Source organism: Lytechinus variegatus, chromosome 2 (genome assembly GCF_018143015.1).
Source record: "Lytechinus variegatus isolate NC3 chromosome 2, Lvar_3.0, whole genome shotgun sequence".
NCBI classification, from domain to species: Eukaryota; Metazoa; Echinodermata; class Echinoidea; order Temnopleuroida; family Toxopneustidae; genus Lytechinus; species Lytechinus variegatus.
Window position 1 is genome coordinate 42,095,636 of NC_054741.1, and position 72,089 is coordinate 42,167,724.

The window sequence follows — 72,089 nt, forward strand, 5'->3', positions numbered from 1 at the left end:
AAGTTGATGTCACAAAAGAATTCCTAATCATCGAAAAACTATAGAATAGCTGTATTATTTAAGTTTTCGGGAATTCTCACTCAGTATAAAATGACAAAGGAATATACATATTGCACATATATATTTTAATTAGCGCATTAAGCTAATTATACTAATTACGACAATTACATTGGCAAAAAGAGGAAAAAATAACGTCAGAAATTAATTCCCCGTGATAGAAAACCATGGGATAGCTGTTTTATTTATGTGTTTGGCATTTTCGATATAAAATGACAAAGGAAAGTATATATTGCACATGTATAATGGTAATTAGCGCATTACGCTGATTATGATAATTACGACAATTACATTGGTAAGAAGGGAAAAATAATGTCATAAATAAATTCCTCGCCATATAAAACAAGCATAGGGTACCTGTATTAATCATGTTTTCGGACATTCTCGATATGAAATGACAAAGAAATATATATTTTTATATGTATTACACATATACATGTATATGTGTTAATTAGTGCATTATGCTAATTATGTTAATTACAGCAATTACATTGGTTAAAATTGAAAAATAATGTCATAAATGAATTCTTCGCTATAGAAAACCCTAAAAGGGATGCATAATCTATATATTGGGCATTTTTGGATAGACATCCACAAATACGTATATATTACACTTATGCTAATTAGCTCATTATGCTAATTAGACTGATTACGATAATTGCATAACCTAAATATTTAAATTATTGCTTTAAATCGATTCCTCGTCACAGGACCTCTTAGTAAAATGACATTATTTGTGTTTTTAATCTTTCTAGTTTAAGAGAAGTAGCATATTACATATCGTAATATGCTAATTAGATGATTTATAACCCGCCATGTCGCTTTTGAATTAGCACTAACTGTAGTTAATTTGTCTGAGTAATACATCTTGCTAGATAATCTTATTAAATTTGTAAGTTTGTTCCGATATTTCCTATATTTTTGCATGTTTATGGGTGACGGCTTTTTTAAATGTAATTTGTAAAGACTATTTTGAGTATGTATTGATTTTAGAATCCCTTTTGTGATCCACAGGTTTTTGGCCTCTCGGGAATTTTGACGATTCCTCACAAGTGGAAAATTTTTATCGTAGTAATATTGTAATTTATTGTTAAATTTCTAATAAGCAATATGCACATTATTTTCATTGTAAATATCAGTCCAATTTTCTTCAAAAAGGTCCTGTTTGAAAGATTCAATTTTTCTGGGAGTTTCTAATCTATAGCGGTGAGGTATAGTTGATTTATTTTTAGATGTATTGGTTTCGGATATCGTGAATATTGGCAAATGGTCTGATACTTCTGAATAAAGTAAACCGCCGATGATTGTTTCATTATGAATGTTAGAAAAAAATTTATCTATAAAAGTCGCAGAAGCTGCAGTTATTCTTGGGGGTTTATTCATATGTGAGGAAAAAGCATAAGAATTAGTTAATTGAAGAAATCTTTCGGTATTAGAATTATTTATATTCAGAAAATTTGTATTAAAATCACCCATGAAATAGATATGTTTATTCTCTGTAGAAAGTTTATCAAGACATTGCTCCAGATTTTGATAAAATATGTCAAATTCAACATTGGGAGGTTTGTATATTAGGCCAATAATAATATTTTTACTCTTAGCTATGTCAATCTCAATAAACAATGTTTCAATTTGTTCAAATATTATGTAATTTCGAGTACAGAATTTCAAATTGTCGGAAATGTAAAAGGCAACACCACCCCCTCTCCTTCCTATACGGTCAGCTCTAATCAAAGAATAATTTGGTAAATCAAATAATGGAGAATTTTTATTGAACCAGGTTTCACTGACACCAATAACTGAAAATTGAACCGAATTGATGGCACAAAGCAAGTGTTGAAGGTATTCAAAATTTTTGTTGAGGCTTCCGGAGTTGATATGTAAAATGCTAAAGATGTTTGTTTTCGAAAATGAGTTATTAAATTCTGCTACTGTTTAATATCTATTTTCATTATTGAATTCATCTGTGTTGTTGATCATGTTGAGGGATGTGTGTTGGGAGTGAGTGCATGTGCGTGTGTGTGCAGTCAAGTGGATACAGAGACGGAGGTATCAGGATCGTCACTGAGAGATATACTATAAAGTACAAAAGGCTCTGTTGGCCAATGCACCGCCCTGGAAGTATCTACCTGCAGTGAAAAATAGTAAACTAAAGAAAAGGCAAAGAGAGTGAAAGGAGAATGGGCAATGTTGTTAATTAAGAGAGAGCTGATTTGGGAGCGAGAAAAGAAGCGTCTTTAAAGAAGAAACGCAATGAGTGTTTGTGGACTTATAAGTGTTGTAAGAATGCCGGATTGTCTACGTCAGTTCAATCCCCTTTCCTAGATCTCAGAAATTTGTAAGGACATCTCCCTAAAGGTTATCGACATGTATTTAAAAATGCATTTAAATGACAGGTTTATAACAAGGATTGTCAAGATAACAAATTAGAGAATGGCACTGAATTTGCGACACAAACAACCTATTGTTCTTCTCTGACAATTTTCATGAGTGCATGACAAAAAGAAAAAGCATTTGAAGTGTTTGAAGCCTTTGAATTAAACCTTATACAAGTAACTGACAATACGTTGCATTATAATAATTGAATGCAACTAAAATTTTAACATCTACATCTACATCATCTATAAGAGTGCACTGATGAGAATGCTGGTGTTGCACAGCACGAAAGAATTCTGGATAAGTTAAAGAAAACGATATAAAACATTGTTTGTAAGAAATTTAACAAAGTATCGCTTGCCATTATACTTCATTCCGAAAAAGAAAGATATTATAGGCATTTCAACGTTTGAACAAAAAATGTTAACATGCATTCAATGGTGCACTATTGAAGATGTTTACAAATTATTGCCATTAAGGAGGTCTCAATTGTGAAAAGGTTACACTGAGCAAGACAGAGAAGAACTAATTGTTAGGGATTGGACAGTTTTCAGTTTTCTACAATTCAATTCCCATTCTGAATCTTGACACATAAGAGAACAGATGGCATTTGCTAATATAATAATATGAACTTTTTGCTTAACAACTCTTGTTTATTACAAAAGAGAATATTGTCAAGACTTGGTTGAAAACATAAAATGAAACAAGTCCCCATTCTGATCCAGAATTCTGGTCATTTCATGAATTTCTGGAGGATTATTCTGAACAGTACAAAAGTGAAAACAGATAAATAATTGCCAGGAGTTCAGAATTTAGGGGTTAATGAAACAACACAATGCTTATTCAAAAGTCCTTTATGTTTTTTAAACCAGATGGAATCTGCTTTAAAAATCATTTGCAGTTACAATCTTCTTTGAACAATGATACTGTATTCACAATATTAACATAAAGACCCTAAACGTTGTATCATTCCGAATTTTTGTGGATGGTACAAGGAAAGTGTGAAAGCCATTACGGCATTAGCATCAACAAACAAAGCTCACTGTTTATTTTTAATTCCCTGTATGAAGGAACTCCCTATTCTAAAATGGATTATCATGATTGTTTTAGAGCAGATTGTTAGGAGTTTAAAATACTCAGAAGAATCTTATTCAGAAAAAACAATTATATGAAGGGACTAGGAATGTTTGAATAATAAATTCTACAGGCATTATCAGTAAATCATTCAACAGTGAACTATTGAGAATGGTGTTACATTCAGGGTTTGGAGATTCTTTAAGTATCAATAGTTTATTCTGGAGAATTTTGATGAAAGCATATAACTAAACAAGTCCCTATTCAAATAGATAATTATGAGCAATACAAACAGATTGATTGCAAGGACCCGCGAAAAAATTTGCGGGCAAAGAAAAATGATTCAGTATCGTTCTTTCCTCTTATACAAAATGGGTACTATTACTTTATAACTCATTTGCATTAAAATATTCGATACAAAATAAGGTTAAATCAGGTATTACACAATACTGATTCTGAATAAACAGTTGGCATTTCCTTCATTCATGAACATTTCAAGAATGTATGTGCTCATCATGGCGAGAGAAAATGAAATAGAAATAATATGGTTTTATCAATATAAGGACATATGAAAATACATGTAACATAATTTTTATCTTAATTCTGTATGGAAATTTACTGGGAAATTGAGTTTCAAAATAAATAAATAAAAAAAAAAAAAAAATATATATATATATATATATATATATATATATATATATATATAGTGTTGTCAGTCGGTCCAGGATCGGGATGAATTCCCGGCGGTCTGAGGCTCCGAGACGGTTCCGGGATCAATCAACTTAGACCGTATCCCGGCAGGAAAATAAAATCAATAATGGCCAAATTCATGTTGCAATATTTCCCTAATTAGTAATTGTACTTACGAAATACGAGAGAATAATTTAGTTTCAACTGGCTGTGTGCACATGCACCTCGAAATATTACGCAATTACATAGCTATCTGTACTCGTCGATCGCATGAGCATGCACGCAATCTAGCTTTGCACACGGCTCCGAGAGATCTACGCAGACAACAATCGTCTACTGTATAGTCTCATGTGCAGACCTCTTTCGCCTCAGTTCGTTTTACTGAGTCATTCATTTACCCCATACTTTCGAGTTGAATCTGCTACGATATGTATGGTTTAGTGAATTTATCATGAAATAATTTACTAACAATTGACGATGATGATCTATGAGTATTTGCAAATTTAGTCATTTAAAAAAAGTCGCCATTAATTTTGTGATGATTGTATTTGTTGGGGTATTTTTTTGCGAAAGGGTTTGCAAATAACAACTAGACGAATGCGCATCATGTTTCAGCTGGTTAGAGCCGGGAGAGAGAGAGAGAGAGAGAAGGGGGGGTTACGGGAAGTGCTTGGTCATTCACGACTGGGGACCATCTGTCATCTGTTGACTTGATGTTTACAATTGCAAACTAGTCGGTCAAATCATGGAGCTGTTAATAGCTCTATGGTCAAATCATTTCTCCTAGATATATTTCGACTTGAATTATAAAATTGTACCAAAACGCTGTTAGAATTGGCGATGTTTAAAGTGGCGTTGTTTAAACGTTGAAACAACATTGTTTTGAAAGTCATATCATACCCTATATGTTGTAAGAACATGTTGTTAAATGCATCAAACAAATTATCAATGATATTAACAGTTTTAAATGATATCGTTGGAAATTGCAAAAAATATTTAAAAACAAACTGTTTAAAGTTTTAAAAAAATTCTATTGGTTTAATAGTTTAAAATAGTTGTATATTGACTGGCTTAAACAATGTTTCTTAATATTTAAATAGTTGTTCAAAATATTTTTTTTACTGTGAATAGTCTGAGTATCTATTCAAATGTTTTCTCGATCGAAAGTAATTCATGATTAAAGAAAAAATGAGTTTGTTGTTTTGATGCGAAGTGCCGGCCGCCGGGACTAATCTTGTGTAAATTTCCAAATAAGCTTCTCTGATAAGATAGTATTCACTTTTCTTAGTAGTAGTGATATCAAGGAGATATCTCCTTGGTGATATCATACTGTTCAGAGTTACGAGAGAGGGAGAGAGAGTGAAACTGAAAGTTAATCCATATTCCGGGCTAGCTCGGGCCACAGGCGCACTGACAAGACATTACGCAATTTGCTTATAACTGTCAACCACGTGCGCACCGACCACAGATCAGTGGCACCGACATGTGTGTTATTGGACTAGATCAGCAGCTGGGTCGACTCAAACATAATTCGAGTCATGTCAGTGGTCATTAATGTTTACAGTTTGCGGTGGTGGCACGCTTTGACTGTCTCATCATTATTTTCCCCACGTTTTGAGTGAATGTTTACAATTTGCGGTGGTGGCATGCACACTTTGACCATGGAGCTAACAGTTAATAGTTCTATGCTTTGACTGTCTGGCGCACCGCCACTTTTGGATTGCATTTGTGCGTGGAGATATGTTTCGGGATTCGGGACGAGCCGGGATCCCGATAAGGAAATTTTGAAGTTGCCGGGACGGTTTCGGACCGGGATTTTTTTTCTAAATAACAACACTATATATATATATATATATAGCAATCCATAAACAGGATATTCTTTCGTATTTTTCCTTGTACTTTTTTGGGTACAATCAAATACATTATTTGAAAGAAAAGCCAGGTAATTTATGGGTACAGAATGAAGATTTACAATAGAAAAGGTAAAATTAACGACCTTCTTCCTTCTTATCCTCTTTGTCATTACATTTTGAAAAAAATACAATTGAGATGTTTAACCATTTAATGCTGTTGTACATTTAAACTAGTACGAATGTTTGTGATTTTTTCTTTGAAATTACTTTTAGCATGAATTTTAAAGTCCTCTTTCAATGTTTGATAAAGGAAAAATACATACAACTTATCTTCATTCTGTATAAAATATATAAGGATGTTGGATGTCAAAATGAATTTCCCAATAGAACAGAATGTAGCAATTAATCCATAAGCAGGATCTTCTTTCCTATTAATCAGTTTACTTTTTGGTCCAATCAAATACATTATTTGAAAGAAAACTCATGTAATTAAGGTTGATACAGAATGAAGATTTACAATAGAAAAGGTAGAAAATATCAGCCTTCATTCTTCTTTTCATCATAAACTAGTACAAATATTTTAAATTTTTAAAAAATATTTTCAGCATAAATTTTTAAAGTTTTCAATCAATGTAAAGACAAAAGAAAATACATACAACTTATCTTCATTCTGTATGCACATATAGGAGGATATTGCATTTCAAAATGAATTTTCAAAAAGAATGGAATATAGCAATCCATACACAGATAAACATGATTTTCTTTTGTATTAGTCAGTAACTTTTTTGGTCCAATCAAGTACATAATTCAAAAGAAACCAAGTACATAATTTGAAAGAAAACCCGGGTAGTTTGGGTTAGTACAGAATGAAGATTTACAATAGGAAAGGTAAATTATCAACCTTCTTCCTTCTTATTCTCTTTTTTATCACATTTTTTTTAAATACGATTTGAGATGTTTAACCATTTAATGCGATCTACATTTGAACTAGTACGAATGTTTGTGATTTAAAAAAAAAATACTTTAGCATACATTTTTCTTTCAATGTAGAAACGCAAAATACAACTTATCTTCATTCTGTATAAAATGTATAGGGATGTTGAGTGTCAAAATGAATTTCCCAATAGAATAGAATGTAGCAATTGATCCATAAACAGGATCTTCTTTCGTATTAACCAATTGACTGCTATAGGCTGTTATGCGCACTGACCCTCCTGGTGCTACTGAATGGGACTAACATATTTGGGACTACAACCGACAACAACTTGGGGAAAAATTGTAAATAACCATATCATTTTCCTTATCACTATTTCCAATATCCATACAAAAAAAAATCATCCTCCCTGCTGACATAGATCTTTCACTAAATTCATTTTAATACTCGTATCGTCTAAAGTTTCGTCAAAATCCTTCTGATTCACTTCTCCACTGCGAGTCACCATTTTGAAGTGAGCGCCGTACACTATCACCAGGAAAAGTGAATACAAGCATTTATAAATCACTGCAAAAGTTTTGATAACTTTTTTGGAATAGAACCATCTGGTGACCATAGTCTGAAATTTGATATACATGCGCTGTTTTCATTGTAGAAGAAAACCCAGATAATTTAGGGGTACAGAATGAAGATTTACAAAAGTATTAACCTTCTTCCTTCTTATTTTATTTTTTCATCAAGTTTTGAAAAAAGACAACTTTTAGGTGCTTAAAGATTTTATGCGGTTGCACATTAAAACGAGTACAAAGTTCCGACATTTCACCTTTAGCATGAAATTTAATATCTTGGATTCACGTAGATCTACGCAGTGACGTGGCCATGCTTAGATGACAGCCGAAATAACTTGCGTTATGATTACAGGCATTTTAACGTAATGCTTCAACTTAGGAGTAAATGAAGTGGTAAATTGAATTCATGAACAAGATATCTTTTTAAGTGTTTTAGGTTTCAGTTGAAATGAAGTTTAGAGTGAAAACTGATTAAGCATCGACTCACGTTTATCCAATGTAGTTGTTCCAGGTTGTTGATCCCTTTTCTTTCCATTTTAAGAGAACTTTAACTTCATGAGCCATCATCTTCGTTGATAAACCTTTCTCCCTCCGCATCTTATAGGCCTCATTTGCTAGCTTTCCGCGTTGAATTTTGAGTGCCGGAGGTAGATCAGTCCTTACGGTAATTCGTGGCCGTTGGGATCCTGGTTGGGGTTGAGATTCGGGGGTTGCTCCGCTTGTCCTCAGTCGGCTACGTTGTTTGTAAGCATTCAGAATACGGTCGCGATCTCTCATGAAGACAAATCTTGAGATTATTGGGTTCGGGCCAAGGTTGGTTGCTTCCGCGTGTCGCCTCGGCAGCTGGTGGGCATTAATCACCTGGATTTGATCCGCTTCCCTCGCTGGTAAACCAAGATGCATGAAATCTCCTTCAAGACAGTGTAGATATCCTCTCCCCACGTTTCTGTAGCTCCGTAGAAAAGCAAATTTGATTTCCTGTTGTGGATTTCCATCATTGTAATTTTATCCTGAAACTTATGTATTTCCTCTTGAAGAGACGACTTAACTTCATGAATTATTTCCTTTTCGATTTCGTTGATTTTCCCGGTATGGAAAACTAAGCTATCCTCAAGTTCATCAAACCTCTTATTTATTCGGCTAACCTCATTGGAAAGCTTATCAATTTTGTCCCCTAGCTTAGATGTAGTTTCTGTTATTTTCCGGTAGAGGTCTGCTAGGGTTAAATGAGGTGCGTCTTTTCCCGCTTCTGTCGCTGGTGTCACAGGGGCCGGCGGCGCCTTGTCCTTAACTGTCTTCGAACGAGTAGTATTGTGCATGATAAGGTGTAAGGCTACGTAGCAATCGAAAATGTTGGGAGAAAATTCTCTAATAATTTGTAGTTTGATCAGCTTTTATAGTGTGATAATAAGTTAATAATCCATAGGCTGGTATTGAAGACATGGTTATTCTGATATGAGTTCCATAATCAGTTATTATGAAGAAAATAACTAGTGTATTTGTTGCCAAGAGACATTGGCCAAGAGTGCTCTTAAAATACATCCGTCCCCATCGGTGGCCAAGAAATAAAATTATGTAATTGTTTGGGGACAAAAGGGTGACCAAAAAAGGGGCACAGAGATCTGGGTAATCAAAAGTGGTATTTGGAATCGAGAAATAATTTCATGTATAATATATGACACCTAGATGGATCTTGTCATTTGATTGGTTGATATCAATCATTCAACCCATTTTACAATGACGTCATCATCCGTGCAATTTAGATCCATTCATCATGCAATTTGGATACATATATTGCACACGGACACCGAGACCCTAACCACAACTTTAAAAACACTTGTTTGCAGCACACATGTTGCATGTACATGACCATGTGACAGTCAACAGACCAAGCTCCTCCCACTGCGCTGCTTGAGTATATTTTGCACTAAAAAATAAATTTCAAATGACAAGGATATATTTTTAGGTGTCATATAAACCAAATAATGAATGTTTTTCATTCATGCCATGGACAGAATACTCCATTCAGAGAAAAATGAAATGAATGATCCATTCAACTCGGCTCTGCCTTGTTGAATGGATCATTTCATCTTTTACCTCATGAAGTATTGTGTCCATTGCACTCATAAACATTCATATTTGTTTACTATTTTACATTGAATTCTCTTTGGCCGATAGAAATTATGTAATTGTTTGGGGACGAAAGGGTGACCAAGAAAGGGGCACAGAGATCTGGGTAATCAAAAGTGGTATTTGGAATCGAGAAATAATTTCATATAGAATTTGTACTTCTTAAAAATGATATACGTAAGGATAAATTTGCTGCTCACTATTCATGCCAATGAGCAGTACTTGCCATTTCTGTATAGTCATTTCACCAATGAAGTATATATGACAATTTACCTTGTATCAATGCATTTTGACATTATTTGGTAATAAATTGAGTTTAGTTCAGGTTTGTAAAGCATTATACAAATGGCATAGGTGGTCAAAATTGATGATGGTACTGTGACTAAGTGATTTATAATGATGCACCTTTGTATTAATGATTGGTGCCTTCATCCAGAACATGATTCTATTAGTGCGGAGAGCCTATAGCAGTCTCGCCTGCATTATGCGATTCAATATCATAGCAGTTCTGACTATGAAAATGACTAAAGTATCATTATTCACAAGAAATACCATTCATACGATAATATGATACTATGTCATTGACCCTAAATGAAATTTTACCTTAATCATGTGACCTAAGACTTGTGCATGATGACCAGTGATACTTGATTACCCCCTATGTCCACATTTCTTGAACTATATCCATAAACGTTCAAATTGTGATGGCCAAAGGTCATTGACCTTAAACGATCTTTGACCTTGGTCATGTGACCTGAAACTCATGCAGGATATTCACCAATACTTGATTAAACTTATGTCTAAGTTTTATGAACTAGATCAATACAATTTCAAACGTTGTAATATTTCAAGAAAATTAACCTCAGTTAAGATTTTGTTTTGATTTCCCCAACATAATCTAAAGTCATTGACTTTGGAAAAGTCAAGGGAATGCCCTGCGGCGTCTTATGCGGCTGGGAGAAAAACAAGATTCCTTTTCCCCTTCTACGGAGCCACTGGAGGGGTAGATGTGAGGAAGGTATCTTTGCAAAATTTCCATGGTGGGCTGAGCCGTACTGACCGACGGCTGAGGCGCTAGGCCATCGACCAAGTCTGGGATGGGATCATCCTCAGATAGGTCCTGCTCCGCCACCTGATGAGGGGGAGGGTCGACCCATGTTTCCTCTCCTGGTGAAGCCCCGAGTGTGGCAGGAGCTCATGAATGAACACGGGTTGGTACGGATGTGAGCCGGTCTCATGGGGATGAACCCCAGAGGTTGGTGGTGCCTGTACGTTCACGGACAGAGCCCATAGGCTCGAGGGCGTATGAATCACTTGAGGGAAAGCGCCAAGAAGTCAGTCTCTGTCTCAAATGCGTGAGGACAGAACGTCTGCGGAATTCTAATAGAGAGCTGTGGCAGGAAGTTTCCCAGCGGTCGGGTAAGGACATGGAACGGTAGAGAGTAAGGTTGAAATAAACCACTCGAAAGGCAAACAATGTGTCGAGAAAAACTACTGAGTGCCATTTTGTTAATAAAGAAACTGCCACGGACCCGCTGTCTATGTGGAATAGAACAGTCTGGTCAAAAAGCTCAACTGGGCGTGTTGGAGAACAAGTGGAATGCCTCTGGCCATCTAACCTGCATCACGCAATTCAACATAGCAGCAGTGCTGACTTTGAAAACTACTATAACTGGCACAAGATGTTCAGTGATACTTGGTTACTCTTATTTCCACGTTTTATGAACTAGACAAATACACTTTACAGAGATAGGATGGTAATTCAACAAATATCCCCAATGTGGCCAAAGTTCATTGACCTCACATGACCTTTGACCTTGATCATGTGACCTGAAACTTGCACAGGATATTCAGTGATACTTGATTACTCTTATGTCCAAGTTTCAAAAGTCAGATCAATAAACTTGCAAAGTTATGATGGTAATTCAACAGATACCCCCATTATTGCCAAAGTTCATTGACCTTTGACCTTGGTCATGTGACCTAAAATGCGCACAGGATGTTCAGTGGTACTTGATTACTCTTATGTCCAAGTTTAACGAACTAGACCAATAAACTTTCAAAGTTATGATGGTAATTCAACAGATACCCCCAATTCGGCCAAAGTTCATTGACCCTTAATGACCTTTGACATTAATCATGAGAGCTGAAACTTGCACAACATGTTCAGTGATGCTTGATTACTATTATGTCCATGTTTCATGAATCAGATCCATAAACTGTCAAAGTTATGATGGGAATTCAACAGATACCCCCGATTCGGCCAAAGTTCATTGACCCTAAATGACCTTTGACCTTGGTCATGTGACATGAAACTCTAATAGGATGTTCAGTAATACTTGATCAACCTTATGGCCAAGTTTCATGAACTAGGTCCATATACTTTCTAAGTTATGATGTCATTTCAAAAACTTAACCTCAGGTTAAGATTTGATGTTGACGCCGCCGCCGCCGTCGGAAAAGCGGCGCCTATAGTCTCACTCTGCTTTGCAGGTGAGACAAAAAAACTGGTTAAATAAGGTCAAGTTTGTTCCTGCAATAAAATCAATTGGTTGCAATGTGACAGCGCCCTCTTTTCAGTATTCATATTTACTACTGATAATCCATTTTTATCAATCGATAGGAAATCAATTTGAACTTCTTTCTACAATAGCAGACCAGCAATTGAGTGCAAATTAGACTTATGATCAATTTGGGGACCCAAATATGACTTGCAATTGATTGCAAGATTCTTTCTTGCAACATTCCATTAGGTTTTTGAGCTTACCATTGAAAGATAGCATAATTGTCGGCACACATGGCAGCCCTTGTCCAAAGCATGCTGGTTCCTAGATTTGGATCCAGTCTGCAATGACTGGGTATCACCACATGTTTCAGAGTCTGCAAAGCATTTGGAAGACTTGAGGCCTGCAGAAGTCAGCTGGTGACGAAGACTAAGCTCTCTGTCTCTGTAAAATCAAATTAATAAATTGAAGAGGATGACATCTTCTATCATTGTTATATTTTATGTTAGTGACCAGCTAAATAACAATTAGACGAGGTTTGTGGGGCAATGTAGGGGTGATATGATAAATCATGTTAAAGTTGAGGTCACAGACATACATTCACACTGTCCTTTTAAGAGCAAATGTTAGGTAGCCAATTAAAGGTATTGTTTAACTTTGTGAGCAGCTGATTTAAAAAATTCTCAAACCAAGATGAAACATGTGTACAAGTGCATGTATTAGAACTAATAAACCCTGAAAATAACCACTATTGAGAATGAAAAGCTAAAACTACAAGGCAAACCCCGATTTTGTAAAAAGGCGTCTTATAGACACCTAAATAGTACAAATAAGTGTATGGGATGAAATTAAGATGGTGTTTCCGGTCACTTTATATTTCAATTTTTGAAGCACTAAATAATTATTTTCGAACGCAATTTTTTCTGGGCTTCATTTTTGCAACATATCACAGACACAGGTGACAAGTGTGACCTTCTAGCTCAGATTTTTTAAAAAGTCAAACCAATGTTAACCAATCACTTTAATAATATCAATAATGGTTAATCAAATGGAATTAAAATCTGTCAAGAATCACACAAAATTTATGAATTTCATTCATTTGACTATCATCAGATTGATAAGAAAGAATACTTTATATAAAAATATCAGAAATTTGTTGCAGTTTTCCCCCATTCCATTAATCACATAGTTCTACGAACCAATGTGCAATAACATACCTAATGTGAATAAGCTTTGTCCGCAGATCCCTGAGGAGGTTTGCATTGGTCTTCAAATTGGCAGCATTTGTAGTGAGGACACACAAGAGATGTTCCACTGAGAAGAGAGTAGATTGCTTCAGCTCTTGACAAATCTGAAAATGCAAAACAGGACACAATTAGATCAACATTCTCACAACTGACAAGTTGTTTTTCTCTGACATTTAACATAGTAACAGTGAGAGGCCAGTGTTTCTCATCAAAATCAAGCTTAAAGCTAAATGAAAGAAGTTGCAGTAAAACCCTGATTTTGTGAGAAAGTCTGTAAAACCAAGGTTAAGGATTACTATATCATTGTGGATCCAACGTTTTTGCCAGGTTCATTCTGACGGCTGGCGGCACGAAGCGACGCAATTTGGGTAGCGGCCTTGGTGTGTCCCCCCTCCCGTGCAAAGCACGATAGCTATAAAAAATATCAATATCGACGAGTTTCGATTGCTGCTAAATGCAACACATTTTATGTCAATTTAATGCTTCTCCGGCCATACAGCCGTAACGGTTGCGTGAATTGCGATTGAAGCAGAAAATTAAGGCATTACTGATAACTTCAAAAAGATCAAATTCAAGTCGAGTCAAAGGATAGGATTCAAAGTCAATCCCATTTTTTTACTTACAGTTTATAGATTTATTCACATTGATGATATTGATAAATTTATTCTATACTTTCCAATGTCTAGATTGTTACATCCATAGAAAGTGCGATTGATTTTGTGAATGCGTGTTGCTTCTTATGTCACTGACCGACTATGTCTACGGACCGCATACCTAGCCCCTTGCGCCGCGCCATGCCCTTATCAAAATCCAAAGATTGTTCCAACCTTATCGAAACCTTGGAAGTTCCGAGGCTTCCAAATAATGGACATCGGTATTCATGACGGGCTCCCCGACTTATATAATTTGCATGATTTTTCAGATACTCACTGAAACTACAACTCTCATAAGACTTCTGTTGATAATGTTTATACTACATATTAATATCCAATCAAGATTCGTTTCTCACTATCAGTTATTGCTATGTTCATTTCTATTGTTCTTTACTCACCTATAAAATAATGAAATGTGCTCACGAGCGGGAGAAATATTTATAGTCATTCATAATGAATACGGTACTCTAATATTACAATTTTGTTGTACTTATTCGATTTAAAATATGTTTTGAAAGTATAGCTTCATTGACAGGAAAGCAATTTTCTATTTTTACATAATACACTGTGTATAATTACAGCTTACAAAAGAGAGGTAGGGGGGGTTGTAGGATGGTCGAAGGGAGAGAGCAAAAGGGGAGTGGTCGTGGACAGTGAAAAGGGGATTTTGAGTTCGTGTGTGGGGATTGGTGAAAAAGGCAACATTCAAAGTGAATACATATTCATAGACATGTCTATACTACTGATTATGATGACGGCTGAATAATCTTTCTTTCCATGAAACTTTGTGTCAGCGGTGACAGTTGTTGCGTGACAATATTGATGAAATACCCCCCTGGTTCAGTGGTTGAAGCGGGACATTTTAGCACTTGATTTTGCCGCCCTCTATAAGCGTCACGTAACTAGGTTGCATTAACAATGGATCCAAGATGGCGAAGACAACAAATGTGAGTAAACTCTCTTCTACTTTTATTTCTTCATCCCATTTCTGCAATTTTTTTTTCCTTTCAGTAATTTTTTTTTTACCAAACGTTGCTAACCGATATTTTTACCCATGTACAGAAGTGTTAACGTCAGATTCAAATTATAAGGTGCAGTTTGGTGCATTTGTATAGTTGCATTTTCCCTTCCGACGTGGGACCCTTTAGGTACCCGCGCCAGGCGTTAGGGGGTAAAGGTACAATAGTACTATGATTTTTACTCCCGAACGCCTCCAGGCTAAACTCATGTGGGTGTGAACAAACAAAATGCATATGCTCTGAAACCTTCACACATATCAACTTCCAATAATTCGTACTTCAAATGAATATCTGTGAATGAATTGTCAATTCCACTTTATCAGAAATATGTTTAACTAAGTATTGTTATTATCTTGAATGTGCACTTCTATCAAAACCTATAGAATCCAAGGTGGATTTTCCAATTGCCGCAAAGATTATTCAGCCACAATCACAGTAGACACATCCATATTAAAATAAGTGGAATGCCTCAGGCACTCTCACCTGAATCACCCGATTCAATATAGCAGCAGTGCTGACCTTGAAAACTAGTAAACTACTATAAAATAATTATTCACAAACTACATGTAGCACATCAATGATGTGGAGCTCATCCGGCATCTCGCAACACAATTTAACACAATTTTAATTTCAGCCCAGTTGACACTGTAGTGAATTATATTGGTGACATAAATTGAGGATATAGAGTTAAAATTGATGAAGAAATGACATAGAAGCATTTTTTTGTGATCTATGAATAAATTTCATATGAATTACTAATTATTATCTAGTCAAAGTTTCTTAACTCTGTGTAGAACCTTGGTGAACCTAATGTAGCTATCAGATGGAACTAAAATAACCAAAATCAATCAACAATCAACAAATAAGTTATGAAAATGCTTACCTGATTTTCTTATTTACGAGATAACTCATACATCTACTTGATTTGCTAGTTCAGCCCTCTGGACTGCCATACCCGAAAAGAACTCCCAAGAATTTAAAAAGCGCGAGCGCGCCCTCTCCCGTTCAGGCTTACTACCCATGATCACCGCGCAATTAGCGTCCATCTTCCTCAACTTTCGCAAGCCCATACGTTGAAACATGTTGCTACGCAAGGCGGAGGGTCGGTGGGAGGGTATCAAGTAGATGTATGAGTTATCTCGTAAATAAGAAAATCAGGTAAGTATTTTCATAATTTACTTCAATAACTCCATACATCTACTTGATTTGCTAGACCAACATGGACTCAAACCGTAGGGAGGCATGTTTTCAATTGTAAGCCTAAGAAAATTTAAAAAACAACGAGTGGAATGCCTCTGGCCATCTCACCTGCATCACGCGGTTCAATATAGCAGCAGTGCTGACTTTGCGTACTACTCTAACTCGCACAAGATGTTCAGTGATACATGGTTACTCTTATGTCCTCTTTTTATGAACTAGACCAATAAACTTACAGAGATATGATGGTTATTCAACAAAAAACCCCAACATGGCCAAAGTTCATTGACCTTACATGACCTTTGACCTTGATCATGTGACCTGAAACTGGAACAGGATGTTCAGTGATACTTGATTACTCTTATGTACAAGTTTCATGAATCAGATCCATAAACTTTCAAAGTTATGATGGTAATTCAACAGATACACCCAATTCGGCTAAAGTGCATTGACCTTTGACCTTGGACATGTGACCTGAAACACGCACAGGATGTTCAGTGATACTTGGTTACTCTAATGTCCAAGTTTAACGAACTAGACCAATAAACTTTCAAAGTTATGATGGTAATTCAACAGATACCATCGATTCGGCCAAAGTTCATTGACCCTACATGACCTTTGACCTTAATCATGAGACCTGAAACTTAGCACAAAATGTTCAGTGATGCTTGATTACTATTATGTCCAAGTTTCATGAATCAGATCCATAAACTTTCAAAGTTATGATGGGAATTCAACAGATATCCCCAATTCGGCCAAAGTTCATTGACCCTAAATGACCTTTGACCTTGATCATGTGACCTGAAACTTGCACAAAATGTTCAGTGATGCTTGATTACTATTATGTCCAAGTTTCATGAATCAGATCCATAAACTTTCAAAGTTATGATGGGAATTCAACAGATATCCCCAATTCGTCCAAAGTTCATTGACCCTAAATGACCTTTGACCTTGGTCATGTGACGTGAAACTCATGCAGGATGTTCATTGATACTTGATTAACCTTATGTCCAAGTTTCATGAACTAGGTCTATATATTTTCTAAGTTATGATGACATTTCAAAAACTTAACCTCAGGTTAAGATTTCAATGTTGATTCCTCCAACATGGTCTAAGTTCATTGACCCTAAATGACCTTTGACCTTGGTCATGTGACATGAAACTCTAATAGGATGTTCAGTAATACTTGATTAACCTTATGGCCAAGTTTTATTAACTAGGTCCATATACTTTCTAAGTTATGATGTCATTTCAAAAACTTAACCTCAGGTTAAGATTTGATGTTGACGCCGCCGCCGCCGCCGTCGGAAAAGCGGCGCCTATAGTCTCACTTTGCTTCGCAGGTGAGACAAAAACAACGAAATTTAGGGAGAGGGGGAAAAAGCCGCAGCTGCTTTAAGCGCCGAAGCAGCAAATCTCGCCTCGCTGGACGGAATGTCCTTCAAGTAGAAAGAAGTGAAGGAGTTAGTTGAGCGCCAAAAGGCGGCCCTCAAAAATGTCCTCGAGAGGGATGCCCTGTATACTCAGGAATACTCAGTATCATGGGCCCTCGGCCTAGTGTCAGGAGAACAACATCACCTGCTGACTAGAGCGTAAGAATCGGAGTTTGTTGAAAATTTCAACAAGAACCGTGATCGGAAAACTGAAGCTTTTAAGGTTCAGTAAGTGATCAATCGAACAATCTGAGAAGGCGAGATATCTCAGAAGCCTCCGCGTGGGAGAAAGCGCCCAGAATTCGATATCTGTCTCAAATGCGTGAGGGCAGAAAAACTGCAGAATTCTGATAGAGAGCTGTGGCAAAAAGTTACTAGCGGTCCGAAGGGGACCAGGAACGACGGAAAGTAGGGATTTAGGAAGAAAACCACTCGTAAGGCAGTCAAGGGTCGAGAAAGCGACTGAGTGCCATCCTGTTAATAAGGAATGCCGCGGACCTGCTGCCTATGTAGAATAGAGCAGTCTGGTCAAAACAGCTCACCCGGCGTGTCAGGGAAACAGCGCGGTACACATCACGACAAAAGTGTGTTAGACCGAGTGATCGAGAGAGAACTCAGGATCCCCTTTCTCCCATACTGATTGAAGCACCCATCTGAGGGTGGCTTGGCTCAAGCCACCATCGCCGAGAGAGCCCGTGAGGCTAGGCTGCGATGGCTGTCCGCTGGGCGGGGGAATCCCTAGCAGCAGCAAGCGTACGCCAGAGGGAGCTGGCGAAAAAAAATCTGTCACGATATTACGTGTAAACGACCATCAAGAGATGTTCTAAACGAACAGACATCGCCAGATATGATACCTCAACCGTTACATTCCCAACGGAATCGAATGAGGTAGCAACGGCCCTGTCCTATCAAGTTAGGGACGGAAACTGGCTAAGAGTGTCGAAGTCCTTGCTTGAAGAAACAAGCGAAGGAGACTTGAGGAAGTAATCACAAAATTTCCATCAGTCTGCGGTGAGAACCAGTTGTTTATGAAAACAGTCACAAGGCCTGTTTCTCAGGTGATCGTAAGAGCAAGCACCGCCGGCGCCGGTTGCGGCAGCGTGGAACAGTTCGATATCGGTAAGATAAGGAGCTCCCAAAAAGCTGCGGGGGGCGGCAAAAATGACGCCCTAAGCAGCGGGGGATGAGAATCTAAGTTTCTAAAAGAAGAACTCCAGTGAAGTAAATCACTTACATGGAGAGACTCATCCACAGTCGGCCCGAGAGAAGGCGGGTCGTAGTGATCGTGGTTAGGAAGGCATAAGCATACATCCATCCACGGTTACATCATCCTCGGTCGCGCGGTGACCCTGGCCACATGCATTGCATGGAAGGAGGATGAAAGCAGCATGCGAGGCGACTCGAGTGTGCCGGAAAAAATTTCTAAGTAAGAAGACGATTCGACAAACGGGCACGGTAAAGACATCCACCGTAGACCACTCCGCACAAGGAGGGAACGGCGGAGACGCCCGCAAGTTTGACCCACATAGAGGGCAGTCTATAAGATAGACAGTTAGAGCTCGACCGATGGTCTGGCGGTGTACAGTTTGGTGTGAACTCGCCGACCCGGTACGGTATGGTGTGCCCAGAAAGTAGGCATAGAATGCCGACAGAGAATCCTGGGGCTTTAAACAAGTTTGAACGCACGTACATAGCCAACAATCTCATGAAATGTACGGCGGTTACTTACCTCCGAGATGATGTTTACCCAACCGGGAAAGACTCGGGGAACAGCTGTGAATGTCAACAGGAGGGATATCTAGCATATGAAAAGCTGATTCCTTCCACGTATTCGGTGCGGGTGCTGCCGGCGGTGTCCGGGGGGACGACCGGTGATGGCAGCTCGGGCAGGGCTCGTACGAGCCGCCCGAATACGAGACAAATAGGTTAACATAACCATAATGCACCGGGTGGTGAAGGCATAGCGATTATTAAGCACAGGAGACTTTTTAATCGCCGTGACATTCAGATCCGATATACATACTCATGAGCTCGGAGAGCTATGAGATAGTGAGACATACCGCTGAGCGGTGATGGTGCTCATATCAGAGTCGTCCTCTCTTCAGCGGCGATCGCTGGAGAACGGGTGTCTGTACTAGCCTTGACTCTGGTCTTGCAAGGGTAGGAGCTAAGTAAGACAGGGCACCCTTACTTTCGAATGGAAAGTGAGGTTCAGGCCAGAAAACGACGGTCCCGTCGCCTGGGCGGACGGTCTGCGGACGTGATAGCCCTCTCAAAGCAGCCAAACATTCTCACGAGAGAAGTGCGGCATGCGGTATGTAAGAGATTCATACCTCCAATCTACGGGCCCGCTTAGGGGGAAGAATGGAGAGTTACCGCTGAAGGAGTCGTCGCCGTATGTGAGCTTGACGTAGAGGGCGAATTCGGGAGTACCTGCATAATAATCGCCCCCCCCTTCCCCTGCCTTCTCGCTAGCCTCGAGAGGCTTGAAAGTTTCGAGACGGCGGTGCCGGAGCCTGGCGCTTCCGGGCAGCAGCAGAGCGGGGGTGGGTTTGCACCCTCGGAGCTGGCGGCTTCCTCGTCTTAGGAGCCGCCTCGTCTAGGGCGACCCCGTCACTCTCCGAGACCCCCAATTCGGCCGATTGAGCTCGGAGCGCCTGAAGAGGCGGGGCGAAAAAATAAGGACTCCCCTGCTTCATCAATACCCCCGCTCGGAGGGTAGATGTGAGGTAGATACTTGTCAAGCAGCGCCTGAGCGCTTACTGAAGAGTCGACCGCGGGATAGGGGTTGTCCTCGCACTGGCCGCCTTCGAGAGACTCCTCGTAAAGGGAGTCTCGCTCCATGGACTGAACCGGGAGGTTGTCCCCATGACAAGTTTCCTCCCCTGGAGGAGCTCCGGGAGCCGTACGGCCTCTCGGCCGGCTCTCATGAAGGCAAGGGAGTCCAGTAAGCGCCGGGGTGGCCCCGCGTGTCGGCTGGGACACGTGCTCTGAGATCGACGAAAATGCTGGAAAGCACACGCGATCTTGAGGTACCCTGTTAGCCGGTGCACTGGCTGGCGATTTAACAGAATCGCTCGAGGATCTCCCGGGTGTCTGGTGGTTATTGCCCACTTGTCTCGCTTGATGCTCAGGGGCATCAGCGGGGTGAGTAGACGTCGAGGGTGGGGTGAACCCGCACTGCTCGAAGGCAGAATGTAGCAGCATGAATAGCTGTGACATCTGACCACCGACACAAGGGTCTGAAGGAGGGACGCCCATGGCAACAGGGCTGGCCGACCTCTCCTTCGACCTCTTCTTCTTCGCGGGCTCCGCCGGCGTGGCCGGGGCAGAAGAAGGCACAAGAGGCACGGGTGATTTCTTACGATTTGCCGCCCCTGGCAGGGCAACAACGAAGAATCTGATGGGGTCAGATTGTGGTCACAGTCTGATGTGTGACGCCTCTCGCGGTAGCAGAATGTAGCAGCATGAATAGCTGTAACATCTGACCACCGACACAAGGGTCTGAAGGAGGAACGCCCATGGCAGCAGGGCTGGCCAACCTCTCCTTCGACCTCTTCATCTTCTTCTCTTTCTGCGGGCTCTGCCGGCGTGGCCGGGGCAGAAGAAGGCATGAGAGGCACGGGTGATTTCTTACGATTTGCCGCCCCTGGCAGGGCGGCCGCCGACAACGAAACTTCACCCGAATCTGACGGGGTCAGATTGTGGTCACAGTCTGATGTGTGACGCCTCTCGCGGTAGCAGAATATAGCAGCATAGCATGTATGACTGTAACATCTGACCACCGATACAAGGGTCTGAAGGAGGAACGCCCATGGCAGCAGGGCTGGCCGACCTCTCCTTCGACCTCTTCTTCTTCTTCTTATTTTGCGGGCTCCGCCGGCGTGGCCGGAGCAGAAGAAGGCACAAGAGGCACGGGTGATCTCTTACGATTTGCCGCCCCTGGCAGGGCGGCCGCCACCAACGAAACTTCACCCGAATCTGACGGGGTCAGATTGTGGTCACAGTCTGATGTGTGACGCCTCTCGCGGTAGCAGAATATAGCAGCATAGCATGTATGACTGTAACATCTGACCACCGATACAAGGGTCTGAAGGAGGAACGCCCATGGCAGCAGGGCTGGCCGACCTCTCCTTCGACCTCTTCTTCTTCTTATTTTGCGGGCTCCGCCGGCGTGGCCGGAGCAGAAGAAGGCACAAGAGGCACGGGTGATCTCTTACGATTTGCCGCCCCTGGCAGGGCGGCCGCCACCAACGAAACTTCACCCGAATCTGACGGGGTCAGATTGTGGTCACGGTCAGATTGTGGTTACAGTCTGATGTGTGACGCCTCTCGCGGTCAGGGGCTGGGCGATCTCTCCCGATGCTGTCAACGGAGGACGACTTATACGGCAGAGATCCTGACCTGTGCCGGGGGGAGAGAACCGCACTCTCCCTCCGGACTTCTGGTGACCCGGTAGCCGGTGGGTCGCATAGCCCTATGGGTGCTGCGGCGGCAGGACCTAGTTTAGGCTTGGAAGCCTTGGCTACCACTTTTTTCTTTGTCCGAGACCGTGGCACCACAGTCTCGGCCTTCCTTCTCTTAGCATCCGACCGCAAATTCGGAATGCTGATCGACGCACCCTCATACTCACCGCCGCCGGGCGCTCACCGCGGCGTCCCTCCTACTCGCCTGGAGGCGGCCGACTTCTGTAAACTTGCAATCGGGACGGTCCCCGTGGAGGGCACCATCCTCTGGGGCTGTGTTAGTCCCATTCATCGGTACCTCTCTCTACCCTGAAAAAGGAAAAACAAGAATTTTTCTTCTTTTTTTTTTTATTATTACAAAGATCTCGCTTAGATTAAAAGTGGAGACCGGAGTGGTCTTTCCCTCCTCCTATAAGAAATTTGTTTGAGCAAACAGAACAAATCAAGAGGGGAGGGGTAGGGAGGAAGAAGAACCTAAGAATAGTTTAGGTATCTGCCTGTAAGAAAAAAGAAAGGAGGTCGGAGACTTTGAAAAAAGAAACTCCTACAAGGTTCCCCTACTATATTATCTTTTTTTTTTTTTTTTTTGTGTCCGAAGGAAAAATTCGAAACAAAAATTCAAAAATGAATGCAAGTTCAGAAGAGAACGAAGTTTCCACCTGCGAAGAAACACAAAAACAAGAATTTCAGAGCAGGAAGAAAAGGGATTGAGAGACAAACAATTCCAGATAAGAGAAATTTTACGATAATTTCCAAGAGGAAAAAAGTAACCTCCTGTGGAAAGGTAAAGAAATTCAGAACAGGAGGAAGGAGGAACGTCTCTAGTAACGATTCCAAGAGGAAGAACGACACAGTAAATCCTCAAAAAGAAATCGTAGAGCCCGCCTGTCGAAGTAAAAAAATATAAGACTAGGAGGGAAGAGGGAATTGAACGAAGAAAACAATTCCGGGAAAGGTCAAAAAAAAATTTCTAACAGGAAGGAGACCCCACCTGTAAAGAACAAAATTTTTTTTTTTTTTTTTTTGGGGGGGATTGAATAACCAATCAATCAAGGTATAATTGTGTAAGCCGAATTAAACAATCCCCGAAGCGTCTGTGAATAAAATATTAATCAAGAATTTTATTCAGAACAGAAAGGAAAAGGAATTGAGCTTTAAGATCCGCCTGTGAATAAAATATCAATCAAGAAATTTATTCAGAACAGAAGGAAAAGGAATTGAGCTTTAAGATCCGCCTGTGAATAAAATATCAATCAAGAAATTTATTCAGAACAGAAGGAAAAGGAATTGAGCTTTAAGATCCGCCTGTGAATAAAATATCAATCAAGAAATTTATTCAGAACAGAAAGGAAAGAGAATTGAAGAATTAATCAATCAATAATCAATCGAAAATCTTAATAAATCAATTCCGGAAAACAAGGAAGGAACAGAGTTGGAGATCCCAACCTGCAAAAAGAAAAAACAATAACACCCTCAACAACAAAGTGTAAAGGCTGTCTAGAATTTAATTCAAAAACGGCACCAAAAACCACCACACTTTGAACGTGAAGAACAATAACCATGGCAGGTGGTGAAGGCTTGCTGCCACGTAGGCAGGCCAAGCCCGGTGCCTCGCGAACGCGCTAGCGATGCGGCGCGACGAGAACTCAAACGTTAGAAAGGCAATTTAAGTGTCACCAAAAACACGTCTAAAGTCGCGCCAGGAGTAAATTCTGAACACAATCTTACACACAAACGGAAAGATTGAATTTTAAAAGGGAGAATGCACAACAGATAAGCAAAAATAATGTACCAAAGCTCAAAAAAGATTTGAGTTTTGGGAGACTTATCTGAGCACGTCTTGACAGGTGGCTTGCCGAAAGCAAAAGAGGAAGATGGACGCTAATTGCGCGGTGATCATGGGTAGTAAGCCTGAACGGGAGAGGGCGCGCTCGCGCTTTTTAAATTCTTGGGAGTTCTTTTCGGGTATGGCAGTCCAGAGGGCTGAACTAGCAAATCAAGTAGATGTATGGAGTTATTGAAGTAAATAAGCAATTTTTGTGAGTTTTGAAAATATATGAATAAATAGCTGATTCGATGAGTTGCAAAATTCTATGTTTAAATTTTGTATCACCACCTCGAGCTATCATATAAAGCAAACAAAACTGAAATTGATCAAAAAATGAAGAAGAAAACAAATCTTTTTGTGATATATGAATAAATTTTGCCTAAATTAGAATAAATAATTTTCCGGACAAAATTTTCAAAATTCTGTGTAGAAGTTTGGTGGGCCTCATGAAGTTCTACCGGATGGAAGAAAAAAGATCAAAATCTGTCAACAAATGAAGAAAAAGAGGCATTTTCTGTGATTTCTGAATAAATTTCGCACAAATACTTTTCTACTGAAAATTTCAAAAATCTGTGTAGAAGTTTGGTGAACCTCATAAAGTTCTACAGGATGGAAGAAAAAAAGTGAAAATCGGTCAACAATTAAAGAAGAAAAAGCATTTTATGTGAAATTTTAAAAATATGCATAATTTAATTTCGCATAAATTAGCATAAAAATTGTTCTGGTCAAAATTTCAAAATTCTGTGTACAAGATTGGTGAACCTCATGAAGCTCTACCAGATGGAAGCAAAAAATTCAAAATCGTCAACAAATAAAGAAGAAGAAGCATTTTATGTGAATTTTTAAAAATATGCATAAATCAATTTTGCATAAATTAGCATAAAAATTGTTCTGGTCAAAATTTCAAAATTCTGTGTAGAAGTTGGTGAACCTCATGAAGCTCTACCAGATGGAAGCGAAAAAATCAAAATCGGTCAACAAATAAAGAAGTAGCATTTTTTGTGAATTTTGAAAAATGTGCATAAATTAACATATTTAATTAATTTCAAAATTGTGTGTAGAAGTTTTGAATGCCCCACCTAGTGCTTTCATATAAAGCAAACAGAATTGAAATCGGACTTAAAATGGTGAAGTACTAGCATTTTGAAATTGTGGACGGACGACGGACGCCACGGCATAAGCTCATCTTGCCCTTCGGGCCGGATGAGCTAAAACACCATTCATATACATGTATAGTGATACAATACTACGTTCATTGACATTTGACCTTGATCATTTGACCTAAACCTTGTCAGTGATACTTGATTACCCCTAGATCCACATTTTATACACTATATCTATAAACATTGAAAGGTCATGTGACCTGAAACTCGCACTAGATATTCAGTGATCATGTACTTGGTTACTCTTATGTCCAAGTTTCATGAATCAGATCCATAAACATTCAAAGTTATGATGGTAATTCAACAGATACCACCCACATGGCCAAAGTTCATTGACCTTTGACCTTGGTCATGTGACCGGAAATTTGCACAGGATGTGTAGTGGTACTTGATTAACCAATTGTCCAAGTTTCATGAACTAGGTCCATATATTTTGTAAGCTATGATGCCATTTTAAAAACTTAACCTTAGGTTAAGATTTTGATGTTGATTCCCAAAACATCGTCTAAGTTCATTGACCCTAAATGACCTTTGACCTTGGTCATGTGACTCAAAACTCATACAGGATGTTCATTAATACTTGATGAACCAATAGTCTAAGTTTCATGAACTACGTCCATATACATTCTAAGCTAATTTTTGGTTGAAAAGCAACTTACGGTTGCAGAGTTAGGTGTCATATGAGAGTCTTGCATGTAAACTTTAACGGTGACCTGAAAATGACCTTCGACCTTACCATGTGACCTCAGACTGCAGCATAACATGCAGGTCCCCCAAGTCCATCTACCATCCAAGTTTGGTTGAAAAGCGACTTACTGTTGCGGAGTAAGGTGTCATAAGAGAGTCTTGCATGTAAACTTTAACGTTGACTTGAAAATGACCTTTGACCTTACCATGTGACCTCAGACTGCAGCATAACATGCAGGTCCCCCAAGTCCATCTACCAACTACGTTTGGTTGAAAAGCGACTTACGGTTGTGGAGTTATGTGTCATTACAGGTTTGTGACGGACGGACGACATTTGGATCCCTAAGTCTCGCCTTCACCTCTGGTGGGTGAGACAAAAACTTAACCTTCGGATAAGATTTGGTGTTGACGCTGCCGCCACCGTCACTGCCGTCAGAAAAGCGGCGCCTATACATGTATAGTCTCACTCTGCTTCGCAGGTGAGACAAAAATGAATATTGATTTCATTCGCTCCGAACACTGACTTCTTTTCGCCAATCCCCTCACCGACAAAGTCATAAACATCCCATCATCTTCATTTGCATTGCCCACGACCACCCCCTATTATTCTCTATTGATCTTTTACTCAAATTAATTTCAAATATTTCAAATCGTAATTGTTAAGCACATGTATGACAAATTCATGAAGTATTCACGATGTGATGACTAAAATGCTAAGTTAAAAATTATTTTGTATTCGTACTTTGATTTGTATTTGCATTCGATTTATATTTGTTTTGGAAATGAAATAAACCTCTTGAATCTTGAATCTAAAAAAATTTCTCAGGACCCGACGGGTGCTGTCATTATTTAATTGGCAGGCATAAATCACACTAAAGAACAATACAAATGAAAATACACCGTATGTATAACTCACATAAATGAGTCATAATATGATAAAAATTCTTAATAATATTAATGAAAATTATTACTTGTGAAAATTATAACAGATTTAAAGAACATATGAAAAATTCAAATGAAATTTGTTTGGACCCCTTATAATTTTGGAAGATTCGATCAAGGATTTGATGCCATGTGCGATTTGTATTCTGTACTGTAGCTGATGTGTGGTATGTGGCGTCGTGAGACAGAAGTTGGTAGACACACCATCGCGAAATTAATCAACACTTTCAAAAGATCGATATAGAGATCAAGACTTTGGAAATTATGGAGTTAAATCAGAATATAAATGTGAATAAATCATTTTGCAGTCAGTAAATGAGTTGGACATTATATCAATTCATTCCTTTGGCTTTGTCATTGACGTGATCCTTGATTAGGCCCCTCCGGCAGTGTCATCGAAAAAGCATTCATGTAAGCTAGTGTGACTGACTAGATGAAATTAAATTTTGATCGAATTTTGATATTATTTTGGACACACTTTATAGTAGACCGGCCAAAAGTAAAAAAGTGCTCTAGATAAGGATTCGACGGGAAACTTTGTTAATGCTTGGCATCCCAGCTAAAAGTTTTGCAAAAATACCCAGGAAAAGCGTACTGCCAGATGCCAAGCGCAATTTTGCATGAAAGTGTCATTTTTAGCGTAAAATCTGAAAGAATGTCGAAAAATCACGCATTTTGATATTTTGACGGATTATCATATTTTTAATTATCTTTGATATGAAATTATTTTTATTCAGAGTTTCAAATTATAAGTCTCATAAATATGCATTTCAAATTTAAATATTACACACACACACATATGGCACAGGGAAACATAAAACCGCGATTTCCTCAAAATAAAAGTTTTTGAAAACTATCAATAGTTTTAAGTTTTTGTTACGCAACTTAAACTCTTTGATTTAAATGCGTTTATCCATCGAATGTATAGTAAATGTCCTAATGCCATAAATATTAAAAGAATTTTCAAGTAAGATGGAAGAAATTTTATGTTATGTTATCTGAAAGGAGACGATGTGCATTTTACCAGGTGCACATTTTGAAAGAAAAATTGAAAATACCTTATATTATGTACATAATTACATGTATAAGCGAGTTTTTAATTGGATGTACATACTAAAGCGAGTTTTTAATTGGATAGCACAATTTGTCAATTCTTTGCATCCCAGCAAAAAGTCTTGCGGAAATACTGAGGAATAACGTACGGGCGGATGCCAAGTGCACTTTTGCGTGAAAGTATAACGTTTAGCGCATTTTAATATTTTGACGGATTATCATATTTTTATTATATTTGATATGGAATCATTTTTATTCAGAGTTTCAGATTATAAGTCAGAATATGGATTTCAATTTGGAATATTACACACACATATATGGCACTATGAAATATAAAATCGTGATTTACTCAAAATAAAAGTTTGTGAACACTATCAATGGTATAATGTTTGTGTTCCGCATCTTAGTTTTCGTCAATTTTAGCACTAACCAAATAAATACATAATAATTGTTGTCATGTCACATATAGTGAAAAAATTTGAAATAAGATGCAAGATATATCATTTTATGTTATATATGCGAAAGATAACAATGTATATTTATCGGATGCACATTTCTGATAAAAAAAAACAGCGCACAATATTACATCTATATTGCACAGAAATTATATAGGCCTACTAATATCAATCACTGCGATACTCATCATGATATCATATAGGATTTTGTTTACTTTTGTACAATTTGATCTTCTTGCTATTTCCGTGAATGAATTGGTGCTGAACGTAAATCTACCTGTGGCGATAATCATAAATAGGTCTGATATTTAATTTGCCGTTACCATGGTAACATTAATTTTATAGGAATATCTATATCCCAAAACATAGAAAATACAAATGTATGAATAGAACGTTTGAATTAGCATTTTTTAAACTACTCTTTCAATCTACATTTTACTTCAGCTATTGGATTATCAAAGTCTAAATAAAAGATATGGCCGTTGCCATGGCAATACATAATTTTTGTCTGGCCTGCATAGCAGAGCAATACTAAAGGGACCACTTTTCCAGCGGAGGCGACGGCAGTTTCAATTAACAGCATATCAAGTTTACAACCAAGGTTACGTGTTTTGAAATTACATTATAAGTTTGAACGTATAGAAAAAAAAATAATGACACTTATAAGAGTGTTCAGGTATAACTAATCGTCTTGCACAAGTTTTAGATCACATGATTAAGGTCAAAGGTCATTTAGAATCACTTAACTTTGGCCATATGGGGGTATTTTTTGAAATGTCATCATAACATTTAAATTTTATTGATCCAGTTCATGATTACACTTGAACATATGGGTATTAAAGTATCATCGATCATTTTGCACAAATTTCATGTCACATGATCAAGGTCATACGTCATTTAGGGTCGATGAGCTTATTATTTTATTATCACATGAATGGCGCTTTTGTGAATAATGATTAGCTTCAGTTGTTTCCAATGTTCTGCTGCTTTAATTATTATGTAAAAATATGAATAATAAATGTTATTAGGTATTTTGCATTGCAAGTTATAATTTTCATTCAGTTCATTTCACTTTATTACATTTTTTGTGTTTGCTATTATCATAGGTCTATGGGGGCCGGACAGCCTGACCCTGAGCAGCCCTGGATATATTACATGTATGTATTGCCAATGCCATTTGGGAAATGCAGTTGTACGACCATCTATATATTACAATATCTGCGCTGGACGCTGGTCATTAGCCTCTAGATTTGTTTGTCATAATGGTCGTACGACTGCATTTCCCAACATGGCAATACATGTCATGGAATGAGCTTTAAGAATTAAAATGTGAACTTTAAGAACCTACTCTTTTGGTATTTCAAACATCATTCTCCACAGATGAAAAATCTTAGCTCATGCAAATGATTGTTGACCGATATTTTTTAATTTCTGGTCTAATGAACTGTTCAATTAACTGATTAAAGAGACCGTAGTTGCATGAAACAATGCCTTCTACATTCTAGAATTGGGAAAATGAGCTACAGACTCTGACGTAAGCCTTTAGATGGAAGATGCATGGAAGTGAGGGGGAGGGGGAAACTTGCCCCCCAAAAATCAAGAAAAAGCATAAAACAACACAAGGCAAATGCAGTTTTGTGTCTCGCCCATGTATACAAATAACCAGAAATATCGTGATTCGCGAGGGCATGCAACAGAATTGTATCAAAACTTCATTATAATATGACTGGGATAGAATAACACTTTTCTTAAGAGCCTTGCACGTAAACTTTAATGTTGACCTGAAAATGACCTTTGACCTTATCATGTGACCTCCGACTGCAGCATAACATGCAGGTTCCCCAAGTCCATCTACCATCAAAGTTTGGTTGAAAAGCACCTTACGGTTGCGGAGTTAGGTAAGGTTGACCTGAAAATGACCTTTGACCTTATCGTGTGACCTCCGACTGCAGCATAACATGCAGGTCCCCCAAGTCTATCCACCATCCAAGTTTTGTTGAAAAGTGACTTACGGTTAAGGAGTTAGGTGTCATAGGAGAGTCTTGCATGTAAACTTTAACGTTGACCTGAAAATGACCTTTGACCTTACCATATGACCTCCAACTGCAGCATATCATGCAGGTCCACTAAGTCCATCTACCATCCAAGTTTGGTTGAAAAGTGACCTACGGTTGCGGAGTTAGGTGTCATAAGAGAGTTTGCATGAAAACTTTAACGTTGACCTGAAATGACCTCTTACCTTACCATGTGACCTCCAACTGCAGCATAACATGCAGGTCCCCCAAGTCCATCTACCATCCAAGTTTGGTTGAAAAGTGACCTACGGTTGCAGAGTTTGGTGTCATAAGAGAGTCTTGCATGTAAACTTTAACATTGACCTGAAAATGACCTTTGACCTTACCATGTGACCTCCAACTGCAGCATAACATGCAGGTCCCCCAAGTCCATTTACCATCCAAGTTTGGTTCAAAGGACCTTACGGTTGTGGAGTTATGTGTCATTAGATTTGTGACAGACGGACGACATTTGGATCCCTAAGTCTCGCCTTCACCTCTGGTGGGCGAGACAAAAATGAAAATGTTTTTAATTATACCTTATATATTAACATACAAATAATTTGACATCCGCTCCTGAAAGATTTTTTTAGCAATCATGAACCACTGATTGCATAAAATACGGGGTGCATAAAATACGGGGTAGGTACTAGTATATGACGTCTCAGATCAAAAACTCAAACTTCTAATAACTTTCTTAATCTTTGATTGGTTTTCCGCAAACCTTCACAAATATTTTTTTTCTGCTGTTTTTACAGTAAACCATTTGTCAGGGTGAATTTCCCCTTCAAAACAGGTCGATAGAATGGTACCTAAGAAACACCTATAAATTGTAATCCCTGATTCGCTACACTTTTCAAAATTTATGCGGTACCCGTTACCATAGAAACTAGTTAAGGAACCATTGTGATGTTGAAAATATGAAAAATTACTTTTTATTACAGAACATTTTGTTATTTTTCTGTTATCAAAGTTATGCAAGTGGTTCAAAGAAATCCCGAACTCATCCATTTCAGTGTGTTAATGGTAGCGCACATTGGTGTTTACATTACAATTCGTTTGGTATCTACAGTGCGTATCAAAAAAAAGTTTACACTTAGAAAAAATCATGTAAAATTATATATCTGTAATATCCTGACAATTTTTCCACATTTTGGCATTGGTACAGATCCATTTAAGCAAATGACGATATAACTGTCGAAAAATATTTCCGCTTGAGTGAGCACCACTGACTTTTGAAAAGTTGGTGAAAAATGATTTGCGCAGAACTTTGAAATAGTTATGCGAATAAAAGTACACCTTAATCATGAAGAACACATGGAAATTAGCAAGTAAAATTGATATGAAGATATCTTTTACCTTTTTAAACTTGTTTCCTTGCCCAAAACACTTCGAAGAGTGCACTGCGCCCCATCCCACTCCCCCACACACCGAGTCCATCGTGACGATATTTGCTTTACACTGAGCTGTGATTTACATGAAATGGCTTAGGCTTCATTTTCATTTTGTTAATCATTGCCAAGCTTGGAAAAAGTGTGGAGAAACAAGTATTCAATGAAAATGAAATGTAAACCAACTTTAAGTGATAAAAACTTAGTGAAAAATGCTGGAGATGTCTGATATAAACTTTTGTTCAGATTCAGTTATGTCCTCAGATCCAGCTGGCACAAATAGGGTAAAGGTTGTGCTTACTAAGTGTTGAAATTTTAAATTTGGGCGGCAAAATTGTTACAAAATGCTTGAATGTATCCGTTTTATTTCAAATGGCTAAAAGTGCTAGGGAAATTTATGAGAAATGCTTCGCAGGGTAAGTTTGATTTCGCCCTTTCCCCTTGACACAGCGTGAAAACAAGCATTTCTGCGCAAACAGATTTCTGTGAGCTTTACAAAAATACACAGTGCTCACTCAAGTGTAACATTCTGTCAAAACTTTTACTTTCATTGGATAGATGAGACCCAAACCCATAATTATATGTGAAAAAATTACCCACATATTGTATATTTTTTAATTCCCAGGGCTTTTTCAAAGTGTAAACTTTTTTTTGATACGCACTGTATAGACGGGTCAATATACGACCATAAACAGCCTAACCCGAAACAAATTGCAACAAATGATTTTTCAATGGTATTTTGTACTATTTGACCTCAGGAATAACATACTAAAAATCTACCAACATCCGCATCCGGGAAAGAGGTTATTTTCAAGATGGCGTCCAAGATGGCCGCCATTCACTGAAAATGGATACAACTGACACATTATCCACCATAGAATCCTATTTCGGTTCACATTCCATGGTCTGGGGGTAAAAAAAATGATTTCGGCTAAAATGAATTATAAGCCCTCCAGTGTATCAGGCAAATCCAAGATGGCGCCCAAAATGGCTGCCGTAGGCTGAAAATCCACAAATAATCTAACTTTGTTTTTTATTCAATGGTTTTAATGGTGAAGTAGTACATAGGGATAAGTTACAAGGACAGCCAGTGGTCTGGTGTGTCAAAAAATCCAAGATGGCTTCCAAAAATGGAGCTTAAAATGGCTGTTGATAATTAAAACGGACATAGTTCATTTCATATCCGCCTGGGACATAATGATTTTGGTGTCTAGGCCATAATTTCAATGGTCAAATAAGACATTGGGACAAGTCAGTGGTCCAGAGTGTTCAAAAATCCAAGATGGCTTCCAAAATTGGAGTCGAAAATTGCTGTTGCTACTTTAAAACAAGTGGAATGCCTCTGGCCGTCTCACCTGCATCACGCAGTTCAATATAGCAGCAGTGCTGACTTTGAAAACTACTCTAACTCGCACAAGATGTTCAGTGATACATGGTTACTATAATGTGTACTTTTTATGAACTAGACCAATAAACTTACAGAGATATGATGGTTATTCAACAAAAAAACCCAACATGGCCAAAGTTCACTGACCTTACATGACCTTTGACCTTGATCATGTGACTTGAAACTCGCACAGGATGTTCAGTGATACTTGATTACTCTTATGTCCAAGATTCATGAATCAGATCCATAAACTTTCAAAGTTATGATGGTAATTCAAAAGATACACCCAATTCGGCCAAAGTTCATTGACCTTTGACCTTGGTCATGTGACCTGAAATGCGCACAGGATGTTCAGTAATACTTGATTAACCTTATGGCCAAGTTTCATGAACTAGGTCCATATACTTTCTAAGTTATGATGTCATTTCAAAAACTTAACCTCAGGTTATTGTTGATGCCGCCGCCGCTGTCGGAAAAGCGGCGCCTATAGTCTCACTCTGCTATGCAGGTGAGACAAAAAACCCGACATAGTTTGCTCAATGTCCAGAAATATGATTTTGTGTCTATACCATGGTTAAATGGGTCAAATAATACATTGGGACAAGATACAAGGAAAGTCAGTGGTCTGGTATGTGCAAAAATCCCAGATGGATCCAAAAATTGAGTCTGAAATGGCTGCTAATACTTAAAGCGGACATAGCTCATTTCATTTTGGCCTAGGATATGTAATTTTAATGTCTAAACCACTGGTTTATGAGGGTCAAATAATATATTAGGATTAAGTTACAAGGACAGTCAGTGGCCTGGTCAGTCAAAATAATCTAAGTTGGCTTCCAAAAATTGATTCTAAAATGAATGCTGCTACTTAAAGCGGACATAGCTTATTTCATATCGGCCTGGAAGATGCGATTTTGGTGTCTACACCACTGAATTAAGGGCCAAAATAATACATTAGGACAGGTTTTAAGGCCAGTCAGTGGTCTGGTATGACCAAAAATCCAATATGGCTTCCAAAACTTGATTCTAAAATGGCTGTTGATACTTAAAAGTGGCATAGCTTATTTTAAATCCACCTGTGAGATATGTTTTTGGTGTCTAAACTATGGTTTCCAGGGTCAAATTATATATTAGGACAAGTTACAATGGCAGTCAGTGGTCTAGTATGTCCAAATTTACAAGATGGCTTCCAAAAGTGGAGTAAAAAAATGTCTGATGTTACTTATAAAAGGACATAGTTTGTTTAATATCAGTCTGGGGAATATGAGTTTGGTGTTAAAATCGTGGTTTAAAAGGGTCAAGTAATACAGTAGGGTAAGTTACAAGACCAGTCAGTAGTCTGGATGTTAAAAAATCCAAGATTACTTCAAAAAAAAAAGGGGTGTAAATTGACTGTTGCTACTTAAAAGTATGCATAGTTTATTATAAATACACATTGGAGGTATGATTTTGCTGTCTATACTAGAGTTTACAGGGTCAAGTAAATACATTGGGTTAAGTTGAAAGGACAGTCAGGTGTCAGGTTTGTCCAAAAATCGAAGATGGCTTTAAAAGTGGGGGTCTTAAATGACTACTGTTACTTAAAAGGTGGATATAGAACATTATAAACACACCTTGGGGATATTATTTTGGTGTCTACACTAGGGTTTAAAGGGTCAATCAATACTTTTGGACTGGTTACCATGATATGCAGCTATCCATTTTGCCATAAAATCCAAGTTGGATTAAAAAATGGGTTCTAAAGTGACTGCTGTTACATACAATATCTACCTGTTAGAAATAACATTGGTGCCTACACGTAAATGCTCGGGGACAAGTTATCATATTGTTTCATGAGTTGGTAACAACACCCATTTTGATGAAATTTTAGAATCCATCATTAGTTCTTTGACAAAATGGAATACTAACACCATCCTTGTCCGAATTTATTATTTGACCCTTCGTACCACAATTTGAACACCAACATTATTTCTTACAGATGAATATTGTAGAACTCTGACCACTATTGAATGATATGAGTCGTTTTAGATGCCTTTTTTAAAAACCCTCTTGTGTTTTAGGCAAACTGGACAACTGCATATCAATGTAACCAGTCCAAACGTATTATTTTCACCATGAAACCATAGTGTGGACACCAAAATCATATCTCCTTGGTGGATTTTAAATGAACTGTGTCCATTTTTATAGCAACAGCAGTCATTTTAGACTCCGATTTTTGGAAGCTTTCTTAGATTTTCGACATACTGGACCACCGACTGTCCTTGTAGCTAATTTTCTGCCTTTTGAAGCCATGTTATAGGCAACAAAATCATATGCTCTTGACGAATATAACATGAACTATGTCCATTTGTAAATACCATCGCGGCTAATTTATACTATTTTTTAAGCCACCGTGGACTTTTGGACATACTTGACCACCAATCGTTCTTGTAACTTATCCCAATTTATTATTTGACCCATTTAACCAGGGTATAGGCATAACAAATCATATTCCCGGATATTGAACAAACTATGTTGGGGTTTTTTAAGTAGCAACAGCATTTTTTTACTCTATTTTTGGAAGCCATCTTAGATTTTTGAACATACCGGACCACTGACTGTCCTTGTAACTTGTCCCAATGTATTATTTGACCATTGAAACCATGGTCTAGACACCACAATCATATCTCTCAGATGGATATGATATGAGCTATGTCCATTTTAAGTATCAACAGCCATTTTAAACTCAATTTTCAGAAGCCATCTTGGATTTTTGGACACACCAGACCACTGGCTGTCCTTGTAACATATCCCGATGTACTACTTCACCATTAAAACAATCGAATGGAAACCAAATTAAAGCCACTAAAGTAATAGATGAATTGTGGATTTTTTAGCCTACGGCAGCCATTTTGGGCGCCATCTTGGATTTTCCTGGTATTCTGGAGTGCTAATATTCACTCTAATGTGTATGAATAAATTTGTTTACCCACTAGACCATGGAATATGAACCCAAATAGGATTCTAGGGTAGATAATGAATGAGTTATATCCATTTTTAGTGAATGGCTGCCATCTTGGACGCCATCTTGAAAATAACCACTTTCCCGGATGCGGATTTTGGTAGATTTTCAGTATGTTATTCCTGAGGTCAAATAGTACAAAATACCGTTGGAAAATCATTTGTTGCAATTTGTTCCAGGTCAAACCATATATTGACCCATCTAGTATGTGATGAAGTGCTGTTCTATTTTACAAACTGACCAAGATAAATCCTTTTACTCACTAACTGAAAACTTTTTGGAACGAAAAGGTTGAGTTTAATCATATCAACGATAAAGCATAGACCTAAAATGATGAGAAAAAAATCCAAATACTATCTCTTCAGTTCATAATACTCATTTTGTCGATAGGAGTCCATTCAAGGTCAATAATTATGACTGATATTAACTGGAAAGGCTCAATTTTTTTCCTCGCTGATCTAGCATGACATGATCATTACCTCTGTCATTTTTGCCTCTGCCATTATTACCTCTGCCATTTTTACCTCTGCCATTTTTACCTCTGCCATTTTTACCTCTGCCATTTTTACCTTTGCCATTTTTACTTTTGTGTCATTTTTACCTCTGCCATTTTTACCCGGCACGCGAAAATCTGTCTATCTGACGGTCAATCGATTGGGTTCGGCCTAGCCACTAACCCGTCTCTGTGGTCTAGTGGTTAAGGCACCGGCGTTCAAAGCTGGTGGCCCGGGTTCGATTCCCCGCAGAGACATTTTTTCGGCATCACCAATTTTTCCAAAGGGTAGATAGCTCTGGGGAACCTTGATTTAAGCTACGCCTACCATTGTTCTCTTCATCCATTTCTTTACAATATTTGAATAAAAAGAGTTGCCAAAAGCTGTTGTACATGTATAACTTTACATATATATGTATATATATATATTTATTTATTATGGCCTCAATTGAATGTTAATACTGTAATTAAAAGCATTTTTTTTCTTAATAAACACAAATTCTTCCCTAAATAAAGGCTTTTGTTTAAAAGACTTGGTCAGTCAGCTCGCTTACCAGCAGCATAGCTATGATTTTGTCAGCAGAGGAGCATTGGGGCGGGGCTTGGTATTTTGCAGGGGGTACCAACATAGATTCATTTATCAGGTATTTATTAAGTACATATTAGCTTTATTCTCACAATGCATGATTGAGTATCTGACAAGGCCTATTTGAATAATGCGAGCGCAAAGCGCAAGCAGTTTTGTATATGCCATGAAATTTAGAGCTGAAAGTTAGAAAGTTTCACAATTCGAAAGTGTAATCATGAACATGATTTTTTATAAAAATTTCAGGAATTTTTAACATTCTGACATGAAAACGAAGCATTTAATACATATTTTTTAATAATAGGCTATTGATGCGAGCACGAAATGCAATCTGATTTTTATATTCCAATCCGTAAACTGAACATTTTGATGACGTTTTGAAATAAAGAATGTCATGCATCTGTTTTAAAAAAAGCCAGTACAAGCTGAGCTGGCTTTTAAAAAAATTAGAAACGAAACATTCTAAGTCGCGATAGCTCAATCGGTAGTGAGGGGGTTTCGGATTCCAGTGGCCTGGGTTCGGTTCCAACGTGGTGCGCTAGTGCCAAGTGCGAGCTAAAATTGGGAGAGACTAAGAGCTAAAGATTGGGCATACAGTACGCACATTATTTTATTTAATAATGGACTGGATGCGTATTTAACTAAACAATGTGAGCACGAACGGCAAGCTAAAATTTTCTAAGATGTTGACACTTCAAGCATGTTTTTCCTTTAAACAGATAGCAAGTTGTTTATCTCATTTATAAATGCTAGTGCGAAGCTCAAGTCGAAAAATTATTTCGCATCTTTTTGTAATCCCTTGTAGGGTGCCTATCTCGCTAAACCAAAATAAAATATACATGTACACTCGAATTGCGAGCAGAATACTTTGGGTATACTATCTTGAAAACGGGATACCTTCAGCTCTATGTAATCCTTCAGGACACTACACATGACCTTAGGCAGCGGGAAGGGTGGGGGGCAGAGGCAGCCAGAAATATTGTAACTCGTTTTAAGTATGTACTTATTCACATAATTATGTTTAAAATGTACGACATGTTCAATTTTACATTCGAAATGCGCCCCCCCGATAAATTTTGCATTCCCCTTTTCGAAAATAGATCTTCCATCTTACTTGAAAATTCTTTTAATATTGTGACATTAGAAACGATCGATATTCAATAGATGAAGCAATTCAAATCAAAGAATTTAAGTTGTAAAAAAATTTAGAACCATTGATAGTGTTCACAAACTTTTATTTTGAGTAAATCACAATTTTTATGTCATATTGCCATATATGTGTGTGTAATATTCCAAATTGAAATGCATATTTAGTAGACTTATAATTGGAACTCCATATATAAATGATCGCATATCAAAGGGAATCAAACTTTCTTGCAAATTCCGTCAAAAGGTCAAAATGAGTGATTTTCGACAGTCTTTCAGATTTTACGCTAAAAATTCAATTAAATTCAATTCTTTTATTTCATTTCCATTCAAAACATAATACAAAGTAATATAAAACAATACAAATCAAGTACAATTTTACAGAAGGGCATTCTTACTTCGTAAAAAAGACAAAAAAAAACAGTATAATATAGAGCATAAATGGAAATGATACTTTCACGCAAAAGTCTACTTGGCATCTGCCCGTAGGTTATTCCTCAGTATTTCCGCAAGACTTTTAGCTGGGATGCAAAGAATTGACTAATTGTGCTATCCAATTAAAAATTCGCTTTAATTATGTACTTCTACTTGTAATCAAATACTCACTTTAGTATGTACTTATACATGTAATTATGTACATAATGTACGGTATTTTCAATTTTTCTTTCAAAATGCGCACCTGGTAAAATGCACATTGTCTCCTTTCGGATAACATACAATGAGATATTTTCAATCTTACTTGAAAATTAGGACATTTACTTTACATTCGATGGATAAACAAATTGAAATCGAAGAATTTAAGTTGCGTAAAAAACTTCAAACTATTGATAGTTTTCAAAAACTTTTATTTTGAGGAAATTGCGGTTTTATGTTTCACTTTGCCATATATGTGTGTGTAATATTCAAATTTGAAATGCATATTCATGAAACTTATAATTTGAAACTCTGAATAAAAATAATCTCATATCAAAGATAATCAAAAATATGATGATAATTCGTCAAAATATAAAAATGCTTAATTTCTAAAATTCTAACGCAAAATTGCGCTTGGCATCCGGCCGTACGCTATTTCTGGGTATTTTTGCAAGACTATTAGCTGGGATGCCAAGCATTAGCAAGCATTACCAAATTTTGCCGTCCAAAGTATAAAAAATCGTTTTGGCCGGTCTATTATTACCAACCCAGTAACCCACAGTACCTCCTCTCTCCTCACTTTATTTTTGAGCGTATTTATATCTACTAAAATTTTTAAGACGTAAATAATGTGAGCAATGCAAGGTTAACCTTGAGAAAGAGTTATGAGCCTTGAGTGGAGGTCGAATCGTATACAATGATATAGGCTAGCGTAGACTTCGTTCTGAGTCAAAGAAATTCCGGAAGAAATAGTGGACGAAATAATCGACAAGTTTATTTCAGGATTTGAAAAGCAAATTGTTTATAGGCCTATATATTATTCAGTTTTTGTTGTAGATCTAGGCCTGTTTTACACTTGTCGGCCATGGTTATCGAGGAAGTTCACGGTTGGCGGCTTTGCCCTGAAAATTTTCAGGGTAGTCGGCGCCCGCCCGCCATGACACATGGTAGCGAGAACTTTGCATGGATCTAGATCTGGTAGAGTTACATAAGCTGAACTTTGTGAAATCATAAAATCTAAGCTGAAAAACAACCACTGAAGATCGCCAACACAGATAGGCACACATGGACAGTGTATATTATTATTGCTGGAATAAAGACCCAACAGAAGTGCCCAAATCCACACTTATCTCGCTTTATTTCTCAGCAATTACATAATATCTTCCGAAATCCTTTGGCACATATTTTTTATTCATACAAACAGACACTTGGGTGGTCATTATATTGGATTCTGTAAAAAGTAATTTTGAGATCGTTACCACAACTGGCATTTATCTTTAAATGTCAAACTGACATGAAGCAACATAACGAAATTAACAATAAATCTACATATGCTTGATATCATCATTTCTCATTTATATGAAGCTGGTCTATATAAAAAGTAATGCAATTGGTATCTATTTTCTGCAAGAATTACAAAGTGAATTTAACTTAGATATCAAATTCCCACCCATATTGTTCTATTATCCACAAGAGAAAGGATTACTGTACCTCAAATGCTCTTATACAGTGCTTTAGGCTGTTTACTGATGCACATGGAATGGCCTCTGACATACTGTACCCTGTACAAATGTTAGCCCTTGCAGCTTTATCAGCTACAATGATGAACTCCCCTGGTTCCTGGACTAGACGATAGACTGGTACACTCTTAGATGATAGTACTGATGGGGGTACCTACAAATACAACAAAGGATATTAATAATTATAGTAGTATTTATAGTACTAGTCTTTACAGGAATCAAGTGGGGACTAGCCGGTGACAGGCCCTTGGCTTGTGCTAGTAGTTGTCATACTCTCAATCGTCATGTTCATTCTATTGTGTTAATTTTGATGACTTCCCTTTCTGCATTTGTTTTTTCAAATTTGTCTTTTATTTGATGTTTTAACTGAGACAATAATTGATGAAAAGAATTGAATAATATCATAACTATGTACAAATTAAGGTTTTAAACGAACCATTACTCCAGCTTAGATAGGCTACCAATATCAGTGATCGCAGATATCAGGAATACCTCCCTCGCAGTACACATTTCAAGCTGTATAATGAGAACAGTCCATGAAGATCAATATCATGCCAAATGATATCAGTGCTGAGGTGCTATTTGAAACCTTGCATGTAATGGTTCACTTTCCATTCACTGATTCATCACATATGGAGATGATCCCACATTACCATTCTAAACATGAACTTCTTAAAAGCACAAAATCATTTTTTTACTGACATAAGACTCACACAAACAGTGAGTCATGTAACAATGTACAGTAGAAATCTTTCTTCTGTGACAATTTCAAAATTGGATAATCATGAAATTTTTATCTAAATGTATACACTACACATTAAAATATTATACTTAGTCAGTTCATGAAGGTTCAAGGTATAATTTGGGAAAAGGTTCATGGTAATGGCAGTTAGAGAAAAGAATTTCAAAGAGCTAGAAATCAAGTGAAAATTGTCATGTATCTGAAGATTGTAATATTGTAGATTTCATCGATAATTCTTAAAAATCTAAAGATCATAAGTTTTTCATACATACCATGCAGTGTAGATTATTTCTAAAGAGGCAGTGTTGTTGATATGTGCACAAGTCGGGCACTTCTGATTGCAGCAATTCTTCAAGTTTATTGCAATGGCTGGATGGAACACCATACCTGGATAAAGCAAACAAAAAACATCCTACATCAAATCTTTCAGGGACAAGGGTCAATAACCTAACACAAATTCTAATAAAAAAATACATAATTAAATGTCCCTGATGAAATACACCACGAAAATACTATCTGATATTCTTATTTATGAAATAACTGGATACATCCCTTTAATCTATTGCTATTCATCCCACATGAATGGCTACACCAAAGACAAACACACACAAATTTCCTACACGTTTGACTAAACATGAAAACGTGAAGTCAAACTTGTTCTATTTTGGGGTGCATAGTCACAGTAGTAATAATTTTGAATAAACAGCATTATACCACTTTGCACAGTTATTGCTTTAATTACTTGTTATTTAAGATAAGGGTAATATAACTGATAGGAAGAACATGGGAAAAAAAAACATTACCGATTGTTACTGAAAATGATGTCTCTCATAGCCGAATCAAATGAGCACCTTTTCGTCAATGAGACATTTATGCATTTCCAGGTGGGTGTTTCATAAAGCTGTTCGTAAGTTAAAAGCGACTTTAAGAACAACTGGTGATCCTTTCTTGTGGTAAATGGTATATACATTGGCGATGGTTAAGCGCGTACGAAAGGTTCACCAGTTGTTCTTAAAGTCGCTCTTATCTTACAACAGCTTTATGAAACGGCCCCCAGGTGTGGATACATGTTTCTATATTGATCATTGATTTTAATTTTTTTTTTCTTCTTTTCCTTCTTGGAGTGAAAGGAGTATTCTTTGAAAGGATATGTATGAAAACAACATCATCAGTGGCTAGTTGACACCAAACTATCTATTTATAAAATAAGTTAACAAGTGTTTTAGCATAGAATGCCTTGACCAAGTAGACCACTAATTCATCATTTGGGAGTGAAACTAGTATATTCTCTGAAATACTATGTATGATAGGTGAAGTGACATGTTGATACTAAACCAAACTACCTATTTTTTAGATTTAAGTTTGGAAGAGTCAAGTGCATTACTTCTGAATTGAATTTCTTTTTCCTTTCTTCTACAAACTGACAAAAGTGTGTTAGTGTAGAAGATCTCAACTCTTTTAAACTCTCTTTTAAACTCAGAGAAGATCTTTCCCTCCAAAATCAAAGTGCTGAAATCTTGTGTATTGAAATAGACTTACCCTCTGATAAAAAAACATGATTGTATGTATGGTGAATAGACCCCCTCAAACTAATATTGATAATTTTCTCACAGGTATTGAGTTATTATTGACTGATATAAATGCATCTGATAAATAAGTTTGCATGATGGGTGACTTCAATGTTGATCTGTTGACAGAAAATGCAAACACTCTCCGGTTTCCAAAATATTCTCGATTCTAATGCTCTTTGTGCAATGATTGATAAGCCAACAAGAATAATCAACAGGTCATCAACACTTCTTGATAACATTTTTGTGAAAACTACCAAAGGTTATTCCCAATCAGGTTTATTTTAAGTGAGATTTCTGATCATCTTCCAATCTTCTGCATGCTTTATGATATTCATTCCAACAAATGCAATAAGGCTTAAGTTATACTAAAGCGCAAATTTACTGAAAGCAGTATTTCTAGCTTGAGGGATGCTTGTCAGGAAGAGAATTGGTTGGATGTATTGGAATGTCATGATGTTGAACAGGCTTATGAATCATTTAGTAAAATATTTCATCACCATTTGGATGAGACTATTCCACTTGTTAGAATAAATAATAGAAGTAGGGGAAGGCGGGGTAAGTTGAGCATAGGGGCAAGTTGAGCCACCAGCCCCAGGCCAATAATAAATGAGTCAGACATTGCGGTGGTGTCATGTATTACTGACCCATAGCATAACCCCTAACCCCACCACATTGTTTTCAACTTTGAAACAAAAAGTACATTTTTAGAGGGAAAAATATGAATTTCAACCAAAAAAGTAAAAAAAGAGTGAAATATACACAACAAAAAAAGTAAGTCCCCCCTAAATCAAACTGCTGTAACTTTTGAACCGAATAATTTTGAGATATGATATTTCATGGGTGGTTCTATACACTTATTAAGCAACTCCTGGGGAAAAATGAGATTGATCGGTTGAGTCATGCATGAGTAATTAAAGATTGAATTAAAAATGACCATTTTTGAAAGTCACAAGAGTCGTTTTTCAGATTGTGCAAATACAAAGTTGGGCAAAAATTGTTTTTAGGTGAACTTTATAGTGTTATGCTGTTTTACTATCCATCATTTAACCATTTCAGACCAAATTTTGATATCGTATGTTCATGGTTGAGTGAACACGATGTATTGCAGGGGCCGCGGAAGCGGGGAGGGGGGGGGGGGGGGCTGGGGGGCTTCAGCCCCCCCACTTTTTTCCATAAGCAAGTACAAAAATGTAATACGATTGTGATTTTTGGCATAGTCAGCCCCCCCCCCCCCACTTTGAAAACTGCTCTGCGGCCCCTGTATTGTGACGTGCCATCATAGGGTTTTGGGGGTATTATCTTTTACCGTTTGTAAGATCATGTTAAAATTTGAAAATGTTGATGGCTCCCCCGATTATAGGCCCCTCCCCCATTCAAAATTCTGGATCCACCACTGATCTGTCCATACATTCAACTGATCCTGAGAAATTGTTAGGAAAAGAATACATTTATGCAGTATAAAGAGTATTCATTCCTAAATTTTCGAATGTGCTCGCTCAACCATGAAATGGCTAAAGTTCGGAAAGTGTCTGGTCATAGAAATGATGGATGATAAAAACAACAGCAATTAAAGACACCTTTCAAACCAAATTTTGCCCCCAATATTCACTTTATTACCCTTTAAAATGAGTCTGTGTCATTGAAAATACCAATTTTCCCACTTTTCTCATCGATAAACAAACAAATCGATTTCATTTTTGCACAGAATTCTGCCCATAGGTTGATAAACATTACTGCCAAACGACATTGCTAAAGACAGTCTTGAAAAAAAGTTCCACCATATTGAATAAGGGGTTTACGTATGCTTAAACATATGCACCCATAATGTACACAAGTCTATGAGAGAGGAAGTCAAAATTTTAACAAATATGAAATGAGGGTTTGTTTCATGGACGGTTTTTGTTACTTCTGCCAACAGTTATTTCATGAAACTTCGCACATGGCTTCAGAGTAACACTATCCAAAATGTGCACACACCAAAATAACCATTCGATTCGGTAGAGAGTGGGGCCGAGGCCTTGAAATTTCTTCTCATTTGCATAATTTTCGAATATTGTGTGCTCACTGATGCATTAAACATCGGGATTTTCATGAAAATCAAATCAAATGAAATGCGCAAGGAGTTGTGTGACAGATATCCATAGTTACAAATTGCACTTTTTCCAATAACGTAAAAAAGAGCTAATCACATTCCACATGTTCATTCAAGCGTAAATGTTTAAGTTGACACCTTTGAATCATTGAAGCATGTTAATTGGTCATGGAAATAACAAAAAAAGTTGAGAAAAGATCATTTTCAATTAGAAAAATGAAGCAATACTTGCCTACGATATTTGAAAATCGCATTTTTGTTTCCAATAAATGTTCATTGAACCGTGAAACGGTGAATATTGTTGGAGATAGTCTTCCCCAAAATAACTGTCATCATATTCTAGCATTTTTTATTGAAAAAAATGTGTAAAAATCCAATTATAGCAAATTTGGACTTGAGTTTATTCAACCGTGAAATTTAGCTTAAAAAGTTGTATCGTCTTTTAGAAAGTACCCTTTCCAAGCCTTCTGACTAGTTTTCATGATGAGAATGTGGAATTAGTTCCAATACAATGGAATCAAAGTCGTGATATTTTGCTTGCTACTTTTGAAAAGTTACATTTTTGCCTTCTGACGGTGCTCACTGAAGCATGACGTAAGATACATCCACAACATTTACTCATAGGGTAGCTTATAAAATTACCTACACGCTCATGTAAAAATATATCAAAAACTCGCATTGGTTCGGAAATTATTGATGTTTGTTTAGGGGGGGACTTACTTTTTTTGTTGTGTATAGATAAGTGCTTTATAAACACACACGTCTTTAAATATAACAAAGACATGATAACAACATTATTAGTCCAGGTATTGATCTTCATTCTTGTCATAGTCATAATAAATGTGTGAATACAAAATTATCGCACTAAGTTCGGACTGGGGTAAGTTGAGCCAAACAGCATGGGGGTAAGTTGAGCCATGGTAATTCCTATGGTAATGTATCTTAAAAAACAAACAAACCATAAAAATCGATTGAAATGCTGGCTGAAAGGAGCAAATTTACATGACTGCTCTTTTCCTTTTAAAGGATGTTAGTATTTATAGAGAATTAGCAAGTGAAAAGACTTTAAACAAAAAATTGACATGCTGGTCTTTTTGTACATAGTTCTTGTGGCTCAACTTACCCCAGAAGGTGGCCCAAACCTACCCCATATATGGGGAAAGTTGAGCCATTTGACATCGTTTTTTCAAAGGTCACGATGACTTTCAGTGTGGGGATAGAAAGTTACATATAGGTAGAAAATATTTTAGAAGAATTAAATTTCAAGGCAAGGTACTTAATTCGACAAGAGTATTAATCAAATCAATTCTAACATGCAAAAAGCAAAAACTGTCACAACTTACCCCGCCTTCCCCTACAGGTAAACGGCCATGGATTACAAAAGGTATACTACAATCTATCAAACGAAGAAATGTCTTATACAAAAAGAGTGTAAAGAAACCTTCACAAGAGCACGTTGAAAAATACAAAAAAAATCGAAATAAGCTGACTTCTATTATATGGTCATCGCAGAGTTTGAACTTTTCTAGACAGTTTGAGAATGCTCGAGGTAACATGCCCTTGACACGGAATGTTGTTAGAGATATATTATGTAAGCGAAATAAGTCAGAACCTGCCCAAAAATTTGTCCATAAGGATAAAGAGTTTACTTCTGATAATGACATTGCAAATGAATTTAACAGCTACTTTGTGAACATTGGGCCTGACCAAGCAAAGAAAATAACTCCCGTAAAAGTTAATTACAAAGAATATTTACAAGACAGGTCCGAATCATCTATATTCCCTAAGCCAGCTGATCATCTTAAAATATAAAACATTGTTAAGTCTCTTAAAAATAGTAGGTCATCTTGGCATGATGAAATAAGTTCAGAATTGTTAAAACAAATAATTGGCTCAGTCCTAACTCTTTTACTACATATCTGTAATCTGTCCATTTTAACTGGTGTATTCTATTCCTCTCTTAAACTAGCCAAGATTATTCCTGTTCATAAAAGGGAAAGCATGACCGTTATAATTATAGACCAACCTCAATTTTGCCTAGTTGCTCAAAAATACTAGAAAGAATTGTTTATAACAGATTGATTGCCTTTTATTGACACAAACCACCTTCTTAATCCCAACCAATTTGGATTTCGCAGGTCTCACTCTGAAACGGACCTTGCGTTGTTGAAATTTTATGACTATGTATCTAGTTCTCTGGCTAATCGTGAGTAGTTATTGGTGTGTTTATGGACCTAAGCAAGGCATTTGACACCCTTGACCACTCAATACTGCTTTATAAACTCCCAAATTATGGAGTAAGGGGCGTTGCCCTAAATTGGTTTACTAGTTATCTTTCAAATAGAAGACAATACACATGCTATAACTATTCTAATTCTGGTATATCAGTTATGAGGTGCGGTGTGCCGCAAGGTTCTATATTGGGTCCATTATTATTTCTGATTTATATTAATGATATTTGTTTGGTATCAAACACATTGAATCATATATTATTTGCTGATGACACAAGTGTTTTCCTATCACACCATGATATTGATATCTTAGAAAACAATATTAATGTCAAACATCCGAAACTATCTAATTGGTTTCGAAGTAATATGTTATCACTGAATGTTAAAAAGACTAATTATGTACACTTTAAAGGCAGGAAGCCATGTGCTGACCATGATTTAAGATTGAAACTTGACAATGCTTTGCTGGTAAGACAGACATCTACAAGGTTCCTTGGGGTCTATATCAATGATCAACTTAACTGGAATGATCACATGAAACACATCAGTAAACTGATTTCCCGAAATATAGGTATACTGTATAAAGTTAAGTACCTCATAAAATACTTTACATGTTGTACAATACTCTTATTCTACCTTATGGGTCATATTGCAATATTCTATGGGCAACATCAACGAGTGTCACAAACCCAATTCTTTTGTTGCAAAAGAAAGCAATTCGCATTTGTGCTGGAGTTGGTTACCGTGATCATACACGCCCTCTCTTTATAAAGCTGCAATGTCTTACTGTTGATGATGTCCATTTTCTTCAAAATTCCCTTTTTATGTATTGGTTTAATGCCAAAATGTTACCTACCTGCTTTTCCAATATGTTTCAACAAAATAATGCTATCCATACCTACCACACAAGACAAGCATCTAATATGCATTTGTATAACCCTTGCACACTGTTTGCTCACAAATCTGTCAGACATTATGGACCTGATGTTTGGAATTCGATACTAGTATAAGGAATATATTATCAGTGCATTCCTTCAAAAGTGCGGTAAAACGCATACTTGTCTCTAAGATGTAATTTTTTTTAGCAAGACACATTTTGTTGTACTGTACATTTTAAGCTTAAGGATTGATAAAATTTCAATTATTATTACGCCTCACACACTCCTTGTAAATATTTGTAAATAGTTGTGGAACATAATAATTTGTTTATTTGGTTTTCTTTTTTTTTCTTTCCCTTCTTTGTGTAATCATTAGTTTTGACTTTTCAGTATTGTTTTTATATTTATGTATGTATTTCATATATCCAAAGGTTTGACAACAGCTCAAGCATCTGCTTATTTTGTCACACCACTGCGTGTCTGCGACCTTGTTATAATCAGTTATGTTAATCATCATAATTATACATTATTATTATTATGTAAAATTCAATGTTATCAATTTTGTGATGGTCACACTATGTACATTGTCAGTACATGCAGAAACAAATAAATAAATAAAAATAGACTAGAATTTAATTCGTCATGCGGACGAATTAGGTGGTCTGTCATGATTTGTCATTCAGTGTCGGTTAATGTATGAAATAAATCTTTTAAATGCATTGATAATCTTGATCGTAGACATCCTAAGAATAAGTTTTGACCATTGCTAAATGTGATTATTGATGTGGTGATGACAATCGTCAGACATACATCTTCAAACAGATACATACAAGATAGATGATTTTATATATATAGATGGATGGAGTGATGGATGGAGCGATTGATGGATCAAGTGATCGATTGAGAGATGAATGATAGGTGGTTATATTAATAAAACATAGATAGACAGACATATACATAGATAGATAGATAGATAGAGACAAATAGATTGATATAGATAGATAGCCAGACAGACATACATATATAAAGATAGATAGAGACAGGCAGATAGATTGATTAATATATAGAACGATAGATATATATATCTAAACAGATAGATATGTTATATTAGACAGAGAGAGAGATAGATAGACAGATACATATACAAAGTAGGTAGATAGACAGATAGACATATATATGGATAGATAGATTTTTAACAGAGAGCGGATGGACGGATATGATTAGATAGATATAATACGAAAAAAAGTAATTATAATCTGTTTTATTTTGCACTATTTTAGCTAGATGACGTCATCATGACGTGATGACCTCGAAAAGCTTATTTTGACGTGTCCATGACAGATCCTATAAATGACATGAAAATCAATGAAATTGATCAAGTCAATTTTGAGATAACTTGGCGACAAAAAAATCGTTAAAAATAAATAAATAAAAATAAGAAAATTCTGACGAAATTAAGAGGTGATCTGTCATAGACAGACAACCTAATAAATAACAAGTCCAAGACTTAGACCATTCATTTTTCTTGAATATGTTCAGCATAGCTTTGAGACTGAAAATGTTTTTTTTCAAAAGTCTGACAAGGATTTCAAATGCTTATATATAGGCTGTGATCAAAATTTAGATGAGTCATCAAGTGGATACATAAAGGAATGTATCAAAATGTATGTATAAGTACTTTTACTAGGGTTCAATGTCGCAAGTATGGTGAGAAAATACCGTTAAAAAATTTGGTAGAATAGAAAATATGCCGTTTTCAAAATCGTAATATGTTTTGGTGCAGAGCAGAGAAGCAAGCCACCAAGAAATATTAATGAGATGTACTCTAATGTAAATTCAGTGTTTACTTCTTTTTTTTTTGTTGGCTTGTTTGTAAATGAATTTCAAACAGTATAGAATTCTTTGAAAAAAAAAGAATAAAAAAAAAGGAAAATAAATGTTATCATTGTCTGACCCCCTCCATTTTTTGTTGGCTATTTATGCAACTGGTGAGTTATTATAAAACTAGACTTCATTTGTATTTTTTTTCTATTCTGTGCAATAGCGACAATATAAATATATTTCAATAAATGAATATATATATCTCTCTCATAAGGTCTCAGCAAATAATGTTATTTTTTAAATATATATATATATATATATCAGTAATATAGTTACAAATTCATGAAACCCAATATGCATCTCACTGAGTTTATCATGTGTACATGAAGCGCGAGCGGTTATTAACCTGGAAAGGGGACATTTATACACATTTTAAAAATTGTAAACATAAAGCATATCTCGGGGGGGGGGGGGGGGTATCTCGTTTAAAATATGAGAGCGCGATGTGCTAATTGAATATTTTTGATATATTTACAAGAAAAGGGACATTTTGTGATCAAGATCTTGAGACCTAGTATGAAAACACTCACGTTGATTTTCTTATTTACGAGATAACTGGATATACTCCTTTGATTTGCTAGTTCATTACGATTAACTTGCACGCCGAATAAAAGTACACAATTTTTCCTGCACACGCGCAGCATCTCCCTATGTACGCACCATCCCAAGATCATCATGCAAATAGGCGTCCATTTCCTCTTATGAGCCTGAACAAGACATGTTGCCATGGAAGGCGAGGGGTCGGGAGGGTTCAAATGAGTATATCCCGTTATCTCTGCCTCAAAGCTCTAATTTTTACCATCATCATCACTGTTATCATTATCATTCATTCATTGCATTGAAGCCCAATGGTGACAATGCAATGTTCTTGTTCCATATTCGTATTCCGCAATCTTCTTCTTTGCATTGACGCCCAACGGCGACAATGCATTGTTCTTGTTCCATATTCCTATTCCGCAATCTTCTTCTTCGTCTTCTGCCAAAAACCCCATTCTCTTAACACATAGAGTTTGTAAACTCTGCCCAGGCCACGTCCCTCGTCCAAATTCAACCAAATTTGGCAGGCATTGTATCCAACAACCCTAGTTGTGCACCTCCTATTTCATTTTCCAAAATCACTCATGCATGACCGTGCAGGCGCCATTTTGTAAATTTCAAGTCCATTTGCATACCATTCTTAATCCCGTCCAAACTCCCGTATCCTGCATGCTACAGACTTCTAACAAATTGCAATAGATAGTCAAAGAGTTGCTCCATCATCTGCGACGGATAACCTGACCTTCAAAATGCCATCTTCATGCCCTAAATTCAAATCCGAAATAGCCTTCCTTCAAAAACTTCATATTTATTGAAATGTAAAGTAAAAAAATCGTAAAATGACTAGGCCCGGTTTGAAAGTCCATTTTTGATGCACGTGTACACGGCGTGTTTTTCGGTCGTGTACACGTGTACACGTTGTAAACACTGAGTGAGAGTGAGTTACAGTATATGTTTTCAGTGTTTCCCAGATGTAGACTAAGTCACGGTTTTAAAACTTACCTGAGAAGTTAGAAGTATCAATCCACAAAAATTGGTGCAATTAAAAAGTTTACTCAGCTTAGCAGCGCATTAAATTAATAAAGAATGCAAAAGTAAATCAGTGCAGGGCCCTAGTTAGCGCCGACGTTCGTTGGATGCGCATTTTGCATACTGTACCGTACATGCATGCACAGATCGCTGCAGAATTAAGTGTAACTGAAGTTATCGATTGATTTTCATTATTTTATTGCCAATTTGAGGAGCGTGTGTTTGTAGGCTTGTAGTATATGTTTATGAGCGTATAACACGTAACTGGAGCAATGATCGCTGTCGCAATTGGTGATTCTCAAATTGGCTCAAAAAGTGATTGAAGAACGCTTTCGAGAGTCTCGTTATGTGTTATACGCTCATACACATGTGCTACAAGCCTACAAACATACGCTCCTCAAATTGGCAATAAAATAATGAAAACCAATCGATAACTTCAGTTACACTCAATTCTGCAGCGATCTGTGCATGTATATACGGTACAGCATGCAAAATGCGCATCCAACGAACGTCGGCGCTAACTAGGGCCCTGCACTGACCGGAGCATACCCATTTCGTGTGGTACAAAAACTTGAGTCTCCAGAATAAATGTGGATTAAATCGGCGATTTTGGTAGTAAACTCACTCTAGGTTAATTGAAATATATTGACATATTAGTGATTAAAACATGTGCAGTGTCTTAGAACTAAGAATTAATGGAGGCTGTGAGCTTGTTCACTGACTTAACAGTCCCACGCAAGCTTTATGCAGATGCTACCGTGTACACGGTGATGGAATTTAGTACACGTGCACTGACTTGACCGTGCGTGTACACGTGTACCCGAAACATGCCTACCATAATTTTCTTGTTTTATTCATTTCGAGCTCATATCTTCACGAGTTGATGACAGTACCATATCATACATACTACTTAGTCTTCACGCATCACTGACCTTCCGTCATTGAAATAGCGCCCTCTAAAGTTTCAAAAACGCTTACCTTTGAATGCTCCTCATTGCGTCATGCATGGCCAAACCCATACCCTTTTTTTAATTTAGGGTCTCCAAGATATGCCCTTACATGCCATTAAAATAAATATATACCTTACAACTGATGAAATATCTGAAAAATGCTCCCGAAAATCAGCAAAATACCCAAAAATGCACTTTAATGCCAGCACAACTTCAACTTGCTCTTATTTCCTTATTATTGAAGCTTATTCTTTCTAACTTGGCAGATATGAGTTTTGATATATACTTCAACCGTACGTCAACCTTTTGTAACAGAAACTAACAAAACTCTGAAGTCAGCTTCAAATTATTGTGCAAAACTTTCATTTTTAATGTCTTTCTTTATATGGCATTACTTCCGGTCTATTGCCTGCGCACAAATAAAAGTGGTATCAATGTCATCGCATTAAAATACCCTTTCCAGTGATACCAAATATGACATAGGCTACAACAGAAAATTTCAAGATAAGTCAATCTGAACACATGGTATACTGCTAACAATACACACATTATCAACAAGAGAATTGTACACAGTGTATATTGCATCGGTTTCGCGCAATTGTCCCGATCTGTATGCTTATTTCTAATACTATATCTGCGTCTTTCTCTCTCTCTCTCTCTTTGTTCAGCGGCCACATGGAATGCAAAATCTGCCAAAATCCAATTTGATGTAATTTTTGTTAGTCCTCTCCTGCCTCCGTTTCTCATCCAAATTCATTCTGATTTGGTAGACATATTGTCCATAATTAGTGACCATAACCTTTAGAAATAGCCCCATCTCTGTCTTGAAATAGTTAAATTGCCATAACTTCCTTGTTTGAAATTATTTTGGACTCATGTTTTCAGGGTTTGCCAATTGTATCATTTCACATACTCTTACTGTGTTTTACACATCAGTGGCCATTCCTTTAAGAAATAGCGCCCTCTAATATTTTGAGAATGTATATCATCTAGAGTTTTCTCTCTATCTCCTTCTGTTTCTTGCCCTCTATTAACTCTTTAAGCGCCATTGGCAGCTATTTGTGCCCATAGGCCACTTGTGCCGGTGGCAGCTATTTGTGCCCAAGTAACTTTTTTTTGTTTAACCAATTTTACAGCCAGAAAATCAACACCATATTCTGTGTGTTTTATGTTGTTATACTGGCAAGGAATTCACAATTCATTTTATCATATAAAAAATAGTGGTTTACATAGACATTTTTTGAGTAAAATTGTATTTTTGCATCATTATTTTGGAGAGTTGATTTTGGATATTGCCGCGATCTGAATCAAGATTTCCCCTATAGAAACGTGTGATATAACGGTTGTGTGTAGCAATACAAGTACTTCTATGGGCAGAGCAAAGGCGAGTGTGCGAAGGCATTCAGCTCGGAATTGACCAATGACAGAGCGGTACGATGTTCCTCACCCAGCACTACTCGCCCATTCGCTATTGTTACATGAATATTCATGAGCTATCGATTGTGTCTTTTGCAGGCCGGTATGGTAGTATTCTTGTGTCAAGGCTTTTTTGTGCAATGCAAATGTGCACGGTTTGGGGGAGATTTTTTTTTTTTTTTTTGGGGGGGTTTATACTTCGTTTTTGCATTCTCACAAAATTGTTCTCGTTATGCATATATGAGTAAAGAAAGCTGTCATTTCCAACTCTCGTCGCACTGCAATCATCACACTCATTGTTTATTTATTTATTTATTATTGTTATTATCATTATTAGTATGACTATTATCATTATCATTATTGTTATTTTAATTATTATTATCATTTTCGATATTTTTCTCCTTCTCCTTATTCTTATTATCATATAGTTTTATAAATAGGGCAGGATTCACTGAGCAAAATACCGAAAAATTCATCAAAACCGGATAACAAATAACAAAATTATTGAATTTTAAAAGTCAATGCAGCAAGGCCGAAATAAAACGTATGATGTGTGTGATCTTTTATTTACAAAATTCTGTGAATGTCATGCATTTTCCGCAATGCGTTTTTTTCATTCTTCCTCATATGTTTTATAAGCGAGAAATAATTGATATTAATCAATGTATCATTTCTTCCGATGATACGCTTTCTTTTGATTTTCCCTTTTTGCCAGCAAAAAGATGATGGGTAAATACCCCTACATGCTGAGCTCATATGTCAAATCTGATATCATATACTACTAAATGAAAAAAAATGAATCAAGCAAATTTGATAACAACACCAAATTACGAACCAAGTTTGGTGGAAAAAATGAACATCAAATTTGCATCGGTTACGGAAAGAAACCTAAATAGGCCTATTATTTTGATCATCAACAAAATATATGTTGTCAATGTGGCAAGGGCAAAATAAAAAATATGATGGGTGAAAGGAAGATAAACAAAAGATAAATGTGAGTGAGCGAATCAAATGAGTAAACACACTTTTCATGACCTTTTATATACAAAATTCTGTGAATGTCTTGTATTTTCCGTAATGCGTTTTTTTATTCTTCCTCATTTGTTTTATTAGCAAGAAATAATTTATATCAATCAATGTATCATTTCTTCCGATGATACGCTTTCTTTTGTTTCTCCTTTTTTGCCAGCAAAAAGATAATGGGTATATATCCCTACACGCTGAGCTCATATGGCAAATCTGGTAGCACAAACTGGATTACTACTAAATGAAAAAAAATAATATATCAAGCAAATTTGATAATTGAAAATGTTAAATGTACTAACATATCGAGTATGTTGATTGCGCATAAGTCCTACCGCATGAATAAAATATTGACAAAGCACGTTATAAAGAAGTTTAGTGGTGTCACTTATATATAACTTGAACAGCAAATGATGTCCATTTCATTTTTTTTTCTGGAAAGGGGAAGTAAAATTAATCCTTACCAGATTAATATTTTCAATGACGGGGTAATTATCGATATCACAAATAAGAGGTGTAGTAAATATAATTTCTGATATTGTCGAAAGCAATATCTTACTTTTCCGATAGATGATCCATTACAAACATATTATTTGAAAAAAACAAAGGTTCAACAAATTATAAAGATCTAAATTTCTACAAATTGTTAGTAATTTCTACCTTCACGCCACATCGCTTCGTTATTTCTTTTTCCTCTTTTATCTTTCAATTTTCTGTATGTTTGATTTGTCAAGTATTATATAGCCTATACATTTCTTCAATCATAAATTTCATCTTTATCCTTTATTTCTAAATATGCAAAGTGGGCTTCAGCTACAAGTTGATTTATTTATTTTAAACTATTTGGGTTTTTTATGCTTTTGATATGTGGAAGTAATGATGCCAGTGTTTGTGCTGGTGGTCGTGGTTGTGGAGGTGTGCTGTTTCCCCCTTGATTTCTTGTTATCATTCTCGACATTATCCATGTCATCTTTACCATCATCCCTATCATCATCATCATCATTTAGATTACAGGAAATTTGACGCATATTGTTGATGCTAAGTGTCTTAAAGTCGAAACAAATATTTGAATAAAAATTATGTATTTTAATGGCAATAAGTCAATGGAAGGTGTTGGGGAAAGAGACAGAGGAATTTTAATCTTGATCTCAACGGAGAGAAAAGCTATTGTTCGTATCGGAACCTTTGAAAGTATTCAATTGTCAAATCAAAAGACGCGCGCGTGGCCCGATTTCTATAAACATCCTGTGCTAAATTGCTTTCCTCGATAATAGGTCAGGAGGGAGCGCGGATTAGACATTCCTCATGAAGGAAATCTGGGCATCTATTGTTTATGACTTGGTGGCATGAACAATAAAATGTAGTCGCTATCAGACAGGTGGCTACTTTGGTCGAACATTATTCTTTTTAATGCCGAAACAGATATAATGAATATTTCACCCCCAACATGAAATGTTCACAGAGTGAATTTTACCTGTTATATTTATCGTTCTTTCACTGTTCAGCTACGATTTTATATCAAATAGTGATCCCATTGGGCTTCCTGGCATGTCGACGAAGACCGTTGCCTCTTTTTTTCAAACCGCTTGCTATGTATGCTCGTTCGCTGAATGAAATGAAGCCTAAAGTTTGAAAATAATCAATTATTAAAAGGCAAAATATGCAATGAGGCCCTTTTCTTGTCTCAGATTGTCATTATATTTTCATATTTATATTGCATTATATTGTCCACAAGAAAAAGAATATCCGGCATCTATTGTCCATTCCTTGGCATGTACGAGATGCATAGTTGGCTCAGATTAATATTCTTTCATAGATGAGGCTACAAAGATCAGATATGATCACATTTAAAAATATTTTTTTTCCAGAGATCTTAATATCCTCTATACAAATCATCTTTATTTCATAACAAAATATACAATTTACCCAGGTCCTTTGCCGGAAATAGTGGGGCAAAGTCCGCTTCACTGGCAATATGCAGGATTATGGAGTATATATATATATAATCATAGGTATATTGATATAAAACAAACACATAATGAGCTACGTGCAGTACATAAGAAATCTTAGTATGGGGAGATGTGTAACTTTAAAAGGAATGAATTATGTGGACAGATGTCATGGGAAGAGAAAGTAAAATAAAAGTGAAAAAAAAAAACACGAGATGAAAAAGAAAGGATAGAGAGTCCAGAGATTACGAGAGATGGATGGATAGATAGAGATGTGAGATCAGTTACGTAATAATGATAACGTATAAATATTATGCTAGAATTGTTTTGTAATAAATACATATAATTTTGTATTCAACCTGGGTCATCACAAAAAAGGGCTAAAAATCAACATAAACACTTCCACCTGACCTCACATTTTTTAGGCGGGGGGGGGGGGGGGGGAGGGTCAGACCAGAAATACAGAACAAATAGGCTTATTTTCATTTTGAAAATTTGTATTGATTTTTAGTTTGTAACTGATCTGCATTTCCTCTTCTTGATTCACGAAAAAAAAATTCTAGTTCTGTGTACTTTGCCAAGAACGCTCACATTATTTTGTGGGATTTTACACCAAACCTGTTATACCCCTTTCATAAACCCAATTATGCGGCTAATAGCAGCATAATTTGGTTGTAAAATCGGAAGAGGACCAGAGTTATCCGCATTATTTTGATGCTGCTATTATCGGCATAATAGCAGCATCGGGACCAGATTTTGAATTTATGAACGCATTTCGAAAGTAATGCGGGTAATTGCCATGGAGCGGTCACAAGGTCACCCTTTTCAAACATAACAGCATCGGAGGGGGTTTGTGCGGTTTCCATGATGATTATCCTCCTTTTTCAGGACGGACGCTCGTAAAAATAATGCGGATTATTTTCGGAGTTTATGAACGCAATTTTTATTGAATTATCCGCATAGGTTTATGAAAAGGGTATTAGTATTGAATCTGTCTGATCCCTCTTTATCTATATTTCAATATATCATCTTTAGTTTTCTATATTTTGTCTCCTTGTGACTGGCAATAACTTTGTTACAGTATGAAAGCCCGAATGTACGACGAATAGACCCTGACCAAATATGACCAAACTTTACACTAATTCATGCTATAGAACGATAGTTGACTGGGTCGCAAATGTTTGTTGCCGACACTGGATAGAAATCGCCTACATTATCCAAAAAAGTATATAGTTGAGTGCATCGCACACCACAAATCGTATCCAGGTTACGATTTTTTCCAAAGCATGTTTTGCATTACGACAATATTGACTAGAATTGAAATGACATAAAATTTACTCTGCACTAATAATTTTGTTGCAGAATACCGCTCATTCTAAAAAAATTACAGGGTCTTGTTTTGAAGACTATACGAATGTAAGGGTACGGTTGGCTGCACTGTGAAGGTACATGGCTCTAATATATTATTGTGTGTGTTTGTGTGGGGATCTCAGCTGTGCTGTGATTGGTCACTTGATCGACGACAATGCCCTTTTTTGGAAAAGGACGGTTTCAATTGTGTGTGTATATACCCTCTCGTATTTCAGAGGAAATAACTTGAATAGCAAAATAGTATTTCATTCACAAGAACATTATTTTTCACATTTTTGTTTGTTCAGTTACATCAATAGATACGTCATTTGAAAGGGTAAACATTGAACTTTCATTTCATCTACTTAATTTCTTGGTATCTCTACAATTCCTTGGGTTATTTACTCTTTGAAATGTTCATGAAATCATAATTTTCTAGGTTTTATTTATTGAAAAAACCGATGCAAAATATTTCATCTTTTCTCAATTTTTCCAAACACAAATTTGAAAGGTCATAACATGATCATAAAGTTCATGAACCATGCATCATTTCATGTGTAAAAGTTTTCATTATACAACGTACGGGTAAAGAGTTATTACCCTTTTAAAATCAGTCTTTGCTTACGTTTCGGTCAATTTAGGATTCCTCAAATATCCCTGGCACTAGAGGGGTATTGGACCTGGCATAGTAAGAGTTAAATCAGAGGCGTCAATGCGTGCACATCGTTCTGAAACGATTGCAGTTCTAGTTATCTATTTCCAATCGTTCTCCAGTATCAATTTTATAGTTTATATAATAAAAAAAATAGGAAAGATAATAGTAATGATTATGGTGATGTTGGTAATCATGAACATTAGATCCGTTATGTGAGTAAACTTATGCGATTTTACACGCTAATCGCTACTCGATGATGGTGAAAGAAATCTTTTAAATAGCACAACAGAAGTCGGGACTGTAGTTACTGCATACAGGTACTTTAATACACTACATTATTACAAAAGATTCCCCATCGGGTGGGCCAACGGTCTTTTGAAGTAGGTTTATCTATTGAAATTACGACAATAATCAGTGGATATGGGGAATTAAAGACTGTGAGCGTCTAGCTCTCCCATTGTTTTCTGTGGCGAACCCTCTGAGCATGCTATTGTCAATGATTCTACTATACGGGTGAGTGATCTTGCTTTTTCATGATCTTGCTTTTCATGATCATAGGCCTGGGCAATGACTAAGAACAGTTCGATGAGTATCAATGCCAAGCAATCCTGAAAGGTCAATAATGTTCAATTCTCTTGATGGAGAAGCTTATATCATGGCCCTATTTGCTTTTGCTTTAAGGTCAGTAAGTGTACTAACTAAAATTAATAATAAATAATCACATTCCATCTATTTTAGAGTATGATCTAATGCTAATATCACTCTACATATCTCCCTGCAGCTTACGGCCCCATATCTTCACCCGTGAAGTAATGAATTTTGAAGCTTAAATTATTGAACATAATGGCATCCTAGTATTGTAATGATGTAATCACTGCAATATAGATAAGAACATTAATTTAATTCTACTCACATTGATTTTACTTTAGAACAAACTCAACCCCCCCTCTTCTATTTCTTCTGTTTCTCCGTCGTTATTCTTCTTTTCCACCTTGTTATTCTTCTTGTTCTCATCCTTTGCCCCCTTCTTCATCTACTCTTCTTACTCCTCCTTTTCTTTATCTTTTTTTTCTTCTTCATATCCTTTGTCGTCTTTCATTATTCTTTTTTCTCCACCTCATCCTTTTCTGCTGCTTCTTTCTTTTCCTTCCTCCCCTTTTTCTACGTCTCCTCTCTTCTTGTTGTTCTGTTGTTCTTCTGCCCACCTGCCCTTCTTATACGTCTCCTACTGCTTTTCCGTCGTTCTTCTTCTTTTTCTTCTTGCATATCCTTTTTTTTCTCTATCTTCCTTTTTCCTCTCCGTATCCTTCCTCATCTCTCATTATTATTCTCATCCCTTTTTACTGCTCCCCCATTCTACATGTACGTCTGCTTCTCCTTGGTAATTCTTCTTCTCCTCCTCCTTCTCCCACCTCATCGATTTATGAAGATAAAATTATAATGAAATAATAAAAATGTTAACGAAGATAATACTTATAACAGAGAAATGAAGATGGTTGCGATAGTAACAGCGGTGATGACGATATCGACAACTATGGGAGGTTATAGACCATGTACAGCACAACGTATCAGGTGCAATTTCAAATATGATTACATGACGATTTTGATACAAAACATTCATCATAAATCTAGATCTAGTACATTAATATACACTTATCTTTGTAGAACAGAATGCTCAGTAGTGAGCATATTATTTACTAACAAGCTATACTTACCTATACCATCTCATCAAATTGCTATTCGTTACCCTAACTCGAATAGCCACCGGTAAAAACTCCCGAAAGAGGCTAACTGCATTCAGGTAGGCTGGGAAACCCGTCACGGAACGAGACCCATAAAACCCGGTCTCCGCATATAAGCCTCCTCTTTCGTAGCCAAGGAGGGGCGAAGTCTGCAGGGGAGGACGGGTGGGGAGTTATAGGTAAGTATAGCTTGTTAGTAAATAATATGCTCACTACTGAGCATTCTGATTTACTACACTGCGCTATACTTACCTATACCATCTCATCAAATTGCTAGAATAGCACGGAAAAAACTGGAGGAGGGGCAGAAATGAGACCCTTTCCAGACATGATATCATAACGATAAAGAAACTGATAGACTATAAAATGGAGCAGTCTCCCAACTGGAGAAGCTACCCTAGGAATGAGGGGTAAAAATAACATCAACCTCATTAATGAAATATATCAACTGGAAATAGTTTAGGAACGATTAGGACAGGACAGAACCGCCGAGGCAAAACCTGTGTCTCGGCTTATAACATCAGATAAGTTATGAAAATACTTACCTGATTTTCTTATTTACGAGATAACTCATACATCTACTTGATTTGCTAGTTCAGCCCTCTGGACTGCCATACCCGAAAAGAACTCCCAAGAATTTAAAAAGCGCGAGCGCGCCCTCTCCCGTTCAGGCTTACTACCCATGATCACCCCGCAATTAGCGTCCATCTTCCTCAACTTTTGCAAGCCCATACGTTGAAACATGTTGCTACGCAAGGCGGAGGGTCGGTGGGAGGGTATCAAGTAGATGTATGAGTTATCTCGTAAATAAGAAAATCAGGTAAGTATTTTCATAATTTACTTCAATAACTCCATACATCTACTTGATTTGCTAGACCAACACGGACTCAAACCGTAGGGAGGCATGTTTTCAATTGTAAGCCTAAGAAAATTTAAAAAACAAAAACAACGAAATTTAGGGAGAGGGGGAAAAAGCCGCAGCTGCTTTAAGTGCCGAAGCAGCAAATCTCGCCTCGCTGGACGGAATGTCCTTCAAGTAGAATGAAGTGAAGGAGTTAGTTGAGCGCCAAAAGGCGGCCCTCAAAATGTCCTCGAGAGGAATGCCCTGTATACTCAGGAATACTCAGTATCATGGGCCCTCGGCCTAGTGTCAGGAGAACAACATCACCTGCTGACTAGAGCGTAAGATTCGGAATTTGTTGAAAATTTCAACAAGAATCGTGATCGGAAAACTGAAGCTTTTAAGGCTCAGTAAGTGATCAATCGAACAATCTGAGAAGGCGAGATATCTCAGAAGCCTCCGCGTTGGAGAAAGCGCCCAGAATTCGATATCTGTCTCAAATGCGTGAGGGCAGAAAATCTGCAGAATTCTGATAGAGAGCTGTGGCAAAAGGTTACTAGCGGTCCGAAGGGGACCAGGAACGACGGAGAGTAGGGAATTAAGAAGAAAACCACTCGTAAGGTAGTCAAGGGTCGAGAAAGCGACTGAGTGCCATCCTGTTAATAAGGAATGCCGCGGACCTGTTGCCTATGTAGAATAGAGCAGTCTGGTCAAAACAGCTCAACCGGGCGTGTCAGGGAAACAGCGCGGTACACATCACGACAAAAGTGTGTTAGACCGAGTGATCGAGAGAGAACTCAGGATCCCCTTTCTCCCATACTGATTGAAGCACCCATCTGAGGGTGCAGTGCCTGCGGTGGAAGAGGTGGCTTGGCTCAAGCCACCATCGCCGAGAGAGCCCGTGAGGCTAGGCTGCGATGGCTGTCCGCTGGGCGGGGGAATCCCTAGCAGCAGCAAGCGTACGCCAGAGGGAGCTGGCGAAAAAAAATCTGTCACGATATTACATGTAAACGACAATCAAGAGATGCTCTAAACGAACAGACATCGCCAGATATGATACCTCAACCGTTACATTCCCAACGGAATCGAATGAGGTAGCAACGGCCCTGTCCTATCAAGTTAGGGACGGAAACTGGCTAAGAGTGTCGAAGTCCTCGCTTGAAGAAACAAGCGAAGGAGACTTGAGGAAGTAATCACAAAATTTCCATCAGTCTGCGGTGAGAACCAGTTGTTTATGAAAACAGTCACAAGGCCTGTTTCTCAGGTGATCGTAAGAGCAAGCACCGCCGGCGCCGGTTGCGGCAGCGTGGAACAGTCCGATATCGGTAAGATAAGGAGTTCCAAAAAGCTGCGGGGGGCGGCAAAAATGACGCCCTAAGCAGCGGGGGATGAGAATCTAAGTTTCTAAAAGAAGAACTCCAGTGAAGTAAATCACTTACATGGAGAGACTCATCCACAGTCGGCCCGAGAGAAGGCGGGTCGTAGTGATCGTGGTTAGGAAGGCATAAGCATACATCCATCCACGGTTACATCATCCTCGGTCGCGCGGTGACCCTGGCCACATGCATTGCATGGAAGGAGGATGAAAGCAGCATGCGAGGCGACTCGAGTGTGCCGAGTGAAAAAATTTCCAAGTAAGAAGACGATTCGACAAACGGGCACGGTAAAGACATCCACCGTAGACCACTCCGCACAAGGAGGGAACGGCGGAGACGCCCGCAAGTTTGACCCACATAGAGGGCAGTCTATAAGATAGACTGTTAGAGCTCGACCGATGGTCTGGCGGTGTACAGTTTGGTGTGAACTCGCCGACCCGGTACGGTGGGTGTGCCCAGAAAGTAGGCATAGAATGCCGACAGAGAATCCTGGGGCTTTAAACAAGCTTGAACGCACGTACATAGCCAACAATCTCATGAGATGTACGGTGGTTACATTCCTCCGAGATGATGTTTACCCAACCGGAAAGACTCGGGGAACAGCTGTGAATGTCAACAGGAGGGATATCTAGCATATGAAAAGCTGATTCCTTCCACGTATTCGGTGCGGGTGCTGCCGGCGGTGTCCGGGGGGACGACCGGTGATGGCAGCTCGGGCAGGGCTCGTACGAGCCGCCCGAATACGAGACAAATAGGTTAACATAACCATAATGCACCGGGTGGTGAAGGCATAGCGATTATTAAGCACAGGAGAACTTTTAATCGCCGTGACATTCAGATCCGATATACATACTCATAAGCTCGGAGAGCTATGAGATAGTGAGACATACCGCTGAGCGGTGATGGTGCTCATATCAGAGTCGCCCTCTCTTCAGCGGCGATCGCTGGAGAACGGGTGTCTGTACTAGCCCTGACTCTGGCCTTGCAAGGGTAGGAGCTAAGACAGGGCACCCTTACTTTCGAATAGAAAGTGAGGTTCAGGCCAGAAAGCGACGGTTCCGTCGCCTGGGCGGACGGTCCGCGGACGTGATAGGTTGCCCTCTCAAAGCAGCCAAACATTCTCACGAGAGAAGTGCGGCATGCGGTATGTAAGAGATTCATACCTCCAATCTACGGGCCCGCTAGGGGGAAGAATGGAGAGAGTTACCGCTGAAGGAGTCGTCGCCGTATGTGAGCTTGACGTAGAGGGCGAATTCGGGAGTAACTGCATAATAATTGCCCCCCCCCTTCCCCTGCCTCTGCCTTCTCGCTAGCCTCGAGAGACTTGAAAGTTTCGAGACGGCGGAGCCGGAGCCTGGCGCTTCCGGGCAGCAGCAGAGCGGGGGTGGGTTTGCACCCTCGGAGCTGGCGGCTTCCTCGTCGTAGGAGCCGCCTCGTCTAGGGCGACCCCGTCACTCTCTGAGACCCCCAATTCGGCCGATTGAGCTCGGAGCGCCTGAAGAGGCGGGGCGAAAAAATAAGGACTCCCCTGCTTCATCAATACCCCCGCTCGGAGGGCAGATGTGAGGTAGATACTTGTCAAGCAGCGCCTGAGCGCTTACTGAAGAGTCGACCGCGGGATAGGGGTTGTCCTCGCACTGGCCGCCTTCGAGAGACTCCTCGTAAAGGGAGTCTCGCTCCATGGACTGAACCGGGAGGTTGTCCCCATGACAAGTTTCCTCCCCTGGAGGAGCTCCGAGAGCCGCGGGAGCCGTACGGCCTCTCGGCCGGCTCTCATGAAGGCAAGGGAGTCCAGTAAGCGCCGGGGTGGCCACGCGTGTCGGCTGGGACACGTGCTCTGAGATTGACGAAAATGCTGGAAAGCACACGCGATCTTGAGGTACCCGGTTAGCCGGTGCACTGGCTGGCGATTTAACAGAATCGCTCGAGGATTTCCCGGGTGTCTGGTGGTTATTGCCCACTTGTCTCGCTTGATGCTCAGGGGCATCAGCGGGGTGAGTAGATGTCGAGGGTTGGGTGAACCCGCACTGCTCGAAAGCAGAATGTAGCAGCATGAATAGCTGTGACATCTGACCACCGACACAAGGGTCTGAAGGAGGAACGCCCATGGCAACAGGGCTGGCCGACCTCTCCTTCGACCTCTTCTTCTTCGCGGGCTCCGCCGGCGTGGCCGGGGCAGAAAGCACAAGAGGCACGGGTGATTTCTTACGATTTGCCGCCCCTGGCAGGGCGGCCGCCGACAACGAAACTTCACCAGAATCTGACGGGGTCAGATTGTGGTCACAGTCTGATGTGTGACGCCTCTCGCGGTAGCAGAATGTAGCAGCATAGCATGTATGACTGTAACATCTGACCACCGATACAAGGGTCTGAAGGAGGAACGCCCATGGCAGCAGGGCTGGCCGACCTCTCCTTTGACCTCTTCTTCTTCTTCTTATCTTGCGGGCTCCGCTGGCGTGGCCGGAGCAGAAGAAGGCACAAGAGGCACGGGTGATCTCTTACGATTTGCCGCCCCTGGCAGGGCGGCCCCCAACAACGAAACTTCACCCGAATCTGACGGGGTCAGATTGTGGTCACAGTCAGATTGTGTGACGCCTCTCGCGGTCAGGGGCTGGGCGATCTCTGCCGATGCTGTCAACGGAAGACGACTTATACGACAGAGAGCCTGACCTGTGCCGGGGGGAGAGAACCGCACTCTCCCTCCGGACTTCTGGTGACCCGGTAGCCCTTTGGGTGCTGCGGCGGCAGAACCTAGTTTAGGCTTGGAAGCCTTGGCTACCACTTTTTTCTTTGTCCGAGACCGTGGCACCACAGTCTCGGCCTTCCTACTCTTAGCATCCGACCGCAAGTTCGGAATGCTGATCGACGCACCCTCATACTCACCGCCGCCGGTGGAAGCGGCCGACTTCTGTAAACTTGCAATCGGGACGGTCCCCGTGGAGGGCACCAGGTCCTCTGGGGCTGTGTTAGTCCCATTCATCGGTACCTCTCTCTACCCTGAAAAAAGAAAAACAAGAATTTTTTTTTTTTTTTTTATTATTACAAAGATCTCGCTTAGATTAAAAGTGGAGACCGGAGTGGTCTTTCCCTCCTCCTATAAGAAATTTGTTTGAGCAAACAGAACAAATCAAGAGGGGAGGGGTAGGGAGGAAGAAGAACCTAAGAATAGTTTAGGTATCTGCCTGTAAGAAATTAGAAAGGAGGTCGGAGACTTTGAAAAAAGAAACTCCTACAAGGTTCCCCTACTATATTCTCTTTTTTTTTTTGTGCCCGAAGGAAAAATTCGAAGCAAGAATTCAAAAATGAATGCAAGTTCAGAAGAGAACGAAGTTTCCACCTGCGAAGAAACACAAAAACAAGAATTTCAGAGCAGGAAGAAAAGGGATTGAGAGACAAACAAATCCAGATAAGAGAAATTTTACGATAATTTCCAAGAGGAAAAACGTAACCTCCTGTGGAAAGGTAAAGAAATTCAGAACAGGAGGAAGGAGGAACGTCTCTAGTAACGATTCCAAGAGGAAGAACGACACAGTAAATCCTCAAAAAGAAATCGTAGAGCCCGCCTGTCGAAGTAAAAAATATAAGACTAGGAGGGGAGAGGGAATTGAACGAAGAAAACAATTCCGGGAAAGGTCAAAAAAAAAAAAAATTTCTAACAGGAAGGAGACCCCACCTGTAAAGAACAAAAATTTTTTTTTTTTTTTTTTTGGGGGGGATTGAATAACCAAACAATCAAGGTATAATTGCGTAAGCCGAATTAAACAATCCCCGAAGCGTCTGTGAATAAAATATTAATGAAGAATTTTATTCAGAACAGAAAGGAAAAGGAATTGAGCTTTAAGATCCGCCTGTGAATAAAATATCAATTCAAGAAATTTATTCAGAACAGAAGGAAAAGGAATTGAGCTTTAAGATCCGCCTGTGAATAAAATATCAATCAAGAAATTTAGTCAGAACAGAAGGAAAAGGAATTGAGCTTTAAGATCCGCCTGTGAATAAAATAACAATCAAGAAATTTATTCAGAACAGAAAGGAAAGAGAATTGAAGAATTAATCAATCAATAATCAATCGAAAATCTTAATAAATCAATTCCGGAAAGCAAGGAAGGAACAGAGTTGAAGATCCCAACCTGCAAAAAGAAAAAACAATAACACCCTCGACAACAAAGTGTAAAGGCTGTCTAGAATTTAATTCAAAAACGGCACCAAAAACCACCACACTTTGAACGTGAAGAACAATAACCATGGCAGGTGGTGAAGGCTTGCTGCCACATAGGCAGGCCAAGCCCGGTGCCTCGCGAACGCGCTAGCGATGCGGCGCGACGAGAACCCAAATGTTAGAAAAACAATTTAAGTGTCACCAAAAACACGCTAAAAAGTTGCGCCAGGTGTAAATTCTGAACACAATCTTACACACAAACGGAAAGATTGAATTTAAAAGGGAGAATGCACAACAGATAAGCAAAAATAATATACCAAAGCTCAAAAAAGATTTGAGTTTTAGGAGACTTATCTGAGCACGTCTTGACAGGTGGCTTGCCGAAAGCAAAAGAGGAAGATGGACGCTAATTGCGCGGTGATCATGGGTAGTAAGCCTGAACGGGAGAGGGCGCGCTCGCGCTTTTTAAATTCTTGGGAGTTCTTTTCGGGTATGGCAGTCCAGAGGGCTGAACTAGCAAATCAAGTAGATGTATGGAGTTATTGAAGTAAATAATAAGATACAAAGGTATTGGAATTGGTCCAATAGGCTGCCTGGAGAATCTCCTCTATAGAGGTACCCTGAAAAAGCGCCCAAGATGTTGCTATGCCCCGTGTATCGTGGGCTCTAATGGACCCTGATAATATGGCGTCCCCTCCACCTGACTTGATCCCCTGTACTAACCATCGGGAAATTGTAATTGGACTAACAGGGCCGTGAGGTTCTATTGAACTAATGAACAGTTGGTGGGAAGTGCGAATACATTTAGTCCTATCAATGTACCACTTCAAAGCACGTACAGGACACCATAACCTATCTTCGGAAACTGACGAGAGATTGTTAATGGCTGGAAGAACAATTTCACAAGGTTTAGAGCTTTCTTTTTGATTTTTAGCTAGGAAACCTGGTCTAGGGATCAGGCGGACTCTGCCCTTCTCCCAACGGATATGACCCGGCCTTACCGTGAGTGCATGAAGCAAACTACGTCTTTGACCTGAAGCTATAGCCAACAAGAAGGCTGTTTTAATGGACAGATCAAGGAGGGAGCATTTATGCATGGGTTCAAAGGGGGGTTTCGCCAGGGCCCGAAGGACCCGCGGAAGGTCCCATTTGGGGAAGAGTCTTCGGCGAGGAGGATTCTGTAAGAAAAAGGATCTTGTTAGCCTGGCAAGGACAACTGAATTTGAGATAGTTTCCCCATTAGAGAAGCCTGAATGAATGGCTGCTATGGCTGACCTGTAACCCCTTATGGAGGAGACAGATAAACCTTCGTCAAATAGTAGAAGTAAGAAATCTGCTATCTTACCTAAAGAGGCAGAGGATGGATCAATCTGTAAACTGTCACACCACCGGAAGTATCTCTGGAGTCTAGAATCATAAGTGTTCCTGGTGGAGGATCGCAAGAATCTAGAGGCCATGTCTGCAGCTCTCTCCGAAAGGCCCGCTTTAGTTGCTGATTTCCTGAGATGGGCCAGAGTGTTAGGCTAAGTCTTTCCGGGTTCGGGTAATAAGTGTCCGTCCCGGGTTGTTTTAGGAGGACCACCAGTGGGGGTAGTCTTTTGGGAGTCCCCACTAGGAGATCTGTGTTGTGAACCATGGTCTCCTCGGCCACCAAGGTGCGATGAGGAGAACGTAAGCTTCTTCCTTCCTCACTTTCTCCAGCACTTGAGGTATTATGGGAAAGGGCGGAAAGGCGTAACCCAGGATCCCCTTCCAAGGGATTGTTAGGGAGTCTGTCGCAAAGGCTAAGGGATCTTGATGTTTCGTGCAATAAGTCGGGAGCTGCTTGTTCAGGGCTGATGCAAATAAGTCTATCTGAGGCTGGTCGCCCTGACTGAAGATTCTCTCCACTATGGTGAGATTGAGTTGCCATTCTGATGGGAGATAACTTCCCCGAGAGAGGAAGTCTGCAATGTAATTTTCTTTCCCTGGGATGTGGCAAGCCTTTAGGGTTATGTGATTGTTCTGGCACCATGCTAGAATTTCCAATGTTAGGAAGTAGAGAGTAGATGACCTTGTCCCTCCTTCCCTGTTTATGTAGGAGACCACTGTGCTGTTGTCTGATTTCACCAGAATGCACTGGTTGGCAACTTGGGGGAGGAAGGCAAGTAGAGCCAGTTGAACTGCCTTCATTTCTAGAACACTGATATGCTGTGCTGAATCTCTTTCTTGCCATTGGCCGGAGGCTTTGAATTTCCCCATGTGTGCTCCCCAACCCAGCTTTGAAGCATCGGTCGTTAGGGTGAGGGTTGGTTTTGGGTTCTGAGTTTGCTTCCCTTGGTTCAGAAATCGACATGCTGACCACAGATGAATTGCATGCTTCATCGCATCTGTCATGGGAACAAGATGGTCCCTGGGGTGAATTCTGGGCCTGAAGTGTCTGAGGAAGTGCAGTTGGAGTGGCCTCATATGTCGTCTGCACTGCGGGATTAGATCCACTAGGCTTGCTAATAGACCGAGGAAAATTTGCCAAGTTCTGGCTGGCGAGCATGAGTTTGAGTAGAGCTCTGCACCTACTGACTGGATCTTCTTTATTCTGTGAGGGGAAGGGCGAACTATTAAGTTTGGGATGGATATTATCGCCCCTAGAAACTCTGGTGATCTTGTTGGTGTGAACCTCGATTTTTCTTTGTTGATCAGAAAACCTAGATCCGAAGCCAGCTTTCGGACAACGCTTACGTTGTAGGCAAGAGTGGTCCTGGAAGGGCCGAGGAGGAGCCAGTCGTCCAGGTAACAGAAGATAGTAATGCCTCGCCTTCTTAACTCTGCGGCGAGGACTCTCATTAGTCGGGAAAATATCCTTGGGGCAGGCTTTAGGCCGAACGGAAGGGCTATGAACTGATAACAAACGTCTCCTACTTTGAAGCCCAGAAACTTGCAGGCCTCTGGGGCTATAGGAACATGATAATAAGCGTCTTTGAGGTCTATAGTGACTGCCCATTGATTGGGTTTTATCAGAGGTAGGATGGTTGTAAGGGACTCCATTCTGAATGTTTGATCTGGGAGGAGTTTATTTTCTTTAGGTTGATTATCATGCGAAAACCCCCGGAGCGTGTCTTTACCAGGAAAACGGGGGAGAGGATGAGGGACTTGTGGTCTGGGACTGTTATGATAGCTCCTTTGTGGAGTAGAGACTGTATTTCTGATCGGAGACCCTCTCGGCGTGAAGGATCCCTTGGTATGGGGGTCTGTTGTCGAAAATGGGAAGGATGAATTACTCTTGGGAAATTTGGATTGTATCCCGATCTTAGTATCTCTAGAACAAATTTGTCTTTGGTTATCTTTTCCCAGTTCTGTAAGCAAAGAAAAGTCTTCCCCCTACTGGGACTTGCTGAAGGTGGGGAATGACTAGTGTTTGATTGTCAAAAGTACCGGTTTTGAGTGGGGGCCCTGAATTCGGTGCGCTGAAAGTGGGCCTGGCGGCCCCGACCTCCACCCCGAGGTTTCCTATGACTTTCCCCGCAGCCCCTTTCAATCCTGGCGTCACCACCAGAGCGAGGGAAGAAGGAGAGGGATGACCCCTTATGTTCATTGTAGGCCTGGGGCTGGGGTCTGGAGCTAGAGCTAGCAAAGGGGGGTCTCTGGGCCTGGCCCTGTCTAGCATTAGCGGTGCCTGGCGGGCTAGGTCTACTCGAAGAGAGCCTATAAAAAGTCTTGTCAGCTGTGGTGCTGGCTGAAATAGACTCATCCAAAACATCTTGAAAATGTCCATGAAACAAGTCCTTACCTTCACAAGAAGGCTTATTGAGCAGTCTTGCTGCCCCTTTCTCAATCTCGAGGGCATCTAAAACTTTGGCTCTTCTTGCCCTCGAGCATAGTAGAGTTGATCTTGCTGCTTGCTCATACTGGAGATCAGCAATCTTTGTGAGTGATTCTAACAATAAGTTTTTGTCACCGGCAGAGACTCCAAGCCGCTCAGCCTCACTAAGAGCAGTTAACAGGCACCCCTGGTACATCGCGAGTCTCATACTGCTCCGGGCGGATGCGTCCAGCGATGCTAGCTGATAGTCGGCTGAGCGGTAGCCTGAGCTGCGGAAAGGGTTACGGCCCGATCTAGACTTCCTCGCTCCCGCATCTCCGACACGGAAAGCAACGTCCGGGACCGAAGGTGTGCACAAAAAATCCTCAAAGTCTTGAGCGGCAAATCGATAATCCCTCGACACTTCTTTACTGATCGGTTTAAGCCAAGAGTGTTGCTTATCTAGGCCCCGAAAGCAGGATTTATACGGGGCATCCATCTTGATCGCCGGACTGACTTCGTCCGAACGACTAAGGGACGAGTTCAGGCGGAAGATTGACTTCTCTCGTTCAGTTTCACTACTAGTACTGTCTTCGGCCCGAAGTTGAGGGCAGTATTTAGTCAAGATCAGGGCTGACTGATGCCTGTTCCCACTAGCAGGAGTATCGCGTTCGTGTATGTCAGAACTCTCTCGTACCCCCAATGGTGATTGTCCTCGTTCGAATCCCATATGCTGGGCAGCTTGGAGGGAATGCGCGGGGCTGCTATTAGAATTAGAAGGTGAGAAATCGCCCCAATCTCTTCTGCGAGATGTAACAGGTCGGTGGTAATCAAATTCCGAATCAGATTCTCCCACAATGGAAAGTACTTTTTCTCTACGGCTAATACGAGGCGAGTTATCATTAGCCCCCACTCTGCGACCGTTACGAGGCGATCTAGACCTCTCTCTACGTCTAGAATGACTCGAGTCTTCATTAGCCCGTTGTCTTGGGCGACTTTGTCTATTACTTGCCGGGCTGGCGGTAAGCAAATCCAGAGGGTCGGGGTCTGGAAGGGTCGATGGCGGCGCCCGCTGGGGGAGGGCCGCCTGCAAGGCTTGCAAGATCCAACTACCCGCCTCGGCGGGGTCTGGCAATGAATGGACTGACCTGTCACAATCCCGGGCCAGTCGGCTCTTTTTCTGAATTACAGGGGGTTGTAGTGGGTCAATACTTTGAGTCTGATTGTCATGAGAACACGAGTGGTCATCGCGAGGCCTCTTCTTGCCCGCCCTACTCTTTGATGAGGAGCTACCCCGATCGGAAGGAGTGTAAACAGTCTCTTCTGATTTATCCGTACCCTTGTCTACCTC

General features: G+C 38.9%; 1 protein-coding gene across 1 annotated transcript; it reads right to left on the minus strand.

Annotated features, from left to right (window-relative positions):
- Positions 1 to 12,181: 12,181 nt before the first annotated feature.
- On the minus strand, positions 12,182 to 42,112 carry LOC121406816 (protein Jumonji-like). Its single transcript, XM_041597685.1, has 5 exons — positions 42,084 to 42,112; positions 41,553 to 41,667; positions 40,510 to 40,692; positions 13,405 to 13,538; positions 12,182 to 12,631 (listed from the first exon to the last, which is right to left on the minus strand). The coding sequence occupies exons 1-5, from the start codon at positions 42,110 to 42,112 to the stop codon at positions 12,433 to 12,435; spliced, it is 660 nt and encodes a 219-aa protein (XP_041453619.1). The 3' UTR covers positions 12,182 to 12,432.
- Positions 42,113 to 72,089: the final 29,977 nt, after the last annotated feature.

Bases quoted from the DNA above. Each gene is read 5' to 3' on its own strand.
- LOC121406816 (XM_041597685.1), bottom strand. From the start codon at position 42,112: ATGAGAGACATCATTTTCAGTAACAATCG. The intron at 40,693-41,552 runs GTATGTATGAAA...TTGTATTTGTAG, and splicing joins GAAATAATCTACACTGCATG to GTACCCCCATCAGTACTATC. The intron at 12,632-13,404 runs GTATGTTATTGC...TTGATTTTACAG, and splicing joins ACAAAGCTTATTCACATTAG to AGACAGAGAGCTTAGTCTTC.